Genomic DNA, 61938 nt, shown 5'->3' with positions numbered 1-61938 from the left:
TTGGTTTGAATGTTGTTATCCATTACCAAACTACATGAAGATCCAAGATCTTTATAAAATCAGACAATGATATCCGACATCTTTGACTGCAGAACTTAAATCACATAAATTAATTTTAAGTATTTCCTGATAATTCACAAACATAATCGATATGCATGTCCAAACAAATTTGATTGAAGTTGCCCTGATTTACCAATTTAGTTTCTTGTCTGTCCTTAATTCAACCTCAACATGGTGATTTTTATTTATTTTTGACATTTGAATCTGGTATGTGGTTGTGGCCTTGGTTCATTAAGTCGAGCTGACAAATGGCCTATTTCCTCAGCTCTGGATAATTTAAATCTTCCTGTGACTTTGATGGTGATTGTGGGGGTGATCTGCTTTGTGATGGTGATCTATATCTTGAAAATGTATGGTCTTGCTTTGAGCAGTTTCTCCCCACACTTGAAACATTCACTCTCCCGTTTGTTACTATTAGATCTTGAGTTATCTGTGCTCTATAGTATTTTATCTTTATCATCAAATGTGACTCGTCTGTCATCTTCCTTTGGTCCCATAATCAATAATTGGTTTGTAATTGCTGTATTCATGTGTTGAACTGCTTCTTCAAGTGTTTTCGGATCTTTATCAAGTGTAACTATTGCAGCTCTTTTCTCCATACAACCCCTTAAGAATGCATCAATGGTAAATTTAATGGTGCTTCTAAAAAACTCTGGACAGCTGTATGGGTAAGCCTCAGTGAATATTTCTTCTATCTTCACTGCAAATACTTCAAGAGTTTCATGTGTCTTCTGTTTGATCTCCTGAAGTTGTTGTCTCATGATATGAAGTTGGTCACTCTTGTGTAGTCTTTTCTCTTTCTGCTCTACAAATCTGCCTAATTGATCATCTAACTGTCTAGCATTATGATATATTATTTCTTTAAGATCATTCTCTCTCCTTTCACCCATATCCTGCACATCATCCACAATTGTATCTCTCTTTCCTCTCCTTTTGTACAACAGTGCTATTTCTTTTTCTTTCTTATCTATTGTACGGTCTCTTTCTTTCAATTCTTCCTCTCTTTCTCTAATAACATTCTCTCTTCCTCTAATAATTTCTTCTTTCTCAATCAGCTCTTTTTTGAAACTCTCAATCTTTTTCAATCAATCTGTTACTTTCATGTTAGACTCTGCCAGCTGTCTGCTGTGTTTAACAGGTCCAGTACAATCTCCAGATTTAGCTATATAGCTTGAAATAAGCTGAATAGCTTTATTAAGCTATTCAGAATAGCTTCATTTAGCTATTTTGTCATACATTTTTCTTAAATGTGTTATTTTTTCAGTATGTATAAAAAATCGCACTTTAGAGCAGTGATAATTTTCAACTTTGAACTGTTCTGTAAACAATGCATGTAAAGATTACTCAAAAGTTTGCGTCCCCTTAAGAGACTTTGCACTGAAAGTTTTGGGGCAACTGATTCATGACCACACAGTTACTTCTTGAATGAAATATAAAGGAGGTCAGTTATGTTAAATAAGATAATTGATTGGTACTAATTTATCACAATGAGAAGAAATCATACTTATCCACGCCTCATCGCACACAAAGTGGTGAACAGTTACCCAAACAATGAAAATATATTTTTTGCTTAAAAGTGTTTAAAAGCTGCAGTGTTAAAACTATCTTACATTTGGGTCAAGTTTATAATGGTCAGTGGCGTAAATATATGAGTAGCAAGTTAATTGCGATTTTCGTCCATTTCTTACCATTAAATTTTTCTTCAAAAACTGCATATAAATAGCTTTATTAAGCTATTTTGAATAGCTTTATAAAGCAATATAGCTTTTTCAAGCTATATAGCTAAATCTGGAGATTGTGCTGGACCTGTTTAACGCTTCCATTGCTGCTATAATATGTTTACCAAAATAGGAGTAGCCATGATCTTGATCTTTTACTCCTGTATACACCTACCTAATACTGATCTTAGTATATGTATGACCTAAATCATCAGACAATCCGTCGAAATAGTCAAGTTGTAGATCTTAAACAACATGTAAGTGTATACTTGAAAAAAAAAAATAAGAAAAAAATGTAGAAAAAAAAATCAAAATAAACAAGAAAAGTAATACACATAGTTCTTTCCAAAATATACCAATAATTTAAACTTTAATTGAAATGAATAAATATCTTCCTAGATTGAATTTGGAAGACAGAAAAAAAAAATTAACTAGGCATACGGCTCAAAAATGCACGAACTGATGTGCGGGGTATCTAATCTGAAAAATAATCAGACATATACAAACACTTCTGACACCATATTGTGAAGGTGTATATTTATAACATTTATAACAGTGCCCAGTTAGTGAATAACTCACCAGGCTGAATATTGTATTAATCGCAGGATCGGCGAGAACGTCCGTCTGTATGTATACAACTACCGATCAGCTGACTGTTATTGAAGCCCGAACCCGATGTAAATAAAGCACTACACAGCAGAGAGATGTTTGTAAATAGTCTTTTACTTAAAAACGAAGCTTTAAAACTGCCGATTATTTGATACTGGTTTTTATGTAAATGAATTATTTACGTCTTGCATTAACCATGTTAATGACAGCTTCAACATGCGGTTTTATACTGGGTTGATATAATTCACTTTTAATACATTCCCTGAGAACTATCGACAGGAATGCAGATCGTGACGTCAAAGTTAACTATGATGTCATATCATATGAAGAACAGACAAGTGGCAAAACATGGCCACGGCCACGAAAGTTGCTCAATGTGTTGTGATTCTTCTTCTGCTTAATAGCATGTCCGTACTGAGTTATTGTAAGTATTATTTTTTACCATGATATTTTAGATTATTTCTATTTCGATCAGGATGCAAAAAAGACATGGTTGTTTTAAATGTATTTACTTGTCTTGGTTACGGAAGCCCAGAATGTAGGTCATTCATGTGAAGACTGTAAATCGAAACTAGATGCTGTCATTAGACAGTAATACCCGCACCAAGTGTTTGCCCCTAAATAACACTGTTTTGTACTAGTTTAATTAAAAATGAAGGCCACGTGCAAGTTAGGGTAATATTAAACATTTAAAATTGTAATTTTCATAACTGAAGGATGAGATCCCTTCCCATATGGTAATACACATGAGCAGCATATTATGTGCAATTTGAGGTTCAACTGTTTGCATGTGCATTTCAAGTTAATCAAAAATCTTAACGCCATGTCATAGAAAGTATAATGGTGTATATAATTATTACAAACCAAAATAAAATTATGCCCTCTCTCCGCGGCGGCTGCTGGCTTTAGATTTGCTGCTGTGTGCCTACATGTAGATAATCGTGGGCATGGATTTAGAGAAGGGGTGGGAGTGAGGGGTCCAGACCCCCCCCCCCCCCAATGACAATTTATTTATATCAGTACTAAAATTACCAAAAATACACCTCGGACTCCAATGCCCTTACAGACATGTAATTGATTTAACCCATTGCGCTTCATTATTTTTGGGGAAAATATTATATTTATACTTTATTGTTTATTTCAATAGGAAGAATACATCACAACGTGCATGTGTCCTGCACCACCTTATAGCTGTTATTTACTTCATTAAATAGTGATCGGGGTTTTGAAGAATAGGTCATAAAAATGCATGCATGTTACAAATAACTGATCTTTGTCTGAAGTTACGTACACAACACAGGTCTACAAGTCTCATTAGCGGGTATTGGTTTTACCCAGCTCTTCGCTTAGATGGGTTTCATGTGGTGTATACATACATGTATAAGTTTTCCATATGCAGAAAAGGGTTATAGTTAACGTGCGTAAACATTTCTTTTGTGATGATCAGCTAAAGGGATTCAAATTGTGCTCTTATTGGATTATCATTATGATGTTGACCAATACAGGTAAGCATAATACATGGTCAGTGAGTATTATAGCGAGCGCAGCTCGCCGGCGCGTAGCGCCGGCGAGCGAAGCGAGCTCTAAGAACCAGTGTGCGCGGGAAAAAGAACGAGCTAAACCTACAGTTCATCAAACAAAATTTTTTGTCTACGTCCCATAATGCTCTCTAATGTTTTCACCCGTGGTGCTATGCCAAAAATGGCCGACTTTTAACTCGTAATTTACAGTGACTTAAAGTTTGAAAACACGTTTTGAGTACCGCATATGCTCTGGCGAGACTCAAAAGATTTGTTACATGCTTCCATACCTCCATATTGAGTCGAGAAACGTAAACAAAGACGAATAAAGTCATGGATGACGTCACAGTGCACTCGCGCTATATTTCCCGCGATAAATTTAGAGGTGGATCAAACATCTGTAATGCGTGTACTAGCTATTTCAGTATAGACTGCGATACCTGCCCCATTGACGTATGATTTGTTTTTAATTTTTTTCAATATAGAGATTTTATGTATATATATTAGCAAGAGCCATACTTTACTGTCATATCGATCCATTTTTAAGCTAATTGTGCATGCATAAGTAGGGAGGAAATAAACAATAGGATATTTTGAAATAAATAAAAAAGAATAAAATGAAAAAATAAACAGTTAAAAAAATTATGTAGATATTGCATATAGTCAGACCATTGAATTTAAAAGTGGGAAATTACACACCTACAAACAGGTACCGGGCTCTCTCTCTCTCTGTGGGAAGGGGGTTGCACTGTACGTATCCTAACCATTCAAATTAGTACCTTTGGCATACTTATTGTAGAACAATACTCTCTCAAAAATTCTTTGACGTTCGTTGATACCTAAATAAAACTATAAGTTGACAATGATGCAAGGTATGTGTAATTCTTGCTGCGCTCGCCAGAACGGTAGCACCGTAAAACATATTAGAATCACAATACCATGAGACATGCACCAGTATGTACGACGTATACAAAGTATTACTTTCACTTTCTGAATAAGTGACCTCTCTTTGCTAGCATACTCTATCAATATCTTTTATTGTTTTCCCTTGGACTGAAATGTCACATTTTCATTGGTTTAAACATAGCACGTGATTGCCTCATATATCTCTATATTTGTTCTGTGAGAAATAATATTAGGCAATATGGCCGTCATTGGTCGACGCTTCGCTTACTCATTTCGACATTTCATAGTATTTTATACATAAACTGCATGCCGTTAGTTCTTAAAGTATTTGGAGTAGTTGCCCTTTGAAATTCTTTAAAATTAGAGTAGTTGCCCTTAGAATATTGACGTCACATTGTTTTGTCTGGAGCAGAACAAAATAGCAGCGTCGAAATTTGTTCAAATCTCTGCAGAGGAAAGGGAGAAAACATTTAAAACTGAATAGCAACAAAACATTGTTAGTAAACATGGGTGAAGCAAAGATTTTGAAAGAGTATTTGAAAGGTGAGATTGAAAATTTTGAAGAGTTTAAATAAAATGAGTTAAAATGGACGAGATGTAAGGCATCTTGTACATGGCTTTGCGTAGATCATCGCTATTTGTGAATAAATATGTCGCTTGATAGTCCTCGAGAAAACAAAACACTTATTAGGTTAGTTACTGACTCACTACGGAAATATATTGGGTTGATCAATCTCATAGAAGGCTCGGCTTCGCCTCGCCATCTATGAGATTGATCAACCCAATATATTTCCGTAGTGAGTCAGTAACTAACCTAATAAGTAATAATATTTTTAAAATAAGCTTATCATCGTTACCTATCCTATGGCATTTGTAAAGTTTTCGTCATTTCAATTGCAAAAGTTATTTTTTGATTTGTCTGTCAGACTTACACTATTGAGTTGACCCCACATTGACCCTGTAACAATTTCATATTAAATTTGTGTATTACATGTATAAGAAAGTGTAGAGACTTATCACTTTTATATGAGTTATAATAGGAAGGAAGGAGTCTTTCTTTCTAAATGTATTATATTTAATGCATCAAATACAATGTAGGCCATGACCCTATGGGATTGTTCTGACCCCATGAAACAAGAAAATACAAAATATCATCTTATGTCATTATGATGCATCAAATGGTATATTAAGTACATAACCCCCCCCCCCCCCCCCCCCGGTGTTGTCTTTACCCCACCCCCCCACCCCCCCCCCCCCCCTTATAAAAAAGAAAATGATGATAAACTGTATATTGATAACATTTGAGATCCTCATCCCTAAACCATAATAATTTATGCTTGCTCTTTAATTGTGTCATTGCATGTTGAAGAATATAACGAATTATTTAAGTCATTCACGAATAGTTTTAATCATGAAACATTATGCATGTATATACATCCACATCATGCTCTCACGCACGCACATATACTCAGCATGGCTATTTTCCCGTGATTATATCCCCGAATAATACTCTCAAACAACGCACACAAAGAACCATTACTGTTACTCACATCATACTCATACATTCATACACAAACAGTTACTTCCCTTAGATCATATAAATATAACTACAATACCCCCCCCCCCCCCCTTTTCCAAGATTTAACTGTTATACTGAAAAAAATATTAATAATCAGATTTCAATTTCTTAATAAGATTACTGTCCAATATTTCTGAAAAACATGTTACATTCACAATTTTTGAACATTTAGTAATCAGCCACAGTTCACAGTTCATTATAAAAAGTTTACAAAGTTTACAAAGTTTAAAAAGACAGTAACAGTTCAAGGTCCATGTCGATACAAATAATTTCGCACGGAAGCACATGGACACGGCTAACATTTTAAATCCTTAAAACGTTGCATCCTCGTCGCCAGTGAAGAATATAACGAATTAAATCATTCACGAATAGATTATTCATGAAACATAATACATGTACATCCACATCATGCTCTCACGCACGCACCTAAAATAAATACAGTTGAAATCGATAAAAGGGAATACATCCAAGATATCTTCATTGAACAGTTATCATTTTCCACTCATAAAAGTTCACAAGAACGAAAACAAATTTCTTACGAAGATTCATAACGGGAAATGTTTACATCTTTCCTCCATTCGGAAGTACTCTGGATACCTTGCGCAGTTTTTCAACATTATCATCCGGGCTTATTAGTGGCTGATGCAATGCCAAATCCCCGTAGACTTTTTTTTTTGGGGGGGGGGTGTTGTAACTTGAAGCGGTAGAGGGGGCTCTTCAAAACAGATAATCTGGACATTTTTCATATTAGTGAATGAACGTAGTTTGAGCACAAAGATATTTATGATTAACGCAATATCAAGCAAAAAGTGGTGGAAGCAAAAACTCGGGACAGAGTAAAAAGAATTTATTTAAACACTTTTTTTATATATATTTTCATTACCAGATCTATACAGTATGTACATGACACGTTGAAATTTCTTTTTTAATAATGATATTCAATGTCTTTTCAGTACAGTTTGTAGTTCCTGGTGTAACAGAGGCTGAGAGTAGTAAGACTCATGTTTCCAATTTATCATCCGGGCTATACCCTTACTTCTCAAACAGGACCGTGGATGGAAACTTCAGTCAAAAAATATTAGCCTGCTTACACACAGCTGATGAGTCAGGTATCAGAGAGGCATGGCTACGAATCGATCTACAAATCGTAAGAAGTATCAAGTCTGTGAAATTCTGGTACAGGAATGACAGTAAGTATCACCTTATTGAAATATCTTTATTCATTATCACGTTTAACCAAATAGTTTTGAACTTTCCTTTTTTTATTTTTTATTTTTCGACAAAGTAGGTCATAAATTAGAGGGTATGAGGAGAATGTGTACCCTTGAGGACAGGTACCCGTATCCTACTGATACGGGTTCTCTAAGGGAAACCGTATCCGGGTACTGGTCGTACCATAGGGGAATGTAAATTTTCCTGTTAATACTAATGAATAACATGTATATCAATTTACGTATACAAGTAGATTGTGGTATACAGTAAACGACTTTGCAAGTTTCTAAAACCTAGATTTAATTCAAAAGTATATTTATTGTAGCAAAGGCAAGAATTCATTTCACATATGCATCACGTTAAGTTGAATTAGGTTCTAGTATAAAATTAAGATTAAGGTTTAATGTATGATTTCAAACGTCCATTAATTTGTTCGTTTAAATCATTCCTGGAGGTATTTTATTTAGTTATTAAACCTTTGACTTGGAGAGAGAGATAGAGAGAGAGAAAGAGAGAGAGAGAGAGAGAGAGAGAGAGAGAGAGAGAGAGAGAGAGAGAGAGAATGGTGCGTTTTACAAAAGTTCTTGCAATTCTCTTTGGTTTAAATCTCACACTGGGTTCTATTTTAACGAGAATATACTTTAATAAAAGTCATTATGTATACTTAAAGTACATGCGATATAATGTCTACTCACGTTAAACACATAAAACAGGAAAGTCAAGTGTATATCCAATAGACTCGTATACGCTCATAAACAGTATATATTTGTGTGTCACAGGTTGACAAGAATGTGCAGTACACAACTTTTTGTTGTTCCTTTACCTGCGAATGTTGTTGTCATTTAAATTTAGACCACGTGGTTTTATTTTACCCTTCTAGTTTTGCAGTAAAAATCCTGCCTCGTGTTTATATTCTATTTCATAGAATCTATAGGTACTTGTAGTCAAATATAAAATCCAGACGTTTTTTGATTTTAAACTTTATCTTTATTAATTAGAGGATAAAACGAGCTCTAAAAATAAATATGACAATCGAAATTATAGTTTTTTTTTCTGATCTGCAACAATTAACATGATTAGTAGCGGTCCCCCCTGTAAGATAAATGTTTGATCCGCGCCTGACCTAGTAATAGCATCAATAGTGAAACAGACTATAATATTTTATGCAGAATGTTCCTTGAAAATAGCTTAATATACTAAGTTTTTATACCAAAAAGACAACCACTCTTTTTTTGAAAGCATGGTATTGCACACCAAAAGCATTAAACATGGCTTTGATTTTTTAAGCAAACCAGTGCTTATACTTTCAACCACGTGTAGCTTGGTTGAACACAAACGATAACTCTGTTCTGAATATCATCGTTTAGTTTAAATTACCTCTAGATGATGAAATAAGACATATATCTTAATAGATTTTCATTTTTTAACATAAATCAAAGTAGGATATGATATGAAAAAAGACCAGTACAGCTGTACCTACGTACTTTGAGAATATTATCCGAACACTAAAACTTCCGCTCGAAATTTCATAGGAACTGAACAAATCTCGGTGAAGTCTCGTAAACTTTCTTTCGAGCACCTTTGGATTTATTACATACTTAACAACGACAAAGAAAATATCCCGAACACACATTCGCAGGGATGACTTTTACTTTCTTGAACACCTGTGTACAACATATCGATGTTTATCAGCATAATGTTTTGGCTTCGCACAAGCTTTCGCATTCGTTCCATGCATTTTTTGGTGGTCGCATCAAGTCTCCTCTAAAAAGTGGACATTGACACTATTCGGACGCAACCGAATGCGGTCCAAATTATTGTAATGTAACGCACGAACCTTAGTACGAACATTTTACAACGTTTTGTGTACTCACAAGGGCGATGCACGATTGTTAAAGTTCGTAAGATAAATCGCAGCAGTTTATGCGTGTTTTGTGCGACCATAAGACGGTTTTATGTTTCATGTGATCTTGCAACGTTTTACTATCGTTGCAAGATTTGTCGGTTTTAGTTTTCATGCTTTGCCACTAGTAAATACTGGATACAGGGTTATTTTCGCTTCTACTTACGGTTTCGTATTTTCTTAAATTCGCTTTAACAATGCTGTGGTAAGGAGAGATAATAGAGAGGTTAAGCAAACCAACGTGTACACGTAAATGTACGTGTAGAAAGGAAACTATGTGCATAACGTCATCAATTTTTGTAATGAGAATGAATAAACATATGTGTAGATTGCAAAGTACACGTAAGGTGGAACTTGTGGCATATATATTTACTTGTTATTTATTAATATGAACAAGTGTGATTATCTTTGTAAAGTTTTAATATTTAATGCGACTACTGATATCAAGAAACTGTCACTAAAACGTATTGTGTTGTAGAGGTTTTATTACACTGATCAATTTTCGCAAAACATGCAATGACTCTTAATTATCTGTTATTGAAAAATCATACATATATATGGTGTTGATTAAGAATAACACTCGCGACCTTCAGTTTTCGACTATTAACATGATTATTAATACTATTAAAAGAAATAAATATATAAATTACATTTAAAACATTTACACGTACAGGTACACGTTACCACTGCTAAACAAGAAAAGTAATGAGAGCTGTTATGTGTACTTCTAACTTTTAACCTACACGTACAAGTACGCGTATCCGTGAGTCTGCTAAATCTCTCAAATATGAGACTTTGAAATTCGCCGTCTTAATCCACTATCTGACAAAAAGAGCGGGGGCGAATACTTCCCTTTATCAGTATACACCGTATAAGTATAAATGATCTCTTTCCGGCTACAATTGACATTGATTTTGGCTGTTGCATTTGTCATCTTCTTGGGCGGTACATCTTCTCTTGCATTTAGCATCGAAAATGGGTGGTATATATAAATTCAGTTCAATCATATATTTTACAACATACATGTACACCATAGCATGGCATATCAGGTACCCCTCTGACTCCTACTAGCATTCGTACGATGAAAAGTTTGATCGCACAAGCGGCGATCGTCCAATCGCGTTGGCACACGTTCAGTCGTCCGATCATTTTGTCTTTCGTGCGATTCTATCGCATTGTCTAACAACACTTTATTACAATGTACAACAATTGCATGTAGACGCAAGATATACCGCAAGATTCAATATGTATACATTGCTCAGCGGTCGCTCTGAATCGTGCGAGTTTCGTACAAGTTCTTTTTAATATGCGATAATGCTAATGTAACAGTTTACAAACCATATCTGATTTGCTTTTAGTCGCAGGAATATTTTGTGTCCTCAGCTCGTGCGCTTATTGAGAACTCATAACCTATTACAAGGGTATGAGTGTTCCACGGCACGGGTTCTCCAGGGTACGACTTTTCCATGGTACGACTTCTCTAGCATTTCGTAGGAGTGACCACTAATATTATTATATCATTTTCTTTATTCTCGACTATCCATTAAAAGGACATGGTCACGATTTTGGTCAAATTTTATTTTTCTCTTTTTAGCTCACCGAGACGAAGTCAGGGGGAGCTTATGCTATACCCTCGGCGTCGGCGTCGGTGTCGGCGTCGGCGTCCGGACCTGGTTAAAGTTTTTGTTGCAGGTCCTGTATCTAAGCTATTACTTGTCCTATCTTCACCAAATTGCATGGATGATGCATCTCGACCTACTTATGGACTTGAAAGACTTGGATGCTGAATTTGAGTCCTAAATTTCAGATGCTGGAGGAGGTTAAGGTTGTTGGACCAGGTTAAAGTTTTTGTTGCAGGTGCCCTTTGATAGCAATATCTAAGATACTGCAGGTCCGTACTTCACCAAACTTGCATGGATGGTGTGTCTTATGATACTGATGCACCAGACAGGCTTGAATGCTGAATCTGAGCCATAGGTTTCGGATGCTGGTGGAGGTTAAGGTTTTTGGAGCAGGTTAAAGTTTTTGTTGCAGGTGCCCTTTGATAGCAATATCAAAGTTACTGCTGGTCCGTACTTCACCAAACTTTCATGGATGGTGTGTCTTATGATACTGATGCACCAGACAGGCTTGGGTGCTGAATCTGAGCAATAGGTTACAGATGCTGAAGGAGGTTATGGTTTTTAGAGCTGGTTAAAGTTTTTGTTGCAGGTGCCCTCTGATGATTATATCTTAGTTACTACTTGTCCTAACTTCACCAGACTTTCATGGATGGTGCGTCTTATGATACTGATGCACCAGACAGGCTTGAATGCTGAATCTGAGCCATAGGTTTCGGATGCTGGGGGAGGTTAAGGTTTTTAGAGCTGGTTAAAGTTTTTGAAACAGGTGCCCTCTGATGATCATATCTTAGTTATTACTTGTCCTAACTACACCAGACTTCCATGGATGGTGCGTTTTATTATACTGATGCACCTGACGGGCTTGAATGCTGAGTCTGAGCCATAGGTTTCAGATGCTGGATATGGTTAAGTTTTTTGGAACAGGTCACATGTTTAATAGATAATAGCACTATTTCAAACTTGCATAGTTGATTTAACTGCAATATGAATGAATCACAGAGGAAGCTTCAGATGTAGAGCTTGATCTCCATTATCAAGGATGCTAAAAAATATATCTTAGTTAATACAGGTCCTAACTTCACCAAACTTGAATGGATGGTGTGTCTTATGATACAGATGCACCTGACAAGCATGGATGTTGAATATTAGCCTTATTAGGTTGCGGATGCTGGAGCAGGTTAAGGTTTTAATTGCTAGTGCCCTCTGATGATAATATCTTAGTTATTACTGGTCTGAACTTCACCAAACTTGCATGGAGATGCGTCTTATGTATACTGATGCACCTGACAGGCTTGAATGCTGAATCTGAGCCATAGGTTTCGGATGCTGGATGAGGTTTAGTTTTTTTGGAACAGGTCACATGTTTTATAGATGATAGCTTGCATAGTTGATTTAACTATATTATAAATGAAACGGAGAGGTTGCTTCAGATGCAGAGCGTGATCTCCATTATCAAGGATGCTAAAGAAATCTCCCACCTCACTCAAACCTGCTCGATAGATAGATGTGTTTGTTGATAAATGATATAACATGATTTCCTATGATATAGTATTGTATGGTATGAAACAAAATTCTTTAATATGATACAATATAATATTGAATCATTTTTTTTTTTTTATTTTATGATATTGTAACATGATATCGTTATGTATTGTATTGTATATTATGATACAATATTGTATAATAATATATTGGTTTATTAATTTATTATTTTATCACATGTTACTATTACATAAGATATTGCAAAATATAATATTATATCCTATGATGCAATATTGTATATTCTATAATATTGTATCATACGATATTGTATAATATGATATTAGTGTCTGTGTATAGAATTATATCACATGAAATTGTATAATATGATACTGTTATATTATATAATATCGTATCATACGATATTGTATGATATGATATTGGTTTATAATATGATTTATTATCACATCACATGAAATTGTATTGTATGATATTGTAAAATATATTATTGTATCATATGATACAATATGTATAATATAATGTTTTGTTATATTCAGTAGTATATTCTCACTATATAACTCTATATAGACAAATAGTCAATAACTGTAATATTAGCTCGTCCGAAAAATATTGATCGGTCAATATTTTTTTAATATTGACCGTCTAGGAATAATATCAAGAGAACATTCCCTCTATTTCAAATAATCGCCTCTGATTAGTTGATTCGTAAACGATGACGTAAATAACTCTTCGCGACTCCAAAACAAGGGGACGTCATAATAGACAGTCAGTCAAGGCAAGTAAACAACGGACGCGCAATCCGATGGTTTGCTATCATAACGGATATATAAGGATTTGCGAATTACTGTGAAGTAAAATCAGGTACAACATCTGTATGTTAATTCTTACGGTCGGCGGAATATCACCAGTGACCGTTTGATGCTGAGGATATTTTGGAAATGAACTGTGCACAAAATTGAATTCTTGAATTCTTTGTGGAGCCGAGAAAATTACGGCGATCTGTTATTAATTACTTTCTTATATTTTGGTTTGTTTAACAATACAAATATTGACTGGGGTTGAGGGCAACATTGATTATATTAGCCCCCGAGGGACGAAATATTGCCCGACGCGATATAGTAATATATTACAATATCATATTACATAATACATCATAACATTGAAACATATGATATTATATTGTATAATATAGAATGATATTGTATGATACTGTATCTTTTTGGAAACATAATATGATATTGTATCATATGATACAATATAATTTGATACAACATTGTATCATATATGTTATATATATTATATATAATCAATGTTGCCCGAAAACACAGTCAACATTTGTTTTGTTATATGAAGAAACAAACCAAAATTTAAGAAAGTAATTGAAATCAGATATATAATATTATATTATTTTCGTCCCAAGGGGGCTAATAAAATCAATGTTGCCCGAAAACACAGTCAACATTTGTTTTGTAAAATTATATATTTTACTTTATCACATAATATTGTATCATTTGATATGATACAATATTGTATCAAATTATATTGTATCATGTGATACAATATCATATTATGTTTCCAAAAAGATACAGTATCATACAATATCATTCTATATTATACAATATAATATCATATGTTTCAATGTTATGATGTATTATGTAATATGATATTGTAATATAATACTATATTGTTTTATATATTATGATATTGTATTAAGTGATCAAATACAATAACGTATAACACAATACAATGTCATACCATACGTTACAATATCATATCTCATCATTGTTTATTATGGTATTTTATTGTATTATATGATATATATTGTAAATATGATAGGATGCAATATTTGATTTTATATTATTGTATTGATTAACATATGAACATATGATTATCATACAATTTTTTAACAGATGATATACGATATTGTGTCAAAACAGAATCCATGAATATCCAAGATCATAAAGTATGATTTTCATTTAACATGATAAAGGTGGTCTCATAAGGGTGATGTCTCATAAGGGTGATGTCTCGTCTCGGTGAGCTTTTTAATCTGTGATTACCTATGTTTATTATTTACAATGCTATAGGAATGCATTTCTATTGATCATATGAAACTTGGGTGCCAGTCAATGAGTTTTAAGTAAGATACAGGGCTCACAATTCTTCGTCATGTAAACAAGGCTCGTGCCCTGTTTTTGTTTACATAGGTTCATTATACCAGTAAAAAAAATCTTTTTTAAGCTGATTTGTCTATCTTTTTATTCATTTTAAGCATAAATAAACAGTTACTAACAATTAACTTATTCATTTGAGGTCTAAAACTGGAATGTTCACTTCAACATTCAAAATGTAAACAAAAGCTTTGTTTTCATAGCGACGAATTGTCAGCTCTGTAACTCGCTTATAACCCAACAAATGACAATTAAATTTTGGTTGCCCATTAAAATGTCTTACTGAAGCATTGTAAACATTTAAATCGAAAAAATAATTTTTGACCAAAATCGTGACCATGCGCCTTTAAGATACCACTAAGTGGGATTTTTTTTTATATATTTGGACCTGCAACAAGTCAAGAAAACATGTTTGTCTATTTAAGAAAAATAATCACATGTTATGTCATTGTTAGGAGGCCATCCACATACGAGCACAATACGTTTGCGAGGGTACAGTATTCGTGTATCAAACACATCAGACGTATTTCCTGGTAATTCAACAGATGTGTGTTTCACTCATGATAGCTCACCAATGTCGCAAACTATCATTCAGGAAGACTGTAAGAGAACAACAAGATATATATGGTTTTATCAGCCGCATGGAAGAGACTCGAGAAATAGTGCTCCAATTTTGGAAATATGCGAAGTAGAGATTTTCGGTAAGACGAAAGGTTTTAATACTCTATTGACAGCCATTGTATAAAATATCAAATATTGCATGTTGTTGTGAAACAGTATGTGTACTTGAAAGAATTGAATCCAAGAAACAGATTACAAATATTTTATCTAGGTTGTAATACAGGATCATATGGCGTTAACTGCTCAAAAACATGCGGCCATTGTAATAATAGTGAAACCTGTGATATTGACACAGGGGAATGTGATGATAATGGGTGTGCACTTCCGGGTTTGCGTCCACCAATATGTGATGGTAAGTCTGGCAAAGTATTACTTTGTATTCATCAGAAATCAGTCAATTAAATGGAAGTTTCAGTCAAAATTCCATCACTAAATGCTATTTAACAAGTTTAATTTCACTGCTTTCAAAGGTCAATGTTTCATTCATTGAGAGTTTCAACTTTCATAGCTTTTAATTTTTATTAAAGAACACAAGTCAATGAAAGTTTTGAAATAAAACAGCATTAAATTTCAAGTTATGTTAATTTTAAATGATACTTTTTTTATGATAGCAGGACAAATATGCCTGTTTTGTACAAAATAAGCATTTAAATATCATTGTTCTATCTGTCAAATACGCCAGACCTAAATCAATTGTTTTTAATGTTTTATTATAGGTTATTGTGCGCAAACATTGAATTCTCTCCGGCATAATGCATAAAGAGGCAAAATGAAAATGTGATGATTTTGAATTGAGTACTTACTAAAATTTTCAAAAATTTTGTATTTGTACATAACTCTTTTTCGTACATAAAGATTAATTTGGTTTTTTTTATATCAATTTTCCTTGTAGAATGTAGATTTGGATCATACGGATCTAACTGTAGTCTTAATTGCAGTTCGTACTGTCAAAATAAAACTTGTGACCGTTCATCTGGAGAGTGCCTGCATGGGTGTAAACCTGGATATCAAATGCCCAATTGTGTCATACGTAAGACGGCCATACTTCTGTGTTTATTGTTTGTGCTGTGAACTCTTTTTGGTTGGATTAATTGTGATGATAAATGAAAATCTTAATAGGTTTCTAATTTTACGTCGATTAGGATCGGACGCACGTAACATTTGTATTAAACTTATCAAAGATATTGAATACAACTCGGTGCTTGCCTATGACATTCCTAATGCGTCTGTAAAAATCTTAAAACGTTAAAATGCAGGTACATGTATAAATATGACATTAATCATTGCTTTGCCTCTTGTTTTTGATAGGGTTTTTTTTGTATATCAATTATTTTCATTTTTTTTTCTCTTTACCGCAAATTATCCATTAATTTGATTGTAGCTTGTACGGCCGGACATTATGGAGATAATTGCACCAAGACATGTGGAAACTGTTTAGATGATAAGACATGTAACAATGTCAACGGTACCTGTACAGATGGATGCAAAGAGGGGTTTAAAGGGGATCTTTGCATAACAAGTATGTTTAAGATAGAACCTCAATTTAATGATACATATGTATCAAACTGAAACGACTAATATACATAATCACATATAATTTATTTCAAATAGACAACATTATGAAAGAATTTCACAATTTTTTTATAATTATTTTTTTCAGTGTACTTTCAAATCCTACAAAAAAACCAGAAACGTTTGTTTGTTTTAAAATTGTAAATTTCACATGCTGGTTCCAACCAGAAAATAATGCTCATTTTAACAAATGTATTATTAGATTGCAGTGAGTCTTTTGAATACGGACAAAACTGTCAGAACCGATGTAGCTATCACTGTTACAACAACGACACTTGTGACCCTATCTTCGGAAACTGTAGCAGATGCGCTTCCGGTTATCGAAATGCAAAGTGTGATGAAAGTAAGCTATTGAAAGCATCACTTTGTTGTCGGAAAGATAAAAGAAGAACAAATGAACAAACGAAATCATGGAACCAATAAAAAGGTATTTTCACATGTTACGGTTGGTGTTTTTTTGTTTAATGTAGAATGCAATAATGGAACTTATGGAGAGAATTGTACGTACCAATGTGGGAAATGTCTTGATGCAGTGACTTGTAACCACGTTAATGGCACGTGCCCTAAGGGATGTAAACCTGGATGGCAGAACACAGAAAAGTGTGATAAACGTATGTAGGATTTTCTTACCATGATTTCATATATTGAATTTTATGTATTTAGTATATGACTTTGATCAATCAGAACTTCTGGGGCATATCAGACAGGCTCGGAAAAACACCTTAAATGTATTACTTAAGCGTCCATGACAACCCCTCATTTTATTTATACTACTATATTAAAAAATAGACTCAAAATTTTGGTCTTTAATACCGAGAAATCGAAAGAGTACTGTCTTGTATTATATATTTTTAACATCATTGGTACTTGAAGATTACCAATTTGTTTTTATTTTTTCTCAATCAAGCTTTACTAATTAATAATCAACGAAAATGCCTTGAAAAAATCAGGAAAACATCTTGGTTTTTTTTATTTTACAATCTTGCGCATGCGCATTACATTAACGCTTAACCACGGGATGCTCTGTAGTTTATGTTTCCACAATATCACATTTGCATGAATAAAATGAAATACAAGTAAATCTTCATTGAAATTTTTTTATATATTCTGTTCATCAAAGGAAATACGGGAGATAACTCTGATATGAACAATCCCGAGAGTTTCGAATGTCAACATGGTGTATAAATTCGAAGCTAGTAAAAAAACGGTGGTGTTTAAGTGTTAAAAAAAGTGTTTAATTTTTCATTAATATGAATTTTTTTCGATGAAAGATATCAACAGCCTCAAAATGGTTTGTTATGAATAATTTAACTGTTATTTTCAATGCCGCTTCATTAATTTTCTCTTAAATCTTTTCGGAGCGAATCTGCAATTGTTTGCTACATTACGGGTATATATGGGAGGCATTTTAATTGTCGCAAGACACAGTCGGGTTATTCTAACTAATTTAAGCAGAGTGTAATGAAATTAAAAGCATTATTGCAGGTTTAAAGCTTGGTTATGTAAATTTCAAATACGGTGTGTTGATGTATCTATTTCGTAAATGTCCGATATCATATGCAATGCCAACCCGTGCACGCATGGGTCAAAGTCTTGTAAAATTAGATATAATTACCATATATTTTAAGATCTATTAAGACTTCGTTTAAATCAATGATATACCCTAAAATATACCACAAAAGTGACACACGAGAGGCTGTCTAGCCGATACTTATTTTTAATGGGAAGCGACTCCATTTTGTATAATATTCTAATATCAAGTGATGTTGATACATTCGAGGTGTTTTTCCGAGCCTGTCGGAAAGGTTCGAGAAACTGCGATTGGACTTTGATTTAACTCTATTTTATATAATGCTATGCAATTTTAAGCAGGCTATGTTAATAAACTGATGAGTATTAGATTATTCTTTATTATTTCAATTTCTGGAACCAAGTTTCAAAAATAAAACATATTTCTCTTATAAACAACATTCTGATACTTATGATACTTAAAAAATAGATATAACGTAAAGCGGATGGATAACTTTTGCGTGCAGGTCATGTGTGACGTAGTTAATTAATTGTGTTATACAATGAAAATGATTTAGATTAGAAAGTCAACCAAATGGAACCAATAAAAAGTATTTTCATATGCGAGGGTGTTTTTTTTTATTTAATGTAGAATGCAATAATGGAACTTATGGAGAGAATTGTACGTACCAATGTGGGGAATGTCTTAATGCAGTGACTTGTAACCACGTTAATGGAACGTGCCCTAAGGGATGTAAACCTGGATGGCAGAACACAGACAAGTGTGATAAACGTATGTAGGATTTTCATACCAGGAATTCATATATTGAATTTTATGTTTTTAGTATATATATATATATGACTTTGATTCAAAGGGGATCATTGCATAACAAGTATGTTTAAGATAGAACCACAATTTAATGATACATATGTATCAAACTTAAAACGATTAATATAATTTATTTTAAATAGACGACATTGTGAATGAATTTCACAATTTTTTTATAATCATTTGTTTCAGTGTACTTTCAAATCCTATAAAAAAACCAGAAACGTTTATTTATTTTAAAATTGTAAAATTCACATGCTGGTTCCAATCAGAAAATAATGCTCATTTTAACAAATGTATTATTAGAATGCAGTACTTATGAATACGGACAAAACTGTCAGAACCGATGTAGCTATCACTGTTACAACAACGACACTTGTGACCCTATCTTCGGAAACTGTAGCAGATGCGCTTCCGGTTATCAAAATGCAAAGTGTGATGAAAGTAAGCTATTGAATGCATCACTTTGTTGTCGGAAAGATTAAAGAAAAACAAATCTACAAACGAAATCATGGAACCAATAAAAAAGTATTTCATATGTTACGGGTTTTTTTTTATTTAATGTAGAATGCAATAATGGAACTTATGGAGAGAATTGTACGTACCAATGTGGGGAATGTCTTAATGCAGTGACTTGTAACCACGTTAATGGAACGTGCCCTAAGGGATGTAAACCTGGATGGCAGAACACAGACAAGTGTGATAAACGTATGTAGGATTTTCATATCATGAATTCATATATTGAATTTTATGTATTTAGTATATGACTTTGATCAATCGCAACTTCTCGGGCCTTTCCGACAGGCTCGGAAAAACACCTCGAATGTATTACTTAAGCGTCCATGACAACCCCCTCCCCCCTTTTATATATACTACAATATTAAAATAATAGACTCGAATATTTGGTCTTTAATACCGAGAAATCGAAAGAGTACTGTCTTTTGTTACATTTTATACATCAGTGGTACTTGAAAATTACCAATTTGTTTTTATTTTTTTTTTCAATCAAGCTTTACTATTTAATAATCAACGATCTCCATTTTATTAATTTTACAATCTTGCGCATGCGCATTATATTTACGTTAAATCACGGGATGCTCTGTAGTTTATGTTTCCACAATATCACATTTGCATGGATAAACTCAAATACATGTAAATTTTCATTGAAATTTTTTCATATATTCTGTTCATTAAAGGAAATACGGGAAATAACTCTAATATGAAAAATCCATAGAGTTTCGAATGTCAACATGGTGTATATATTCAAAGCGAGTAAAAAACGTTTGTGAAAAAGTGTTGAATTTTTCATTAATATGAATTAAATTTTTAGATGAAAGATATTAACAGCATCAAAATAGTTTGTTATGAATAATTTAACTATTATTTTCAATGCAGCTTCATTAACTTTTTCTAAAATCGTTTCGGAGCGAATCTGCAATTGTTTGCTACATTACGGGTATATATGGGAGGCCTTTTAACTGTGGCAAGACACAGTTGGGTTATTCTAACTAATTTAAGCAGAGTGTAATGAAATTAAAAGCATTATTGCAGGCTTAAAGCTTGGTTATGTAAATGTCAACAATAAAGTGTGTTGATGTATCTATTTCTTTAATGTCCGATATCATATGCAATGTCAAGCCGTGCACGCATGGGTCAAAGTCTAGTAAAATTTAATATAACTACCACACATATAAATTGTGGCGAGACACAGTTAGGTTATTCTAACTATTTTAAGCAGAGTGTAATGAAATTAAAAGCATTATTGCAGGCTTAAAGCTTGGTTATGTAAATGTCAACGATACGGTGTGTTGATGTATCTATTTCGTAAATGTCCGATATCAAATGCAATGTCAACACATGCACGCACGGGTCAAAGTCTAGTAAAACTTAATATAAATACCACACATTTTAAGATCTATTAAGACTTCGTTTAAATCAATGATTTACCGTAAAATATACCACAAAAGCGACACACGAGGCTGTCTAGCCGTTACTTATTTTGAATGGGAAGCAACTCCATTTTGTATAAAAATCTAACATCCAGTGATGTTTATACATTCGAGGTGTTTTTCCGAACCTGCTGTAAATGTTCGAGAAGCTGCGATTGGACTTTGATTTAACTCTATTTTATATAATGCTATTAAACTTTAAGCAGGCTATGTTAATAAACAGATGAGTATTAGATAAATTTTTATTATTTCAATTTCTGGAACCAAGTTTAAAAAATAAAACATATTTCTCTTATAAACAACATTCTGATACTTATGATACTTAAAAAATAGATATAACGTAAAGCGGATGGATAACTTTTGCGTGCAGGTCATGTGTGACGTAGTTAATTAATTGTGTTATACAATGAAAATGATTAAGATTAGAAAGTGAACCAAATGGAACCAATAAAAAGTATTTTCATATGTTACGGGTTTTTTTTTATTTAATGTAGAATGCAATAATGGAACTTATGGAGAGAATTGTACGTACCAATGTGGGGAATGTCTTAATGCAGTGACTTGTAACCACGTTAATGGAACGTGCCCTAAGGGATGTAAACCTGGATGGCAGAACACAGACAAGTGTGATAAACGTATGTAAGATTTTCATACCATGAATTCATATATTGAATTTTATGTTTTTAGTATATATATATATATATATATATATATATATATATATATATATATATATATATATATATATATATATATGACTTTGATTCAACTCTTTATTATTTCAATTTCTGGAACTAAGTTCCAAAACCAGAACATATTTCTCTTATAAACAACATTATGATATTAAAAAGATAGCTATTACGTAAAGCGGATGGATAACTTTTTCGTGCAGGTCATGTGTGACGTAGTTAATTAATTGTTTTATACAATGAAGATGATTTCGATTAGAAAATCAACTTATATGTTGCGACCAAGTAGGTTTTGCCTCATATGTTTAGACATCATTCATCGATAGAATATTAATTTTGCCTTATTAACACAATTCCAGCTTGTCGAAATGGTACATTTGGATTTAATTGCATGTATAACTGCAGTGGAAACTGTGAGAAAAATGACACTTGTGACAGGAGAAACGGAACATGCGTTGGTTGTGCTCCTGGATGGGAAAATCAACATTGTAACAAAAGTAAGAACATTTGAGATATAGTTGGCATCTTCTTAATTTCTGCATAAGTAGGGATGCAGCAACATGTTATTATAGAATGTCACAGGTGACAGCCTGTCTATACACATCAATGTCACAGGATTACAGTGTTATATAAAAAAGAATATTTTATATTTTGGTATTGCCTTATAGAGTGTATACACCTGTAAACTTGTCGGTTTACGTATTATATGTACTGGATCATCGCATCCCAGTAGACCTACATTATCTCGTTTTTCCTACAATTGTCTATATGTTTGTATTTTTCAAAATATGTTATGATAATTTCAATTTGGAGGAAATAAAGAAAGAAAGAAATGTATATCAATTATTTTTATTTTTTTCTTTACCACAAATTATCGGATATATTTGATTGTAGCTTGTACGGCCGGACATTATGGAGATAATTGCACCAAGACATGTGGAAACTGTATAGATGATAAGACATGTAACAATGTCAACGGTACCTGTACAGATGGATGCAAAGAGGGATTTAAAGGGGGTCTTTGCATAACAAGTATGTTTAAGATAGAACCTCAATTTAATGATACATATGTATCAAACCGAAACGATTAATATATATATATATATATATGATTTATTTCAAATAGACGACATTGTGTATGAATTTCACAATTTTTTTATGAGTATTTTTTTCAGTGTACTTTCAAATCCTATAAAAAAAACCCAGAAACGTTTGTTTGTTTTAAAATTGTAAAATTCACATGCTGGTTCCAATCAGAAAATAATGCTCATTTTAACAAATGTGTTATTAGAATGCAGTACTTATGAATACGGACAAAACTGTCAGAACCGATGTAGCTATCACTGTTACAACAACGACACTTGTGACCCTATCTCCGGAAACTGTAGCAGATGCGCTTCCGGTTATCAAAATGCAAAGTGTGATGAAAGTAAGCTATTGAATGCATCACTTTGTTGTCGGAAAGATAAAAGAAAAACAAATCTACAAACGAAATCATGGAACCAATAAAAAGTATTTTCATATGTTACGTTTTTTTTTATTTGATGTAGAATGCAATAATGGAACTTATGGAGAGAATTGTACGTACCAATGTGGGGAATGTCTTAATGCAGTGACTTGTAACCACGTTAATGGCACGTGCCCTAAGGGATGTAAACCTGGATGGCAGAACACAGACAAGTGTGATAAACGTATGTAAGATTTTCATACCATGAATTCATATATTGAATTTTATGTATTTAGTATGTGACTTTGATCAATCGCAACTTCTCGGGCCTTTCCGACAGGCTCAGAAAAACACCTCGAATGTATTACTTAAGCGTCCATGACAACCCCCCCCCCCCTTTTATATATACCACTATATTAAAATAATAGACTCGAATTTTTGGTCTTTAATACCGAGAAATTGAAAGAGTACTGTCTTTTGTTACATTTTAAACATCAGTGGTACTTGAAGATTACCAATTTGTTTTTATTTTTATTTTTCAAACTAGTTTTTACTAGTTAATAATCAACGATCGGGATTTTTTTTATTTTACAATCTTGCGCATGCGCATTATATTTACGTTAAATCACGGGATGCTCTGTTGTTTATGTTTCCACAATATCACATGTGCATGGATAAACTCAAATACATGTAAATTTTCATTGAAATTTTTTCATATATTCTGTTCATTAAAGAAAATACGGGAAATAACTCTAATATGAAAAATCCCTAGAGTTTCGAATGTCAACATGGTGTATATTTTCGAAGCGAGTAAAAAACGTTGGTGAAAAAGTGTTGAATTTTTCATTAATATGAAGTAAATTTTTAGATGAAAGATATTAACAGCATCAAAATAGCTTGTTATGAATAATTTAACTATTATTTTCAATGCAGCTCCATTAATTTTCTCTAAAATCGTTTCGGAGCGAATCTGCAATTGTTTGCTACATTACGGGTATATATGGGAGGCCTTTTAACTGAGGCAAGACACAGTTGGGTTATTCTAACTAATTTAAGCAGAGTGTAATGAAATTAAAAGCATTATTGCAGGCTTAAAGCTTGGTTATGTAAATGTCAACAATACAGTCTGTTGATGTATCTATTTCTTAAATGTCCGATATCATATGCAATGTCAAGCCGTGCACGCATGGGTCAAAGTCTAGTAAAATTTATTATAAATACCACACATATAAACTGTGGCGAGACACAGTTAGGTTATTCTAACTATTTTAAGCAGAGTGGAATGAAATTAAAAGCATTATTGCAGGCTTACAGCTTGGTTATATAAATGTCAACGATACGGTGTGTTGATGTATCTATTTCGTAAATGTACGATATCAAATGCAATGTCAACCCGTGTACGCACGGGTCAAAGTTCAGTAAAATTTAATATAAATACCACACATTTTAAGATCTATTAAGACTTCGTTTAAATCAATGATATACCGTAAAATATACCACAAAAGCGACACACGAGGCTGTCTAGCCGATACTTATTTTAAATGGGAAGCGACTCCATTTTGTATAAAATTCTAACATCCGGTGATGTTTATACATTCGAGATGTTTTTCCGAGCATGCTGTAAAGGTCCGAGAAGCTGCGATTGGACTTTGATTTAACTCTATTTTATATAATGCTATTAAACTTTAAGCAGGCTATGTTAATAAACTGATGAGTATTAGATTATTTTTTATTATTTCAATTTCAGGAAACAAGTTTCAAAAATAAAACATATTTCTCTTACAAACAACATTCTGATACTTATGATACTTAGAAATTAGATATAACGTAAAGCGGATGGATAACTTTTGCGTGCAGGTCATGTGTGACGTAGTTAATTTATTGTGTTATACAATGAAAATGATTGAGATTAGAAAGTGAACCAATAAAAAGTATTTTCATATGTTAGGGTGTTTTTTTATTTAATGTAGAATGCAATAATGGAACTTATGGAGAGAATTGTACGTACCAATGTGGGGCCTGTCTTAATGCAGTGACTTGTAACCACATTAATGGCACGTGCCCTAAAGGATGTAAACCTGGATGGCAGACCACAGACAAGTGTGATAAACGTATGTAAGATTTTCATACCATGAATTCATACATTGAATATCATGTCTTTAGTATATATTATATATATGACTTTGATTTAACTCTATTTTATATAATGCTATGAAACGTTAAGCAGGCTATGTTAATAAACTGATTAGTATTAGATTATTCTTTATTATTTCAATTTCTGGAACTAAGTTTCAAAAATAAAACATATTTCTCTTATAAACAACATCATGATATAAAAATTTTTTAGATATAACGTAAAGCGGATAGATAACTTTTGCGTGCAGGTCATGTGTGACGTTGTGAATTAATTGTGTTATACAATGAAATTGATTTAGATTAGAAAATCAACTTATATGTTGCAACCAAGTAGGTTTCGCCTCATACGTTTAGACATCATTCATCGATAGAATATTAATTTTGCTTTATTAACTTAATTCCAGCTTGTCGAAATGGTACATTTGGAATCAATTGCATGTATAACTGCAGTGGAAACTGTGAGAAAAATGACACTTGTGACAGGAGAAACGGAGCATGCGTTAATTGTGCTCCTGGATGGGAAAATCAACATTGTAACAAAAGTAAGAACATTTGAGAGAAAAAACTACTTAGAATGTGCACATCCTTTAGATTGTCAAATTTCTCCTCGCTTTAGTTTTTAAAGAAAAATATACATTAAAATACGAAATAAAATTTAATTTAAACGTCGATCTACCAAAAAGAACAGTTATAAAATTGTGACTTTAAACGTACAAAGATAGCTTTGGATTTGTTTTTTTAAAGCTTGCGATGTTGGATCGTACGGTTCAAACTGTGATAAAGCATGTGGACGTTGTCTCGGGGCTGGCAATTGTTCCTTAACTGATGGAAATTGTTTAGGTGGCTGTCAGGAAGGTTTCACAGGAGATAATTGTCATGGTAAGGTATAATATAAAAATAGCCAACCCGGAGCTGTAAGTTTAATTACTAATGAAAATTATGAATCACTTACAATGTCAGTACCAAAAGGAATATTAAGACAAAAAATCGATGTGTATAGATTTAATACACTATGTGCCGTGTGATATGTATTAGTTTTAATTAAAGCAGGATCTGTAAAACACCTTCAATGTAATTTTCAATTGATATTTCATGCAGAAAGAATACAGAATTTACATAACACACCTGATGCCGCAGTCATCGCCGCCCCTGTCGTCGCCACTGTTGTGCTGATAACAGTCATCGTAGTTGTTGTCATCTTAAGGTAGCATTTCATTTTCATAATTTTAATCAATTGTATACATGTTTCTAAGTTATGAATGTTTTTTGTGTCAGCACTGAAAGGTGCTTGCTATTCAACTCGTATCTTTTTATTCCAGTTAGTTTTAGGATACTAGTATATAATTACATTCAATAACCGAAGTTGAAAAATTAAAACCGTTTGCATTTAGTCCAAGCACATAACATGACCTTTGATAACAACGTGTTAGATTGATATAGCAAAACAAAGCATCCAAACCTCGGAAAACATTTATCCTTTTACACCATTAAACCTTGTGGAGCTAAAGTCTGAACAGGCTTCAACATTGAACAATTGAAGGAGAAATTAAATATTCGTTTGAATGGTGGAATTATTTGAATAATTTTCTTTTATGAAAACTAGAAGTTCAATTTGAGACACCCTTATAAGATTCATATATCGCATTTCACTTTAGATTGAAATAAATGTACACAAATTTCCAAAAAAAAGTTTGGCAAAAAGTTGGGTTTTTTTTCAGAATGATTTAAAACTTATCTTTATTAGAGTTTACATGGTGGTGCTCGGTTTAATTTCCTACTTTGGCAAAACAGCGAAAAAAAGATCGTAATTGTTTTTTTAAAATCTGGCAGTTTTAAAAAGTCAATATTCCAACTATCATTACACATTATTTTAAAATGATTTTGATAAAGCAAAGAAGGAGGACCACTCAGGCCATGACTGATCCAACTTTTATTTTTTTTTTTTAATATTTTAACATTATATAAATGGTGCCTGCTTGGGAGGGTAAGCATTGAAATTGACAGCCTGAGTAAACCATTGTCAACCGACGCGAAGCGAAGGTTGACAATGGGTTTCAAGGGGTGTTAAATTCAACTCTTACCCTCCCAAACAGGCACTATCTATTTTATTATACTGAATGTCTTAATTTCAAAGAAAACTTTACTGCTTTTATATAGGAATGACGTTAATTCTATGGCGAACCGTACGTGCATAATTTATGCGCATGTAACAATTCGTTGTGTTACTCGTTGCCAAATGTGTTGATAACGCTGAGGGTAATAGAACAGATTATCAACTGTGTCTAAAGCAATCAGATTTCAGTATTTAACATGACAGTATAATAAATTTGAATATACTCTTGAAATATGGTTCTATACAATAGTAGAGACACATTATAAATTTAAAACTTTTGCTCTTTTGCACGATGCATTTTACATTTTGTTCGCACAAAATCCATTTAGTTAATGTTAGAAAAACTGTAATCCAAAATATCAACGTAAATAGGACCGGAATTTCTAATAGTTATGTGAGGCAATAATTCACACGGATTTATATGTGCACTTACATTTTTATGCATGTTATACCTTAAGAAAAAATTTTACAATTCACAAAATTGATTTATCACAATAGATGTACTGATTTCCTTCTATAGAAGGACACGATTTTAACTTAACTCAAAAATAGAAATCATGCAACTTGTTACATCATTCTGGGTTTTTTTTTATTTTTAGTTATTGTTTAATTTTGTTTTTTGTTGGGGGGGGGGTTCCATACGTAGACTTTTAAGTTTCTAAATATTAATCTAGCACAATATACAATTGCTTTAGTAAAATTTTAAAGAAAATCTGATTAAATGTATTTACCTAAATGTTTTTTTTAGAAAAAGACAACCTTCTTAAAAGAATAAAAAGAAGGAGAACTGTGTGCAATTGCAGGCGATTCCAGAACAAGGTCTGACAACTAAATAAAGCAACTTTAATTTCCAATTTTTATTGTATTTTTACTATAAAATTATATTTGTAACCAGGGTTATATAATTATAATATATATTTGCGCTTTAGCATTTGTTTTGTTCGTGTGCTTGTGAGTGTTTATTTTTAGCCCAGCGACGACAGACTTCATCTATAAATAAATGTCACATGATATGGCCAAAAAAAATTAATGATTTGTTTCTCAGGCACCGCCGCATCAGTAAAATTATCGCTGCATAAAACTTTTTTATCGTTATTTTTCCGGATTGTTCATATCTTAGCATTATCGGTTTTCTCTATTATGGAATCAATGTAAACAAACGCTCAGAATAAATGCTTGTCTCTGTCAGTGAAAACGATATTTTATCTAACACATCTACCAAGTGACCAACCAAGGGGGTTACTTGGGCTAAATACAAGTTTATGTAAATATAAGTACACGCTTTGTGGTTGGTAACTTAATTATCTAATTCAAAAGACATTTTCATAGCCTAAGTTAACCTCTGTTGTGATTAATAACTAGCGACTGTCTTATCTTTAGAGGTTATGAATTCGGTTGATGCAACCACATACAGTGCACTGAAAATTACGACCGATGTCAAGTTAATTCTAAAATAATCATAAAACCGTTTGTCTACAGTTACCCTTAAAAGTAAACAGATCCAACTAGGCCTATACCACGGTTGTAATTAGGTCAAAGGGTTGGACTAATACCTCAAAAAAAAACACTGAAACACATAGTCTGATTTGTTTTGTCATTTCGCCAACACAGTTACAAAACATTTCATCTACCAAATGTATAAATACACCTAATAAATTGGATAAGATTTTAGGAGTTGTTTATTTTAATTGACTTGCTTCTAATCCAATTTAAATTGAAAAGTTACCTGCAGCCCAGCCGATGTGAAACTTATGTCAAAGTGTTTATTTACCAAAATATAATGTAAAAAACAGCATCGAAATCGATGCAAAAATAACGGAGTTACGCCGCTTCAAAGTGGCTATTTTTACCTGCTTTGGGAAATCTAATCAAGAGAAAACAGAATTAGGCGATAACGAGGCTTCAGTGGAAGTGACGTCATGAGGTCAACAGGAGGGAAATTTCTTTACAAATCTATACAAATGAAATTCGATTTTTCAGCCAAAATGATTGATATAGGTCTGATGTGTTGACCTATATAGTTATTTTAAGTGTTGTGGATTTAGAAATTTGTATTCGTAATTATTTTATTACAGTCAGATTTCTTTTTAAAGGATTTTAAAATTTTTTTCAGGATGATGTTTTTAGATATAGATCTCCATTATATCAAAATTTGACCGGCACTGCAGGTACCCTTTAAGGTTGAATATGTGTATACATGTATTATCATTAGCATTATGCCATTGTCAAAGAATGGAAGTCTACCCGATTTCTCAAATTTCTCCTTTTTTTTCTGTGAGGGAGAATTTGAAATAAAGTCTTCCTAAACTAAGTTTGCCCTATGTGGGTCCCTGTTAACACTACCACTGAAATTTCTTTGTTATCTTCAGAAATTGAAGCTTCAATGATATTGCCTAGTACCATGAATAAAGAACAGTTTTATGATGACTAATTTAATTTTCCTTGATTTCTGTCCTCAAGGCACTAAAGATTGATAAGAAAGTAATTAACACCCTATATGAATGCTTTATTTGATGAATTTTTATGGCAAATTGAACTAGTGAAATGCCATAAGAAATCCCCAATTTCAGTTCAGACTTGTGTTATTACTGTGGAGGGGAAAGATGGGCTGCAAAATAAAGCAAGGGCACAAACCATTTGTCATGTTTGTTCATCTACAAAATCTAAACCTTTGAAAAGGAAACAGAAACAGTTTAAACTAAAAAGAACAAATTTAATGTTTAAACTTTGCCAATGTATTAGCTTGATGAATATCTGCTGGTGAGTACACAAATAAGTCATACATGTAAAATATGGGTAACAAAAACCTGCCTGCCTCATCAACATTTCAAAACTTGGCCCGAGAAACTAATGATTATTATTTTTTTGGCCTATCTAAAACCTGTTCTACCTGTTCCCGCCAATATTCTGCACTAAATGTTATATGTTAAATACCTGGACACTTTCCACTTCGATGTCCAGACAGACACATCGTTTGAAAATTCTGATGAAATATGTATTGTCTGTCTTGGGGGAAGCTGTCCCGGTAAGGCGTTTTAATAAATGTAATCATGTAATTGCTTTATGAGAAATGATTTATGTGTTTAAATATAATAATGAATTATTACCAGTTTTTATATAACTTATAATTCTACTGAATGAAGTGAAACTTTGACCAAATCACGTTGTCTGAGTTTTTTCTTCCGACACCGACTACAAATGGCGCCCACGTCTATCCTTCATGTTAAACTGTAAACCACAAGACCGGGATTAGCAGGCAAAGCAATTTAAAGTTGTTTGTTTTTTCATTGACACACCCGGGGGTCGAAACTTCATAGAATACTTAAAGGTAAAGATTCTGCGGTGCCTCCTGTGAAGAGAGTTTTGTCTGTGTCTATAAAGCTAAATATTTAGAATGAATATGTGATGAATCTGTCCGAAATGGAAACGGAAGATGTGTTTAATTGTAAATATATATGAAACCTGTCCAGTGCTGTTATTCACGGACTAGAAGGAATTTGTCGGAAAAACGCGCGGATCCAAAGGTGCGTTGTCACGTGACCGAGTAACTACGAGGCGTGAGCAATCAACTTTGTCGCAGGAAAGCCAAGGTTAATGCTTGCAAGCGACGGAAGCGAAAGAAAAGAGGTACTGTAAATTATGCATTGTAATTTTTCTGATTTACATTTTGTTTTTTTTTTTTAGATTTGCTGTGTTTGTTATTTTGATTTTTTTTTATTTGCTTATCAAAGATCTACTGCTGTTCTTTTTTTTCAAATTCTGCTAAAAAAATTTATTTTGAATTTTATTTCATCATTTGATTTTAGGGTTGTGTTGTGCCTAATGTTTATGTTCAAATCTTGGCTATTATGTTACTTTTGTGCAATATTAGTTAAGTCAGTACCAATCATAGGTAATACCCTTCATGTATCTAACACTATGTGCACTCATTTCTGAAGTACTAATCAGTAATTAGGCATATTGACAAAACAACCCGTGTGTTTACCCAGCCAGTGTGTTACATGTGGTTGTGTGATTTATTTTGGATTGGTTTAACAAATTAAAAAGCGCTGCGTTTTAAACTTGAAGCCATAGCAATTCAGTGGTATATTTCAGTTGTATTGATTAATTGTGTTTACATATGTTCAATTGTGCTTGTGAAGGACTAAGTTCAGTTGGTATCTGTCATGTCAGATCATTCTATTGCTGATAGAATTAAGATGTCAGTTGATAAGAAAGATTGAGAGATGTACTCTTCGAATTGGAGATTCAAGTTTAATGCAGGAAAGTCAAGTGTTCTCCGGTTCACCCCCTCATCACCTGATAATGATTCGCCTGTTACATGTACATGGTTTCTAGGTACATAACCCGTATACCTGTCTTATACATATAATCACTTAGGTATTCACCTTCATTCAAAACTTGTCCATACTGAGAAAATCGCTAACGCCTGTAGAAAAGGGCGACAAGCCTACTTTGCCTTAAAAATACGTGAACATCTCAACCAAGATACCATATCCCCGCTTTACACCAGAGTTATTCTCCCTTCCATCGTGTATGGCTGTGAACTCTGGTATGACCTACGCAAAAAAAGATCTGCTACTCTTCAGCATTTTATCTGCAAACATGCAATTGGTCTCCCAAAGAGTACCAGATCCGACATATGCGAATCACTCCTTGGGCATTCTCCCAATAACATCTGAAATTGAAAAAAGAAAACTTCAATTCTTTTGCCGCATATGCAATCTGGACACCCAAACGCTTACTAAGAAAATTTTTCTTCACCGTCTCTTTTCTTACATCAACTCACCTGAGCGCAAGCAATTTGGATACATTTACGACGTTATCAACATTTTGTCTAGATACTATCTCACTCAACATCTCCTGATATACCCGCAAGTTGGTTACTCCCCCCCCCCCCCCCCCCCCCCTAAGGATCTCTGGAATAAAAATGTGAAGGCAGTTGTAACCAACCTCCACATCGACTCCAGGCGTCAGTGCATGCTTATGACCCCGACTTCATCTAATTTAACACCATAAACGCATGAAGACCCCCGTTCGCTGTTTGAAAATTTCCATCCAACATACACGAAAAAGAACTCTGTAAATTCGTTGTCAAGCTATGGAGTCTTCCAACCTTACCTCCGGAAGTATGTTCTGTGTGTGGCAGTTACTTCATCAATGTGTTTCAGTACATCTCGATCGTCTGCCTAGGAACTGTTGCTCTCCGAGACGCTTGGTGGAACACAGTGATTGAGGATTTGACATTTCACTTAGTGCCGAACTTTGCGGCCTTTGTCCACAAGACCTCTATCTATTCCCACTAGGATCAAGACTTTTCTGTCACCGTATCTTATAACAACGAGCGCAGCCTTCACATCCTTAATTTCCGTTTCCTAAGGGATGCGGCTGCATGGTATTACAGACATTTGAAGTTTACTCAATAAACTTACCATTCTAGTAAATCGGGAGTAATATGTTATCGCCAGCAATTGCAATGTACATATTTCGTTATGTTCTTTTTTTTTCACTATAACTTCTATTCACTTTGTCACTCATGTGCTGTATTTATAATTTGTGTAATGTTATTCTTCATGCAATCTCCTGTGTGAGTAAATAAAGATAGAATGAAAAGAGAATGCCCCTCCACCTGACCCACTTTCTGAACAATTTGAATTTGAAAAGTGTGATGACTTAGTGGTGTAAAATTTAAAATTAATACCAAAATTCCACCTCTGAGTAAACAATTTGAAAACGATGATGAGCTTAATGGTGTGAAATTTAAAGTTAATACCAAAGTTCCATCTCAAGATGAAAGAAAAAAAGATTACAGTCAAAGAGATGAGAGTAGTATTACTCGTGTGTATGAAGTGAATCAAGCACAGTTTTTCAGAATCCCACAGTTCTCTGGGGATAATCCGCCGCAGAAGGGAGACGTGTATAAATAGTGGCGTTACGATGTACAATGTTTAAGAAATGATCCCGGAGGTAAAGAAAGTAGCACCATTCAGAGTGTGTTATAGCCAATTTAACATTATACAACATTATTCCGGATTGAATTTGAATTTTAGAATATTCCGGATTCGGTTTTGTTATTAGGATTTTTGGCGGGGCATGAGCACTTTAGATTTTTCCTAGTACTTGTGCTTAATACCATATACATTTACCATGTTTGCTATGTTTATTTCTACGAGAGAAAACTTCTAAGTTGGTACGTTTGTGTATAAACGATAGTCATAAATGTGTATATTTATATTTTCCAGTGTCTTTGCCTGTGATAACACTACCTATCGATTTTGTACTATATAATCAATAATACAAATGACGCCAAATTGAGGCGCCAGCGGGGTTTGCTTATTTATATTTCAATATTCAATCGTACAATGGCTTAAAATAATATAAATATAAGGAATAAGGAATCATTCTTTGAATATGATAAGGTGATAATTTCGGTCGGGACGTGATCAAATCTATCATAAAACCATTCGGGCTTTATTGGATTTGATCACACCCTGACCAAAATTATCACCTCATAATACTCAAAGAATGATTCCCTATTCCTTATAAACAAAAGTGTTCAACTGTGAAGATGTATTTTTAGTAACATGTTAGAATGTTGGTACGAGTAATATATCTAAGAATGTGTTTATACATTTTAAGATACAAGTATCACCGTAGCATGTTTCTATTGTATGATAATATCAGAAATTAAGGTTTCGTTTTTGGCATGCGATATTTTGTGCACTCTACCATAGGCATAAATATATAGTAATTCATTTTGAATTGTGTGATTTGCTAGTAGTACGGGTTTAGTTATATTGTTAATTTACTAGAGCATACGAGGGCTGTCCAAAAAGTTCGTTGACAATCGCGTTTTTGTCATTTTTGAAATAACGGGTTTATATATGCATATTGTATACCAACATATTTGTCATAAAATTCCAAATCAGATTAAAGTAGTTTTGAATGTTTTCATTAAAATTAAACGTAAATTTTACTGTATTAAAGTGTCGCGAAAAGCACGAACGGCCCATTGTCAAAATTGTCCAAACTTCGAGATTGAGTTTTCAGATAAGAATATTAACAGTATTTTTAATACGGGTAAGAACGTCAAAATATTCAACTGTGACGTAGTCAGAATAGTGAACGTCATTTTCATACGTCATTTAAAGCCGTTTTTAATTGAGCAGAGGATATTTCAAGGAGTTTACGGCAAGAACATGTCTTTGAAAACGCCAGAAAAAGCGATGTCGGCGGATCGCATGGAACAGTGCGCAATCATTAAATTCTGTGTAGACTCGGGGAAAACACCTATCGAAACGAAACAAATGATGGAGAACACAAAAAGGCATCGACACATATCAAGATCACTAGTCTACAAGTGGCACCAACGATTTTCGGATGGAGTTTGCGATTTAAAAGACGCTGAAAGAAGTGGAAGGCCTTTGCTTTGTGACGATAAAACGAAATCCTGCATTCATGACATTGTCATGAAGGACAGACGTCTGACGTTAAGAGAACTCGCGTCAATAAGTGATGTTAGCAAATCTTCGGTTTTTAATATCCTCACTGAAGACTTCTGTATGAGTCGTGTTTGCGCAAGATGGGTGCCCAAACTTTTATCCAATGAGCACAAAAAAAGACGAATGCAGACAAGTAAGGCTTTCATACAGAATTTCAAAAGAGGAGGAGACAAGTGGCTTGACAGAATCATTACTACGGACGAGACTTGGCTGCATCATTTTGATCCAGAAACAAAATCAGAATCCAGCATTTGGAAACACCGGGGTTCACCAGCACCGAAAAAGGCGAAGGTTGCGAAATCCGTGGGTAAACAAATGTACATATTCTTTGCTGATCGGCACGGAATGATTTTGGTCCACGCTGTACCCTCCGGTCAGACGGTGAATGCTGCATACTACTCCAAGGTAGAGAACTACCCATTTCATCACATTTAAATTGTAATTACAGATTTCAAAACGTCCATTTCGCTACATGTAGCATATCGTAATTCATAAATTTAATACCCGGACATTCTAATCTTAATTTTGATTTATTTAACCACTATATATTAATAAACCCACATATTCTAAAGCCACATACAGTGTACCAAACGAAACATTGGTTTTATTTATTACAGGTGTTACGCCGCGACTTAGTTAAGGCAATTAAGAAAAAACGCCCTGCCATGGCTGTGGACCTTGGAAATATTATCCTACACCAAGATAATGCACCTGCACATACGGCAGCTTCCACGTGTATGGAAATCGAACTCCTAGGATTCAATCTTCTTGAACACCTGCCATACAGTCCGGGTCTTGCTCCGATGGATTTTGCAATTTTTCCTTTCATCAAATCGCAGCTAAGAGGAGTAAGATTTGAGAATTCTGATGAACTTAAATATGCTACTCGAACCATTGTATCTAAAATCGACAGTAAATGGTATTCGGATGTGTTCGATTCATGGCTAAGAAGGTGTGAGAAGTGTTTGCAGTGCAAAGGTGACTACGTTGAAAAGTAACAGAAACCAACGCGCTACGTACGACGTTATAAAAACGTCGTGTAACCGTCAAACTGTGCCGTGCGGCCTGTACAGGCAATGTTTTTGTAGTGATAACTACATTATGAGAATGTACATTGTTCTGAATTTTATACATATGCATAATTATCAGAACAGAGTGTAAGAAGGTCCCTAAGGGGTACAGCAAAGCAAATGTTGATTCCATTGGGGTAGAAAGCCAGATTAAGAGATGTACTTGAAACAATTGACATACTCTTTGGGGAAGTTTCAGATAATGGAGTAATTATGCAGGAAGTTTTTGGTGCTTGTCAGTTACCAACTCCTTTGGGTGTAGATTAAAAACAATGTTGCAGAATGCAATAGACAATGGGTATCTTGACAAAGCCTATAAGAATTTCTTACTTAGATATAGGTTTTGGACCTCTTTAAGATCAGAAAAACTTAAAAGTCAGACCCGACATAGATATGACTCCATTACCAAATGGATGGAGTAGAGGCAACAATGGACGAGGTCGAGGTAACTACAGAGGTAGTGTTAGCCAAGTATAAGGACATAGTTATGACCGCAGATACCAAAACAGAAGACAGAACAGGGAAGGTTACTACTCAAATAATTCAGGTAAAGGTCTCTGTGGATGGCCGATCAGGGACCAATTCTACTCAAGGCCAACAGATTATGTGTGAGTTAATTGGTGAGTCAAATGAAATTATGATTGAAATACAGAGTTAAAAGATAAATGCACTTTACATGTTTTGGGATTATTTGAAAATCAACCAGAAATGAGAACTTTAGCAAACCTAGGTTTGGAAGTATCAGAAGCAGATGGTTCACTGTTACAATACAAGGGGTATATTGAATGTACTATAAAGATTTCACTCCTTGATATTGAGTTCTTTGTGCCTATGTTGGTTGTACACGATACAGAATTCAACAAAAAGTGTCCAATTATCATTGGTAGTTATGTACTTATAATTTGTAGATATGTATTGAAATACAACATTTCAGGTACTAGCATTCCTTTACAATGGCAAAGGGCATTAAATACTTTAAAGGGTCAATCTTACCAGGTTAGATCAACATGTAAGAGAAGTGTCATTATTGAACCAAACAAATCAATTGTTGTAAAAGGGAGAACAGATGGTGTACCTAGAAAAGAAAGTATGACTTTGATTACAGAAAATTGTGACAAAGATTTAAAGTTTACAGTGTGTCCAAGAGTGGTTGAGTTGTCAGGTTCTATGAAATTAACCGTACATGTTACAGTTTGTAATATCACTGCTAAACCGATCACAATTAAGATTGGTATGATACTTTGTAACCTAGAACAAGTTAATATTGTCAATAATTCTGTTCATTTTCATTATTGTGATGGATCAGAGACCAGTGATCCAATCACTCTAGGAGTTAAGATTGCCTCTAATGTATTAAGTACAGAATAACTTGACAGAGTCAAATCTCTTCTCAAGGAAAATAGTCATGTTTTTTTCAAAAGGTCTTTTAGATTTGGGTAAAAGAGACCTATTAAATTAGAGGGTGAAACTCCATTCAAACAACCGTACAAGAGAATACCTCCTTATATGTTAGAAGAGGTAAGGGAGCATGTTAAAGAAATGTTAGATTCAGGGGTTATCAGAGAATCTAATAGCAACTGTTGTGTTAGTCCGCAAATCCGACGGATCTCTTCGCGTTTGCATTTACGTGAGAATGTTAAACTCAAAAACGAAAAACGATTGCTTTATTCTACCGTGTTTTGATGACATTGTCGATACTTTATGTGGAGCGAAGTATTTCAGCAAATTGGACCTCAGATCTGAATATTGGCAGGTGGAGATAGCAGAGAAGGAGAAACACAATAGCTTTTTTGGTAGGTAACATAGGATTTTACGAATGCAATAGGATGTGTTTTGGACTTACAAATGCTCCTGCTACTTTTCAACGCTTAATGGAAAAATTTATGGGTGAAATTCATCTTAAGGAATGCTTGATATTTCTTGATGACATTTTCTAAAACATTTTAAGAGCATTGTCAGCGATTGGAAAAAGTATTTAAACAGCTAGCACACCATGTATATGATCAAAGCGAAATAATTCATTTTATTATCAGATTAAGAATAAGTACTCTTACAAAACATGTAAGAAGTAAAAGGATAGCCCTGGGTGCCATATATTTTTTTAATTCCAATTATGAACTATGAACCAACAAAAGTCTGAAAATGTTAAAAAAATTGTAAACTAGTTACAGCTACAGTGCTATTTTTAACTTTTACCCTCATAGATCAGTGATCTTTTACAATCAAAAAATCACCGACGAACCTTTTTTGATAATAATAATAAAAGAGAACGAAAAACAAAAGCCTAGGGCTTTTTTACAGAAACCAAAACTATATCATTTGTTGCAATGCCATGGATAACCAAAGAAAATGAATACTTTTCAAGAAAAAATATTTTTCATTACTTTAAATGCACTTTGCATATTTAAAAATTGTATCTTTTACAGATGATCATTCCAGAGTTATTCTTGAATCTACAGAAAACAATGGAGATTATATCAACGCTAATTTCATCAAAGTTTGTAAATAAGAAACGAAATCTTTAAATTCTAAACATTAAATTAAAAGAAGGCTTTATTATCCATTGCGGTAAGTTTAGAAATTTGAAACTTTAAAAAATGAAGAAAAAAAAATGGACGTACATTTTATTTTTTTTCCCAGAATGCTTATGGAAAAACAGCTTATATAGCTTCTCCAGGTTTATCTTTAAGAATTTTTTTTTTAATAAGATAGGTTGACTTGAATTAAAATGATAATGGCAAATCATGCGACTCAAAATCAGGGACAAATTTTATTAACCGGGTTTTCCAACGGAAAAACCCGGTTATTATAATGGTGAAAATGGCGGGCGGGCGGCTGCAAAAAAAGGTACCCTCATTGTACAGATAACTCCTCCTACAGTTTTCAAGATAGGAAGTTGTTCTTTTGCAGATCAATTGTACATATATTAAAGGTGTGCATATTGCTAGAATTTTGATTTCCATTAACTAATGAAAAAAATACCAGCTTTTGAACTTAGTCATTTTTTGGCAAAATATTGCATATAGGGTACCCTCATTGTACGGATAACTCCTCCTACAGTTTACAACATAGGAAATTGTTCATTTCCAGATCAATTGTACATATATTAGAGATGTGCATATTGCTAGGATTTTGATTTCCGATAATTTATGAAAAAAATACCAGCTTTTGAAATTAATCATTTTTTGTGCAAAATATTGCATATAGGGTACCCTAATTGTACGGATAACTCCTCCTACTGTTCTCAAGATAGGAAGTTGTTCTTTTGCAGATCAATTGTACATATATCAGAGGTGTGCATATTGCTAGGATTTTGATTTCCGATAATTAATGAAAAAAATACCAGCTTTTGAGCTAAGTCATTTTTTAGCAAAATATTGCATATAGGGTACTCCATTTCACTGGATACGGGTTTACATGGATTATGGATACAATTCACATAAATGAAAACCCGGTTTGCTGTCACATTGACAGCTTTTCACTTGTTTTAATTTTGTTTCATTCTTTTTCTCCAAATACCAAAGTATTTGTGTTATTTTTTTTTTTTCAAAACAGATCCATTCAAGATTTTTAACAATCCTGCAGTGATGTTTAAGTAGTGGTTTATTCGTATAAAAGTTAATTAAGTACAACAATATTTCTGTTCAACTGTTGTGATAGGTAAAATGTGAGAGATACTGGCCTGAGATTGACGGAAGTAAAATAACAAAAGGAAAAATCAGCATTCAACTTGTATCTACGAAAACTATGCTTATTTTTCGATTCATCAATTAAAGGTTGCAAATAGCCATGTAAATTATCAAACTATATTGTTTTTGTGGAAAGACAGATATGCAATCTTTATATACAATGCATTTTGTTATAGATACTTATTTTAAAATAAATATTACCTCTTTCTCCAAAACAATATGATTTTTTTAAAAGTGACATAATTTTTGTTAGGGTATTTATCAACGTTCAATTTTGAAATTGTTTATCACGTGATGTGTAATGTTGTTTCTGACCTTAGTCAGTAATGATTATGCTTTGAAATAGGTAATTCCTGGATAAACATAATTTATCTATTGATGAAAAAAATGTATGTAGAAATATATATGACTACCATGCGTTATTGTATGCGTTGTGTTATAATGATTTCTTACGTGTTACTTATTTGTAAAGAAAGAGAAAAGCTGCCAGATCAGACATCCCCAGTACACAGGGTGGCTGATCACGGAACACCAAGTCCGCTGGAACTCCTTGCGTATCACCGTTACGTTTCATTGGCAATGGAAAAACGTCCTGAAAGTAAACTTGTTGTTCAATGTGAGTACATATTTTTTATAACGTTACTATAGATTCTGCATTACACACCCTTCTTTGTTAAAATTTCTTGAGAAAAAATTCGAAAATCAAATCGACATGATTTAATATTTATCTCATTTTATATTTGATATCAGTCGTTAATTTCAATCCTTAAAGACACAATTTTGATAAAACTTTGGTTTTTAATCGATTTGGATTTTGTTTCTTTGTGATGACACTAATTTTCTTAACAACATCCATGACCAGTAGTAAGACATGCTTTGTTTATGCGCTAGCATCGGCCGCACTGGGACATTTATCGCCCTTGATGCACTACAAGCGCAGGGGGAAAGAGAAGGCAGGATAAACATTGTGGAGTTAAAAAATGTACATACGATGAGAAAAGATCGCATGAACATGATACAAAACGCTGTAAGTACTATGTAACATACAGTCAATCCACTTTATAGCTTTTTTAAATTCTTTTTTGATAATGAAATATATTTTAATGAATATTTTGATGCACCTATGTGATTGTTTTAAAGCAGTATCTAAACTAAAATGTATATATCATTGACCAGTAGGTAAGGAAGTACTGACGTCATTTTTCCCTTATAATTTTGTTTTACTTATAACTTATTTTTTTTTAAATAATAAATAGAAGACGTTTTAATGATTAAAAATCAAAGTACTGAAGAACTGACGGGAGTTGATTTTGTCGATGTTTATTTATTTTAAAATCAATGATATGTTATTTTGTATGACAAGTACATGTATTTTCTAATTTGAATTGCGCACATTTTTATAATATGAATTTTTGGACTTTTTCGACAAGAATGTCGAGAAACCCCCATATGAATAATGTGAAATAATATTTAAAAATAAAATTAATTCAATCAAACTATGTATCAGTGATAGAAAGTTTTTTCGAAAATTGTATGGATCCAAGCAATATTGAACTCTAGTCTCGTTCAACCAAACGCTCGGCTGACACCGTAAATCTCCGACAAGAATTTACGGAGACAGCCGAGCGTCACGTTGAACGAGACTATACTGAACTCTGGCGTAGGAATACATACGACTATAAAAAATATTTGAATTGTTCGTAGCATTTAAAATCTGACTATTTTCAAGGTATTTATAAATAAGTTTCCTTGAAAAACAATGCTTTAGCATACATTACACAGAATTCATCAATTTTTTTCAAGGACTAAGCTTTGTCAGCAGCAATGATTTGTTTCACTTTCGGTTTGTCTGAGTAACTGCATAGGAGATTTGATTAAAATCAACTCCAAAAACTGAACCCCGCTAAATAACTGTCGTATGTTTGAGTAAGCATAGGCTACCTTATTTATAGTTTATGTAATGTAGGATAAGAATACAGCTCTCCATAGTATTTATAAACTGCGATGCACAAATAAGAATGAATAATGTGCTAAACAACAAAGGTGTGTGGTCACAACATTATGAAATATTTGATTTTCGATGTAGCTATCTATACAATTCAAATATTGACAGTACATTTTTTTTTCTCTCGCTTAGTATGATGCATATGTGAGTAGCTTCATAACAGTTGCAAAGAGACAGCTTAGCTGTTGTTCTAAATAGATAATTCTGTTTACAATTTTAAGCTGACAAGATGAGAATAATACTGCCATCCCATGTGTAAACAGATAGCCATGCTATGACCTTGAATTGCTAGTATTACATAATGGTCACTATGATATTTATGTGTACCTAGATGCTGCGCACTGAATGGTGTTAATGATAATTGACAGAATGAACTCTGTGACTCTTGAAGCAATGCGTAGTATTCCTAAATGATGTTATGAAACCAGGTCATAATACGGGCAGAATAATATCCAAATTGAGAGTTTAACAACATGTGACCTATTTGGCGATTCTGTGTCTGCAACGAATGCTCTAGTATTCTATATTGAGTCATGTATTGTGTATTCTATATATTAACCTTTGTAACCTTTTATGCCGTGTATGAATGAACGTATTGTGAGTAAGTGATGCCTCATACTAGGTGGGGGGGCTCCGAGACCCAGGACTCGGAGACCCACATCCTGCATCCAGACTCTTTGATTGGCAGTTTTGACGGTTTTGTTACTTTATTTAGAAATAAAATATTAATCTTAATTTTGAACACTAAATGTTCACTCATGATCGTCGTATATGGGCCGAACTAGTCAAAACTGTCCATCATAAGTAAAACCTTATATATACCCATATGAAATGAGATTGTGCAGACTCCTGATTTGGGCTGCTTTAGATTGTTGTAATCTTAACTATACGATCACGCTTAATAAAACCGAAGAGAAAGAAGTACTGGACTTGTCATCTATAAGTTTGAGCTGACCCTCAATAGGATCCTGTAAGACGGAAGGCTTACATGAACTTTCTTGGTGCCAGTGACCAGGACTGAGCGAAGTTCAATACAGAGTAAGGTAAGAACCATTTCTATATGTCTCTTATAGCTATCTCGAAGTAAACAACTTTGTCTAAGCAACCAATATGGCGACAGGTGATGGGTTTGATAAAAAAGAATTTAAAAATCAAATGGAGCAATTAGAAAAACAATTCGCGGGGTTGGGTCAGAACAAAGAAAATAAAGGGCAAGAAACAGGTCAAAAATCCCCAGAAAAAGAGCAGATTAAACAAAATACTTTTGAAACATATCATGATGCTAGGCCGTATGAAACTCGTGAAACTCGACACCGAGTCCCAGATCAGGATGATGAAAAAGATTTTTTTATTGGTCAAGTTAAAGCTATAACAGCTGCACTCTCAGTGCCCCTATCTTCTGTGATAACTCCTTTTGAGGGAGATGCTCAAAAATTTAAACAGTGGATAAAGGAAGTTGAAAAGTACAGTGTTATGTCTGGGAAACAAGGTCATGAGATCCCCATGCTTGCATACATAACGAGTAAGGGTTCAGTTGGGGATTATATTAAAAGGTATTTAGATGAAACAGATGCGTCTGAAGAAATCCCATCTTGGAACGATCTTAAGGAATCCCTTAAAAATAGATTTGCAGAAATAACAGACCCCCAACACGCGTTAGCAGTAATGCGTAAGACTCGACAACATTCAAATGAAAGTGTTCAGTTGTTCGCCGAGAGACTATTGCAAATCGCGGAAGACGCCTACAGTAATGACAGACTAAAAGACCCTTTGATACAACAACAGTTAGTAGATATCTTTTGTGACGGGTTGACATTCGACTACCTCAGAATGAAAATTTTGCGAGAAAACCCTAAAGATTTAGAATCCGCAATTCAAATAGCAATGCGAGAACAAAATCTGAGACAGAGGCTAGCGATAAGAGGGTCAAATATGACAGAAATTGTACAAAGTAATGACAACAGACGAACTCTTTCAAATTTTGATACTACTCTTCCCTTATTAAAGGATAGAGCAGATAATCTTACCTCAGTAGAGACAAGGCATGTAGAACCAATGGAAATTGACCATGCGCGTAATAGTAGGTGTTTTAAATGTAAACAGACGGGTCATAGGGCTCGATTTTGTACTCAAAATAAATCCCAAGTCAGGTCCCGTCCTCAAATAGATAAACGACCCAGTCAAAACAAACCCGTCCATAATATAGAGCAGAGACCCCGTTCGCCTGTGGAATGTTGGAATTGTGGTAAAGTAGGTCATGTGCGTGCAGATTGCTGGGGCTCGCATATGTATCAAAGAACGCAGCAAAATCGGGGCAGACCATCAAATCGTCAAGGCCGAACATATAAATCTAGCGACCAAGTAAATAGGGGATCGTCTCAAAATTTCAAATCGCGCTCTTATTTTGACAAACAAAAACAGGAAAACTAAGACGTTCTTCCTTCGTTGAAGCCCGAAGAAAGAACTTTAAACAAAGACCTACATATGAAATTAATTTTACTAACAACCCCAGTAGCTGTTTATTAAAAGTAGGTAAAAATAAATTTAGAGCTTTGGTAGATACAGGCGCAGCCGTATCTCTAATTAGTAAGAAAATGTATGATAATCTATTTCCCCGCCCCAAGTTGTTTAATAATGACATCCCCTCTTTACAAGCAGCAAATGGCAATTCTTTAATTGCGATAGGGTATGTAAATATTTCCTTTAAGATTTCAGGGTTAACTTTAGACCACAAACTTTATGTGACAAAGGGACTCAACCGAAACATGATTCTCGGTCGTGATTGGCTCAAGAAAAACAATGTTCGTTTATACTTTGATCTTGGACTCATGCGTATTGATGGCAAAGTATACGCGGAACTTAAAGAAGATTTACACATCTCAACTATTGTAAGAACTCCTAAGAAACTTATTATGAGACCAAACACGGTGACTGTATTCTATGGAAAAATAAATAACAATTTTCCTCTGGAAAAAAATGACTTGGTTGAAGTGAACAGCATAGACAATAACTGCATTATGGAAGACCCAGGACTATATTTAAAAGACGCCGTTTGTATAGTTCGGAAGGATAAGAAAGTTCCAATGATCTTCGTTAACCAAACTAACAAAAATTATAAAATTCCAAGAGGCTACATAGTAGGACGAATTACCGCATTAAAACAGAAGGAAATCTCAGAAATACAGACTATTCAAGACACAAAAGAAGAAATTGATGTACCTAGAAGATTTGAACACTCAATCAAAAGACTTGTGAGCAAAAACAATGATTTATTTGCAAAGAAAGACAGTGACCTTGGAGTGACTGATACTGTTAAAATGAAGATAGAAACTGGAGATCACCACCCAATAAAGAACAGACCATACCGTGTACCCTTAAATAAAAGACAGATAATTGACAAGGCCATACTGGAAATGATGGACGCGAAGATAATTGAGAGATCACAATCGCCTTGGTCATTTCCCTTAGTAGTGGTGAAGAAAAAGGACGGATCAGACCGGATGTGCGTTGACTTTAGAAGCTTGAATAAGATAGTGAAACCCGTATCATTCCCGCTACCGTTGATTGATGACATCCTATGTTTACTAGGTAAGGCAAAATATTTCACTGCACTAGACTTAAAGAGTGGATATTGGCAAGTGAAATTAGAAGATTCAAGTAAAGAAAAAACGGCCTTTGCATGTCACAAAGGACTATTCCAATTCAACCGGATGCCATTTGGGTTGAGTAATGCACCAGCAGTCTTTCAAGAGCTGATGAACATAGTTCTGCAAGGACAAGAGGAGTTTGCCATCGCATACCTGGATGACATTCTTATATTCTCAGAGACACCGGAAGATCATCTTCGGCATATTCAAGACGTTTTCAACCGCCTAAGGAAGCATGGACTTAAAATGAAGCTAAAGAAATGTAGTTTCTTCGAGGAACAGACAGAATATCTTGGTTTCATCATTGATGAACATGGCGTTACACCTGAGCCAAAGAAAGTCGAAGCTATAAGAAAGTTACCAGCGCCCACTACAGTCCGAGAAGTTCGTGGCTTTATAGGTATGTGTAGTTATTACAGGAGATTTATACCGAACTTCTCTAAGATTGCGGAACCATTGATTGACTTAACCAGAAAATATGCAAGGTTCAAATGGACGCCATGTTGCCAAAAAGCGTTTGACTTTATTAAAGAAAGTTTAACGGTAGTGCCTTTACTAGCATATCCAGATACTAATAAGCCTTACATCCTGTACACCGATGCCAGCGACAATTGTATTGGAGCGTGCCTTACTCAAAAGACAGATGAAGGAGAAGATAAGCCAATATATTACTTATCACACAAGCTGAGTAAAACTCAAGAAAAGTGGTCAACCATAGAAAAGGAGGCATTTGCAATCCATTACGCCCTTCAGAAGTTAGACCATTATTTACACGGTGCTCAGTTTACTATAAGAACAGACCATAAGCCGCTCAAGTATATCTTAGAATCTCCAATGCAAAATAAGAAAATTCAACTATGGGCATTAAGTATTGCAGGATATAACTGTAAGGTAGAGTACATAGAAGGAAGATTTAACTGCTGTGCAGATCTCTTATCCCGATTACCGACAGTCAACCTCGAGTGTGAAGAGGAAGAACAATCAGAGCATGATGAACCAGATGTTAAGGACAATTTCTTTGAAGTGAACGTACTTAACTCCAATGCCTTTTCGCCTAAGAGATTAGCCAGATGTGAAGTTAAACAACACGACGAATTGGTCAAACCCTTTATTGATCTACCAGAAGAAATCAACATCAAAGAAAGTCAACAACACGATGAGCAGATCAAGAAACTGAAGAATCGGTTAAATAAAGGAACAGCAACGGCAACCGAAGAAAAAAAGTTTTTGGAAATTGATGGTTTAATGTACTATCTTTCAGATGGAGACTCAGAAGGCCCAAAACTCCGCCTGTATGTACCACGTGAGTTAGAACTTTTAGTAGTGCAGCAATATCATGACGGACTTGGACATATGGGAGTGGACAAAACATATGACGTAATCAGACAAAAGTACTACATACCAAATTTGTACAAAAGGTTATACTCTTATATAGAAGGATGTGTAGTATGCCAAACGAGGAGCAATAAGAAAAATCAGCCTCCACTTCAAGAGACAGATATACCACCTTTTCCAATGGCTAAAGTAGGACTTGATCTATCAGGACCATATCCAACATCCTTGTCGGGAAACAAGTACATAGTTTCTTTTATTGACATCTACTCTGGTTGGCCAGAAGCTTTTCCCGTTCCTGATAAGTCAGCTGACAACATAGTACATCTTATCTTAGAAGAAATATATCCAAGATATGGCTGTCCTCTTCAAATCCTCACAGACAACGGAACAGAAAATGTGAATAAGAAAGTGGAAGAAACTTTAAAAGAATTGAATATCAACCATATCAAAACATCTTATTACAGCTCTCAAGGTAATGGTTAAGTAGAACGATTTCATAGAACTCTACATGACGTGATGGCTAAGAAAACAACAGACAACGCTCAAACATGGGATATTCATCTTAATCAGACGTTGGCAGCCATTCGTTTCCATCCTAACGATTCGTCAAAGTTTTCCCCATATTACCTTATGTACAACAGAGATGTCGTATTACCTCTTGATACGTTGATGAAACCTCGAAGGAGATATGCGGGGGAAGATCAACACAAGATCGCCCTTCAAGAACAGCATAAAGCTTTCCTGCTAGTACATCGTAATATGAAGGAAGCCAAGAAGAAACAGAAAGCTCAGGCCAATAAGAAAAGCAAAGACGAAAATTTTCAGGTAGGTGACCCTGTCTACATTAAGAACAACAGAAGACAAAATAAGTTAGATAAAAAGTGGCTACCATATTATCGAATCATAGAGCAGAAAGGACCAGTTAGTTTCGTGGTGAGAGATCAATTGACTGGATTAACCACCAAATGCCATGCGCGACAATTAAGACTGGCAGATATTTCGCACTGGCCCCTTTCACAAACTACTGAAGATGGTGGAAGAACTCTAAGAAAAACTAACTATGTGGTGCCACCAGAAGAGGAATCGTCGTCGGAAAATGAAGACATGCAACCTGAACCATTGGAAAGAGCTATACAGTCCAAACAATGGGAAAGAGAAGGATCTTCAGACGAAGAGGATATTCCCCTAGCAGAACTTCAAAGACGTATAAGAGCTAAGAAGATCATGGATGATCAGCAGTATAAACACGAGAATGATCAGACCGTCGATTCAGAATCGGATGAGACCCATGAGTCAAAACAATGTGATGAAAATAGTGGTCAAGACTATGAAATACCCATAGATAACCCCAATGTACTCTTAGATGAAAATATGGAAATAGATGAAATAGTCCCTAAAGTAGGTCGAGGCTTCAAACCAATCCCTAAACCGCGTAAATCAATTCCTAAGCCCTGTAGAGAAAATAGCAAACAAGAGTATGTGTTGGCTATTATGAAGGAACTATCCAGATTAATAAACTAAATAAGTTATATTATTGTATAATGTAGATGTAAATAATCGTGAATGAGCTTAGCTTTGTATATATTGCACGTTTTTAAAAAGACATGACATGATGACCCCTGTGACATTAAAACAGATTGAGATACGCCGACTAGCAAACGCGGACTCAGCACCTCGGTTATTTATATGTATATGCGGAGTTAAAGAGATTTAACATATACTCGAAATACATGAGACAGCGACTAAGTAAAAAAACTGTGAGACTAATTTCTGTACGTGATTTAAGATTATTGGTAAAAACAATCAAATTTTGCGATCATCATCTTGATAATGGGACGAGGTTGATCAGGTTTTCAGGGTTTAATGTCTTAAGACTAAAGATATTTAAGTTTTCCGTATGAACTCACTTACGGCGGGATTGCCAGTAATTAATTTGCAACCCATGAAATCCTCGCCTTGGGTGGGAAGCCCTTGTTTTATGTGTGTTTAACTTTGGCAGTAACAATAACATTAGGACTTTGTATTAAGAAACGCAAAACTATTCAAAAGTGGGGTGGTATATGCTTTCAAATTGGTGGTTGCTGGACAGGTTGTCGAAAAAGGGGTAGTGACGGAGATAAGAAAGGTTCTTCCAAAGACACTGTATTTTGTTGTGAAAATCCAGAGAAAAGGACCTCTAGTGACATTATTGAACTTATACCAATCCTGAAAGACACTAGGATCCAAGAGAAACCCCGACGAAGCGGAAGAATTGCAACTCGCAAATTGACCAGTAACACGGGGACAATTTCGACTAAACTAGCACAACAATTTCTTGAAGAGAAGAAAAATGAAGAATATCCATGGACCAAATACTATCGACCGGACCCAGAGCTGGCACGTAAATACCTGGCAGAGAAGGCCGCGATGTCTACGCAACAGAGGAACGCAGGAGACGCTCCGCGAGAAGTCGCCTCGCCATCCGCGCCGACCCTCTATCCACGGGTTCCGATGATGGATGAATAATTAAGCTGCAGCCGCGAAGAAGTTGTGTATTCCTTATAAAGGAATTGTGAAAGTTAGTGAAAATTAAAAATGTGAATTGTGTAAAAGTAGAAATGTGCGTTATCTTGTGCTAATATGAATCTTGTATTTGGTGATTCACTCTGGAGAACTTCAGGAAGAAACCGATGGACTCCGAACCTATGAAGCTAACCTCGCCCCTAGGAAGGAAGAGATATTTTGGTGAACTTGCAAGCATGCACTGACTTTGTATATATATATGTGACGTTAAGCTTACCCATACTTAGTATAACTTTGATGATGAATTACGATTATATTCAACTATGGTTATTTCATCTTGGTCATTATTATCATACTTTATTCATTATTGTTTTCATGATTGTAATGCGATATAATCAAGCTATATGATTTTATGGACATGTATACATCCTGCTTATAGATTTGTTTTTATAGATGAATTGTGTTCCAAGCCGGAGGTGGAAACATGTCACTTGTTACTATCTCTTAACATAGATGTTCTGACTGGTATGTCACTAGAAAGTTCGTCTGATCAACAGTAGATCAAGGACGCTTTCCTATTCCGGGCGCCAGGCATGAGAAATCTCCCTTCGGGATATTTCTTTTGTTTGGGGGACGTATGTAAACAGATAGCCATGCTATGACCTTGAATTGCTAGTATTACATAATGGTCAATATGATATTTATGTGTATCTAGATGCTGCGCACTGAATGGTGTTAATGATAATTGACAGAATGAACTCTGTGACTCTTGAAGCAATGCGTAGTATTCCTAAATGATGTTATGAAACCAGGTCATAATACGGGCAGAATAATATCCAAATTGAGAGTTTAACAACATGTGACCTATTTGGCGATTCTGTGTCTGCAACGAATGCTCTAGTATTCTATATTGAGTCATGTATTGTGTATTCTATATATTAACCTTTGTAACCTTTTATGCCGTGTATGAATGAACGTATTGTGAGTAAGTGATGCCTCATACTAGGTGGGGGGGCTCCGAGACCCAGGACTCGGAGACCCACATCCTGCATCCAGACTCTTTGATTGGCAGTTTTGACGGTTTTGTTACTTTATTTAGAAATAAAATATTAATCTTAATTTTGAACACTAAATGTTCACTCATGATCGTCGTATATGGGCCGAACTAGTCAAAACTGTCCATCATAAGTAAAACCTTATATATACCCATATGAAATGAGATTGTGCAGACTCCTGATTTGGGCTGCTTTAGATTGTTGTAATCTTAACTATACGATCACGCTTAATAAAACCGCTTGAGAAAGAAATACTGGACTTGTCATCCATAAGCTTGAGCTGACCCTCAATAGGATCCTGTAAGACAGAAGGCTTACACATGTCCCTGGACGCAGCACATACGTCAACGCTGTACCAATGTCAGTGAGTATTTATAATAAATTGTAACCATTTGTTAGAAAATCAATGCAATTGGACATAGCAATCAGATTGGAAAATATGGGATGTCTACATGTTTTAAGTGTTTTATATATTTTGTCATTACAGTAAAACTAATAATGCAACATTGTTTGATTTGTAAAATGCTGACCGTCGCCGTGAGCTGTGAAATTTCGAAGTCGAAAGCATTTCTAGTTCCAAAATATGTTCCATGTCATGAAGTTGAAAGTCAGGATGAATGCTGTATCGGTGCGTACTTGATATACTTTTTTTTATCTTGTAAGCTTTCAGTTCAAATGTTTTATTTGTGCATAGTGGGTTTTTTTTTCAAATGCATGACAAAACAAAATCAAAACACATGAAGAACATAGAATTTTAAATTTTTTAGACTCATTGTTAGAGTAAAGATTATTTGACAGTTATTTAATGTTCCTAATAAGAGTGTTCATATTTTGTTGATCATATAATATCTTCTCTATTGGTTTACCTGTAATATTGGAATAATAATTCTATTTTTCAGTCTAATGATTGGCAGGAAATTACTATCTATGAAAGCACATCGTGGCATTTCAAAGAAGACCTTCCGACTGAAACCAACGGCATTTTAGAACTTGTAATGTTGATAATGCTGGGGCCGAAAATCGATCCCGAAAACAGAATGGTTGTTCTTTTGGTTGTTCTTTCCTAGTTGCTATCTAATTTTATTTAAAGACTAACATAGGAAATAATCTATCTGAAATCTAATATCTAGATCCACTTTTTTATTAATGCAAACAAAAATAATGAATGCTATAATTTTAGGCATTTTGTTGATGATTCTTTGATCTTCCATTTGAGAATCACACACCAAAAGAGAAACATAAATATTAATACCCAATTAGTATTGACTTATAAATTTTTAAAGTTATAAAACCTGGTACATTAAAAATAAAATTTAATTCCGTTTCTAGAGATTCTACCGGATGCGGAGTATTTTGTGCCGTCTACAACGCTATACAACAACTACAACAGGATCAGGAGGTGGACATGTTCACCATTGTCAGACAGCTACAGAGGCGTCGTCCGGAAATGATCACTAGCATGGTAATATATGTAACGAAACATGTTGATATTCACGTTGAAATACATGGTTTCTCCATCAAGTTTTGTACACGCACACGTGAACTATTTCTTTTTTTTAACTTTTGCAATCATGGTTTGTTTCATCTCATCTTGACATCAAAAATTAGTTTAAATAAAAATGATTTTCATTTTAGAATGAGTACACTTTTTGTTGCCAAGCAGTGTCTCAGTATATCAAAACTGACTCTGGAATGGAAGATGTCTACATGAATTCCCAACCTTGAAAATGACGAAAGCATTTACGCAAATGTTTAGACTTGTGTATATAAAAACCCTGGATCTGAAAACTTTACAGTTTTGCATTTTTTACATTTTCAGTTTGTATCAAATATTCTTTTGCAGATTGCTTCTCTAGATAATGACAATTTGTTTGTGTTTCTACACGTTTTAGATTGTTTAACCTTGATACATATGTAATTACTTGTAAACTATTATCATGCCGACTGTTTTTGTTTTCTTTTTATCAGTCAAAAAGATATACGAATTAGATGTAAATCGACCTCTGATTTTAAATAAATATTGAATGTAAAGTTAAGACCAAGAAATGATGCACTTCCGCATCTTTTAAGAAAATATTTTTATTTTCTACTCCAACAAAAGTTAGAAAACATTAAATGCTTGGTATGATGACATGAAACCATCTATCAAATTGCAAATGGCATGGTCTCTGGGTTAGGGGTTCAGGCCCTGAAGCAGGGTCAGTAGGCTCCTATTGTTAAAATGTATATACTCTTAGTAAATATTCCTTTCTACTTCCAAAATTTTATATTTGAGAAAACCTAGATGCATAGTTATAATGTGTATTAATACATCTACATGAAGGGGTTTAGGCCCTTTGGTACGGCCAATTTGGTAAGACCTTCTTTAATATAACATATTTTGATTTTATAAGGTACTTTTACAGTCAATGTGATAAACAAAATTCAATAATTTTGTCAAACATGTTTTTTTAGGACAAGGGCTTACTCTTTTTGGGGGAATGGGGGGGGGGGGATACATATAGCCTTATAGAAAAAGTATCCATTTATAGGCCTTTTGAGTAGTTTGGGTACTGTAGTTGGTCGTGCATGGAATGCTTAAAATTTGATATTTCTTGCTACCAAGTAAAATCCCATATGATATCAAATATGTGTTTTAGTTTAAGAAATCTACTTTTATTTCCTGTGCATTGTAGCAGTAAACTGTATTCATAGTTTGTGCATTACATGTATGTGCAGAAATAAAATTGTGATTATTATAATTGTTGTATCCTCCTGTTTATGTATTGATGAGGCAAACATAAACATTAAATAATAAAAGAGGGGTTTACAGTCGTTGAAGTCTTGCATTAGGATTCACATGCCACAAATTAAGCTTGAAACGCAAACACGACATTCCCAAACTTGTCCCTACCGATACAGGCTAGACATGTTTAAATTAAGTAACTGCCGAAATTATTCGCTAAATGTACATGTTACTATCGACTTTATTTTTTAAAAGAAAAAGAATTAAGAATGGAGCTACATTTTAAAAAGACAATTAATTCATAATTTCGTTAAACATTTAAAGATGTTACGTTAGCAAATTAGCACTGAAAGTTATTGGAAATATTCAGTTCTTGTGCAACACTTTTCTAAAAACCGAAAGAGAAATAAGGTACACAGCGTTAAGAGCGTATAATCTTAAAAGATATCAATTCCATGCGGTGTGTAACATCGAAAAGATATTTGATATCTGTCATAAGGAAGTGAAACAGGTTGTTCACATAGGCATATTATGTAAACATGTTTAAGTGCACGATTTTATGCAACAATTTTCCTGAGCATTAACGCGTATAAGTGGTGTGTAAACTTCAAATTGCATTTCGCCTTTTATCATATTGTCCAAAGTGTAAACTCGTTTTTTAGAGATAAAGAGCAGATATTTTGTTTTATCATAAATGTAGCAGAAAATTAGGCGTAACATGTTCTAAATATCTGGCCTCTATATAAAAAAAAATTCCATGTTTGGAGGTCCCTAGTGAGATTTATTGATTGTCAGTCGAATATATGTATTTGTCACTTTGAAGCATATGTTTTTGGTTTATTTTGAAACCTTGTCTGTCCTGCCCTCCATTTCGTTGGTTTGATAATATTATTGGAGGTTTTTAATTGTTTTTCTCTTTTTGGGGGTAGGCATCGTCTTCAAAATATTCAAATCCATGTGCAATTATATCTACTCATTTTACATAAGCAATATCGATTTTCTGTATTGACTCTAAAGTTATATGTTATTCAACATGTTAATTTGTTCACAATATTTGAATGACTTGCATATCTGTATAAGGCTAAAAGGTGATTCGCCCATAGTGTGTCCTTGTATCTAACTTATAAGTTACTAAATTATATTGAATTCTAAAGGTGGTAATACAGGCCTACCTATCATAATAACTTCATCATGAAAAATAGTATATACTCTAAAAGGAAATTAAACAAGGACTCATATTGCTGATTGTGAAAAAAAATATTAAAAAAAACATTTAAACCAGACATAATTGGACGAACGTGTAATGTTATCCTGAAATCTTCCACCCGGAAAAGTTATTGTACCGTAGAGAAGCACACCACAACACAAGCAAACAAAAATGGCCACGAAAGACGCTCAAAGTGTTGTGTTTCTTCTTTTATTGAGTAGTATATCCGTACTAAGTTATTGTGAGTATCAATTTTTGTCATTTGTTTTAGTATATTTCCATTGCGATCAAGATGCTAAAAAGTAATTATTGTTTTAAGTTGGTATTTGTAGGTCGTTGTTACGGAAGGTCATTATATAGGTCACTCATGCATAGGCTGTGAATAATATTTAAATATGTGTTGATTGTTCTCTTTAGGTGATTGAAAATAAAATTATTCCACAACCTGTTAGTAGATTTCCCATACATTTATCTTACGAAGCTGTGATTAGGAAAAAAACTATGGAAGCTTAATAGAGGTCGGGCATTGAAAAATTGAAGTCAACTTTCATGCATCTAAATTAAAATATTTCTTCTTAGATATAAATTACTTTCCTAACAACGATATTGAGACATTAAACAAAATCAAAAAAATATAAAGAAAAATATTGATAGCTTTAATGTTTTCTTGTTCTTTAATCGTATTTTACATCTGTTTTTTTTTTTTAATTTTGAAAAAAAAATCTTAAGGCTTTTCATGACATGATTATGTAATTAACTTAATGAACAGTAGCAATTGAGCCAATTGATGGAATTATAGTACTCATCTCTGCACAAATTGCATGCACAACTAGTACATTTTAATCAAACCAAATGCAGTATTTTAATACATATATATAATATTTACTTGGTCACTGCTACAATATAAAATTTAAAAATTTAACCTTTAAATATGATTGTCTCTGAATTGTGTGTTAGTATGATAAAACATGTAAAGTGTACATGGTTTAACATCTGCCTTTCAGTATATTATTATTATGAAATCATTATCTTCAATAGGTTTATGTACATCGCTTGATTTTAGATGACGGCAGTCGTCAATAAAATATCGAAGTCAGTTATGAATAATAGTGAACACAATTTATGAACAAGACAAAAAAAAACATAGCAAAAAATGTCAATAACTTCCTGTCCGGTTAAATTTCGTTACGGGGCATCTGCGGAAACAAATAAACGACATAATGGGATGTGCATGTCAATGTATAATAATCTTATAATAATTTTCTTATCATTTCAAGGCTCACGCTGCGAATCGCATTTGTGACCTTTTGCGTTTTTCAGAAGTAAATGCGACATTTTTTGCAAAATGCAACACTGGATTTCATTAAAAATCCCCTTAGTCTTTTGTTTTCGTTGCATAATCTCTTCCAAGTGACAGCTTGTAGCTTGACTTCACGCACGGCTTAAACTATTTGACATTATTGTCTCTAAAACGTGTACCTCGTTTCCATATTTTTTTCACGTTCCTGCTGAACATACTGAAATGTTTACAAACAAATGTCGATTAAGGTTAAGTTAGGAATTTGTGTACACTGTCGGAAATTATAATTTAGCGATAAACTTTGTTAAGTTAATGATTTAGATATTGCAGGAACGTAAATGATATTTGCGCAAAATTGGCTGTTGTAAGTTTTTAAAATGAGATATTATTCGATATGTAAGACATTTCGTGTATGACATTTTTTTCTATATCCTCCTTACAATGAATTTTTCTGTGAAAGTATGATTGGTTGTCCTAAAATGTAAGGTACAATGCATTTGATTTAGAAGTCAGGTGTTCTCATAACTTGGTGGTTGATTGTTCGAAATAGAATTTTTTTTTACGAATACTGAAAAAAGCCTTAACACAGCTGTGATTTATGTAAATGGGTCTTGTTATATGAATATTTGGTGTTTGGTGGTACAATACTGTGTGTGACAAATTGATAGATTGATAGACAAAGTTGAATAGCCAGATTGATAAATCAAGTGGCATAACCAATTTGCCTTACCAGGTGGCAACGGCATTTGGTAAATATCGAAATAGTCAGAAGGCAGTGTTTTATATATCTGTATTTATTTATATTGAATTAAAGCTTCTTCGTTCATCTAAGAGACACTTGGCAAGTGCCATTTTACTCTTCGTTGTATTCCCTGAAAATTAGAGTTAACCGGGTATGGATCGAGACGCTTGGTCGAAGCCCGACACGGTAGAGCATTAACATGTAGTTAAATATATTTCATCAACAATACACTGTTCCGGCAGAAGCAGAGATTGCAAGTAATGCTAATGCAATTGTAGATATATCAAAATGTATTGCATTAGTTGTCAAGGTAGTACTTTTAAAAAAAAAATCCCTTATCATAAGTGGTTACAATTTTTGAACGCCAATGATATAAATCTGAAATTAGATCATTACTGGAAGGTAAGGCTGCTCGTTAACGATAAAATTATACCATGAGTGGTCAACATCCTGACCACCAGTGCAACATTATATCAGTGGTGGGCAGCGTATCATTTGAGGTTGCGATATTGGTTAATTTTACGCGTATTGCTACATTCTTTAACCCTCTTTATGTTTTCTAATTATGTATAATTTGTATTGTATGTATGCGGCGCGTATGAATACAAAGCAATAACAGCAACAAAACTCAAAATTGATGCGCATTCAGCTAAAGCAGAGCTATTCACCTCTGCAAATGTGTTCGGAATGTTTCCTTTATCGTTGCTATGTATGTAATAAATCCAGAGGTGATCGAATGAAAGTTCACGAGACTTCACCAAGATTTGTTTAGTCCCTGTGAAATTTCGAGCGAAAGTATAAATGCTCGAATAATATTCTCAAAATACGTAAGTACTGATCGTGTTTCATATCATATCCTACTTTGACTTATGTTAAAACATGAAAATCTTATAAGATGTATGCCTTATTTCAACATCTAGCGGTTATTTGTACTACACATTAATATTCAGAAAAAAGTTATCGTTCGTGTTCAACCACTTGTAAAGTGGTTGAAAATATAAACATTGGGTTGCTTAACAAAATCATAGCCATGTTTAATGCTTGTGTTGTGCAATACCAAGTTTTTAAACAAATATTTGGTGTCTGTTTTGCATAAAAACTTTGTATATATCGAGCCATTTTCAAGGAACATTCATACAATAGTATAGTCTGTTGCACTATTGATGCTATTACCAGGTCAGGCGCGGATCGAAAATTAATCTTCAGGGGGGATCTCTACCAAGCATGTTAATTGTTGCAACAGCAGACAAAAACTATTTTTTGTATTGTTACATTTATTTCTACAACACATTTTTTCTACCAATTAATGAAGATAAAGTTTATAATCACTAAACTTCTATATTTTATATTTGACTACAAGTTCCTAGATTCTATGAAATAGACTATAAACACGAGGTATAGTTTTTACTACGACAAATAATAGTTTTTATGTGCGATTTAAAAAAAAAAAATGTGGAGGTAACATGATAGCCAGTGAGATACTCAAATGATATAAATCTGCCGCTTGGAATATGCCGAAGGCGTTGATGCACTACTCATAGCTTTGCTTTACGATGCTTATTCTGATGACCGATCATGTACGTTTGTTAGTTTAAAACTTATCGTTACCAAATTTGAACATCAGTGTAACTGTTAAAGTGTATACATGTAGGCCTTTATGTTTCTTTTAATTTTTCCTGGTATTGAAAGAGCCAGCTTCACAGTAAATGTTGATCTCAAGCAGTCGGAATAGTGAGAAGACGCTTAACTTTTCATTTAGTGAATTAAATAATGTGTATTGTTTATTTGTGAAATTTAAACTTTTGAATTTTTACATTTATAAAGGTGCATTTTGTTTGCTGACAATTAAACAGAACAGACACAACTTTACATTTTGTTGGCAGTGTTCAGTTTTTTGAAATTCCCTTTCAATAAAAAGAGTTCAATCATAACAGTTGAGAAAAGTAGATCGACCAATCAGCAGGGGCTGACAAATCCGATGTCAGACGCCCGTGGAAAGTGATTTTTCCGATCGGCAAGTAAAAATTCGGTAGGGACTTGCCCGTGGTCAAGTGACATTTTAAACTTTCGCATATGTACTGAAAATGAAAGTACCGTATTTTGCCGAATATAATACGCACTTTTTTTTTCTGAAAAAATCCTTTACGATCTAAGGGTGCTTAAATTATACACCACGATCGCTTTTGACATTTTTTTCTTTGTACAGCACTGACTATCGTAATGAGATAAAATTCTCACTACTGTTCTTCAGTACTACGCACTGTTCTTGTGTTTGTTTATCGTATTATTTAAAACTAATTTAAACTTTGTTAAAGGTTTCTATTGCAACAACTGTTTTGATTATAATCTGTTGATAGATGAATACTTTTAAAATGGCAATTAAACATCAATTTTAGCTGTTTATTCTATGTTCAACTTCTTTGAGCTGTGTTCATTGTCTCCATATACGCTGCCATAACTGATGCTAAAAATAGATATGTTCCTCTTATCACTTGTTAATCATTATCATAGCCTTAAGCTTTTTAAAAATTAAAATATCAGGCTTAATATGACTAGATATAATTAGCTTAAACTAAACAACTTGCTGATGATTCATTTCACCTTTATTTTTAACACCTCTGTGGCCATATTGAAACCACGGTCGTGAACGTGCGCTTGTCACCTATTTATATCTCAGAAATTCACTTAAGGAGAAAGAAATTATCAAAACACCTAAAACTGTTAATAAGATGTTTTTTACATTTACAACAAATCCAATTAAATATCATACACATTATCGAGAAAACCAAGAGGAAAAAATGTTAAATCAAAACCATGTATATTTCATAAAGAGTATTTAAAGTGGAAAAATTTAAAATAAAGGGCATAAACATCGTACGGTATGTGTATTGTTTATTTTTTAAAATCACAATAAAAAATTTGGTAGGGCTAGTAGATATTGAGGTAAGGAAAGTAAATTTTGCCTAGCCACTTGTCTGAGGGCAAGTGCTTAAAAAATGTATTTGTCAACCCCTGCAATCAGAAGCGCCAATATTTTATCAAACTAAAAATATTAAATGACTGAAGTTTATAAGATATGTTAGATATATGTTATCAATCAGTATGGTCATGACCCGTTTAATGATATTCAATGTCCTTTCAGTACAGTTTGTCGATCCTGGTGTAACAGAGGCAGACAGTAGTCCGATTCATACCTCTGGAGGCGTATACCCTTACTGGCCTAACAGGACTGTGGATGGAAATTTCAGTCAAAATATTAGAGCCTGTTTACATACAGCTGTATCCGGTGTCACAGAGGCGTGGCTACGAATTGATCTACAAACCGTAAGAAGCATCAAGTATGTGAAATTCTGGTACAGGAATGACAGTAAGTATATATCAAAGAAACGTTAAACGCAATATTTTCTCGTTTCGGTTTAACTCAATCAATGGAAATTTCAAAAAAAAAATACACGATGTGTCATTGACAGGGGGCAGTGCACTAAACACACAACGTCTGCGGGGTTACAGTATCATTGTATCAAACACATCGGACGTAACGCTTGGTTCAACAGATGTGTGCTTCACTGATAATATTTCTTACAAATTAACAACTGTTATTAAGGAGGACTGTAAAGGAACAACAAGATATGTATGGTTTTACCAGCCGCATGTAAGAGACTCAGATGTAAACGTTCCTGTTTTGGAAATATGCAAAGTGCAGATTTATGGTAAGCTGACAAGTTGCATTACTCTTGTATTACTAATTGTATTAAATATCAAAAAGTGTATGTTTTAAGGATATGTGAACTTTAATCCAAGTAACGATTACAAACATGCTATTTAGGTTGTGAAACAGGAACATATGATGTCAACTGTTCAAAAAAATGTAATCATTGTAAGAATAATGAAACCTGCGACATTGACACTGGAGAATGTGATGATAATGGGTGTGCGCTTCCAGGGTTTAAATCGCCTCTGTGTAGTGGTAAGTAAGCTATTTAAGCAAAATACTATTATTCATTCGTCTGTGTTAATTGTATGAATTTTTATTTTAAGATTATTTAATTCTTAATTATCAGTTCTAGAATGTCAGTTTTTTATCTTTAAAAATACTGTAAATTCTATTGTTTGGCGTTTTTGTGTGGCCCACAAGCCGAGTAGCACATTCAAATAAACCTGTGCTTAGTAGTCAATCAATCGAAAGGAGATTTCAGTGAAAATAAAAGCACAGAATCCTATTAAACTTCCTTGACCTGTTTGTTACATTTGGGTTTGTTTGTTGTTGTTTTTTTTGCTCTTTAGATATTTCAAATTTTCCCCCTCTCTCTCTTTTTGTCTCTTTCCCTCCCTGCACCCTACCCTGTCCCTATTTGTATACAGACACAATCAATCCTCTCCAGTTTTCTGTACTTTTAACGTTGGCTTAACCCTTGCACCGCTTGAGATCACCGTTTTCAAAGGATATATGTGCCATTTTAAACGTGGTCATCAAACCCTCAGTGGCCAATTACAGTTAATATTCTTTTTTGTCGATTACAGTTATAACACTGGGCATTTAAGACTGAATAATAGTTACACATATAATTTTTTGCAGCACATTGTAACGTATCTATATTATTGTGCCAATTTTTAATGCGTGAAGCATATAACAAATGACACTAATTTGTACTCAATAGATGCCTGTACATCATTGCATTTAGTAGCATGATTTATCTAAATTGTAATACAAAAGCATTTGCAACGGAGTTGAAAATGTTCGACATGCTTACATATTGGTTTTTTATAAGGAAATTGGTAAACTTATTACGGCGCTGCTTGAGATGAATGTTTATGCGGTTTTTTAATCAAAATATAAAGTAAATATTCAGGGGCTTTAACATACAGTTAAGAATAAAAAATGAACTCGTAAAACGTTTATTTTTTACTTTGTTCCTTTCCTCTTTGAACCGACTAGTACTTCATAACTTCCAAGATTGTTTTTGGGCAAATACGTCTTTCAAAAATATAGTTATTGATGCCTCATTACAAACTTTTTTGATAATTCATGCATGGTGAATTTTGTTTCTGCATAATAATGAGCGTTGAGCGTTAACAGATTGCGTAACCAAATGCGTTTACCTTACACAGAATGTGTACACTGTTATTTTATTTTTCACTCAGCCTTCCAAGGTTCCCTAGGGTGTATTAATGTGTGTGTTCTTTTGTTTTCCTATCTTTATTTGGAATTTGTTTATTTATAGATGGATGGGAGTGTTCCATCAATTATAAATTCATTAACATTGCAACAAAACAAAAACGGCAGGAAACTCATTTTTTTCTTCAAACAGATTGTTTTCTTTAAACCATACATGCATCGCTCAGACTCAGACACTCAGTCTGTATATAAAGTTTTGTAAAAAAAAAAAAAAACATACATCTTTATGATATGGAACTAAAAAAACATAGGTTAGTTTGTTTGTTTCTTTTGTTGGTTATTGTAATGAGTTTTTTGGGATTTTGTTGGCTGAATGAA

At 33.9% G+C, this 61938-nt stretch overlaps 1 protein-coding gene and 1 pseudogene across 1 annotated transcript; both read left to right on the top strand.

Annotated features, from left to right (window-relative positions):
- The first annotated feature begins 2725 nt into the window (after positions 1 to 2725).
- LOC128170845 (multiple epidermal growth factor-like domains protein 10) lies at positions 2726 to 28548 on the top strand. The gene is made up of 16 exons (XM_052836599.1): positions 2726 to 2811; positions 7346 to 7582; positions 15256 to 15501; positions 15633 to 15773; positions 16314 to 16451; positions 16803 to 16940; positions 17196 to 17336; positions 17464 to 17604; positions 19155 to 19295; positions 19638 to 19775; positions 19899 to 20039; positions 25387 to 25527; positions 25957 to 26094; positions 26297 to 26431; positions 26651 to 26756; positions 28414 to 28548. The coding sequence occupies exons 1-16, from the start codon at positions 2736 to 2738 to the stop codon at positions 28430 to 28432; spliced, it is 2217 nt and encodes a 738-aa protein (XP_052692559.1). The 5' UTR covers positions 2726 to 2735; the 3' UTR covers positions 28433 to 28548.
- Positions 28549 to 54505: 25957 nt separating this feature from the next.
- The window catches only part of LOC128170844 (uncharacterized), a 22924-nt pseudogene continuing 15491 nt past the window's right edge, over positions 54506 to 61938 (top strand).

The sequence above is a fragment of the Crassostrea angulata genome, chromosome 2 (assembly GCF_025612915.1).
Source record: "Crassostrea angulata isolate pt1a10 chromosome 2, ASM2561291v2, whole genome shotgun sequence".
Taxonomy (NCBI): domain Eukaryota; kingdom Metazoa; phylum Mollusca; class Bivalvia; order Ostreida; family Ostreidae; genus Magallana; species Magallana angulata.
Note: the sequence above shows the minus strand (reverse complement) of the source record. Positions and strands in the feature narration are given on the sequence as shown.

Excerpts from the sequence above, each read along its gene's own strand:
- LOC128170845 (XM_052836599.1), top strand. The coding sequence starts at position 2,736 with ATGGCCACGGCCACGAAAGTTGCTCAATGTGTTGTGATTCTTCTTCTG. Across the intron at positions 15,502-15,632 it reads ATGCGAAGTAGAGATTTTCG|GTTGTAATACAGGATCATAT; the intron begins GTAAGACGAAAG and ends TATTTTATCTAG. Across the intron at positions 19,776-19,898 it reads AAATGCAAAGTGTGATGAAA|AATGCAATAATGGAACTTAT; the intron begins GTAAGCTATTGA and ends TATTTAATGTAG.